This window comes from Hyperolius riggenbachi, chromosome 1, assembly GCF_040937935.1.
Source record: "Hyperolius riggenbachi isolate aHypRig1 chromosome 1, aHypRig1.pri, whole genome shotgun sequence".
Lineage (NCBI taxonomy): Eukaryota > Metazoa > Chordata > Amphibia > Anura > Hyperoliidae > Hyperolius > Hyperolius riggenbachi.
Genome location: NC_090646.1, coordinates 345,296,310 through 345,368,398, shown reverse-complemented (window position 1 = coordinate 345,368,398; position 72,089 = coordinate 345,296,310). Strand labels below are relative to the sequence as shown.

Here is a 72,089-nt window from a genome sequence, read left to right as displayed (position 1 = left end):
AGCCCCGCCCGACATGTTTCGTCATAAAGACTCATCAGGAGCTCCTGAGGCTAACTATATTGGAAACACCTACCTAACTAACCTATACTGGGGGCACCTACCTATGTAACCTATGCTGGGGGCAACTATTCTGGCTACCTATATTATCCCACTGCCTTACTGTTACAGTTACATTACAGTTACCCCCACCCATGTGATGTCACGTCCACACCCGTTTTTTTGCTGCTGCGCTTTTTGGGGGGGGGGGGGGGTGCCGGTAAATTATCCGCACCAGGTGTCAAACACCCTAGCTATGCCACTGAGGGGAAGTGTGGTCCAGGGACAGGGGAGGCATCAGGACAGTGTTTTATCACCACAGGTGCAGCTCAAGGAGGGCCAAGGTATCCTGTTCAGAGGGGGTGTGTAATGTGACTGCTGAAGTTGAAGACCTCCTGTAGGTGAGTATCAAAGAAGTTTTGGGCTGCACGGAACAATTAAAATATGGCCAAAGGAATGTGCAAACAGACTCATGCATGTCTTAAATGAGAAATAAAGCGGGGGTGGGGGGGGGGGGGGGGCGAAGGAGGGAAAAAGGTTAAGGTGGGATAAGGGAAATATAAGATTGATTGATTTAATTGATAATTAGCATTAACATTAAACACAGATTTAAAAATTACACATAAATGAGCAGCTAATTAACAGCTGGGTGTTAAAATGGGGAAATTTAAAATGGTGCAATAACTAATGATAATATGGATAATACGAATTATGAAAACTGGCAATAACGGGATTGTCAATAACTTGCATACACACAATAAAAAAAGGATCAAATGCAAAAAACAAGAGGCACCTCTGATTAACCACTTAAAGAGACACTGAAGCGAAAAAAAAATGATGATATTATGATTTGTATGTGTAGCACAGCTAAGAAATAAAACATTAAGATCAGATACATCTGTGTAATTGTTTCCAGTACAGGAAGAGCTGAGAAACTCCAGTTGTTATCTCTATGCAAACAAGCCATTAAGCTCTCAGACTAAGTTAGTCCTGGAGAGGGCTGTTATCTGACTTTTATTATCTCAACTGTTCCTGGACTATTTACTTTTCCTCTGCTAGAGGAGAGGTCATTACTTCACAGACTGCTCTGAAAGACTCATTTTGAATGCTGAGTGTTGTGTAATGTGCACATATTATAGAATGATGCAATGTTAGAAAAAACACTATATACCTGAAAATAAAAGTATGAGAATATTTTCTTTGCTGCTAATCTTCTAGTAATTATTCATAGTACACAACCAATTCACTATATCATATTTTTTTTTTCGCTTCAGTGTCTCTTTAAGCCCACAGGGTTGTTTATTTTTTGCATCAGAACAACTTTCACTTCACATTCATTTGCCAATAACTTTATCACTACTCATCACAATGAATTGATCTATATCTTTTTTTTTCCGTCACCAATTAGGCTTTCTTTGGGTGATACATTTTGCTAAGGATTAATTTATTCTAAATCAATTTGAACAGGAGAAAGAAATGGAAAAAAATCATTATTTCTCAGTTTTTGGCCATTATAGTTTGAAATTAATACATGCTACCGTAATTAAAACCCATGTATTTTATTTGCCCATTTGTCCCGCTTATTACACCATTTAAATTATGTCCCTATCACAATGTATGGCGCCGATATTTTATTTGGAAATAAAGGTGCATTTTTGCAATTTGCGTTGATCACTATTTACAAGCCCATAATTAAAAAAATTATATTAATATACTCCTTTGACATGCATATTTAAAACGTTCAGACCCTTAGATTTATGTTTGTTTTTTTTTAATTTTTGTAATTTTTGTAATTTTTTTTTTTCATGAAAAATTTTATTTGGGTAATTTGTGGTGTGGGAGGTACAGCTAATTTTAAATGTGAAATAATGTATTTGTTTGATAAAAAAAAAAATAGATGTGGGTGTAGTTTTACTATTTCACTATTTTACTACAGTCAAAAAGTCCTGGAAGCGTGATCGTATGCTTCCAGGAAGTATTAGGAGGGCGGGAAACTTTTTTGTAACACAGAAAAACTGCAGCCTCTGATAAGAGGTTGTCGTTTTTTCTGCGGGGAGCTTCGATCAATTAATGGGATCTATAATCCCATTCATTGATCGCTGGGCTAACAGCCAACGGCGGGAGCGCATGCGGCCCACGGGAGTGCACGCAGCCCATCTGGACGAGAATGTTCGTCCAGATGGGCTTAAGTGGTTAAGTGAGACCATCATAATATCCATCAGACGGTGGTGACATGGTCGTACAGGTTAGATGTCTGCTGGGTTACTCCTACCTGGTAAGGGCTGTCTTTGCTTAGGTTTTCCAATCTCTCACAAGGGGCCACATGCAATTCACTTTTTCACCTAGGTGATATTTTCAAAATTGTCAATAAAATGTGTTTTAAACAACCAGCAAGCAAGAAAATACTCTATATAATTATGATAGTACCTTTTTGGCAACTTGTTTGGTACTTTTTCAGTTGCAAAGTGCTAAAAAGTTATTTTAAATAGAAGATGAAAAATTATCTACTAGGTGAAAACTCAGGAGAAACACCTAATTACATATTGGATATGGGCCCAGGCCCTTATTTAATTCACTTAAAGCGGACCCAAACCAAACATTTTTTTTAATTAAAAATATTTAGTTGCACCACTCTGACACATACAAAGATAAATAAACACTCCTTCAAGCCTATGAGCATTTCAGTGCATGCTTTTCACCCTTCTCTTTGCATAACTAGGGTTATACAGGTGGCAGCCATTAGCAATTCCTCCATTGGCAGACACCATCTACTCCACCAGTTTGCCGGATTTTTTGCCGGCAATATGAAAGGAAGGGAGGGGTTTCTCCAATAAATGTAAAATATTTTATATTTGTCATCATGCAGCTGAAAACAGGATGCTATTTATTATTATAATTTAGAAAATAGATTTTATTTCTGAAATCTTGTATTTTTAGTTTGGGTCCACTTTAATTCTATGTTTTCTCTTAGAAGATGAGTTTTCATCTTTTGTTTCAAATAACTTTTCAGCAATCTGCAATTGCAAATGTATGCAAAGATAAGTGAAAAAATATTGTCAAAATTATTTATTTTGATAAATAATTATCAAGAGTATTTTCATTTTTGCTGATGGTTTAAAAGGCATTTTTTGGTAAGGTGTGAAAATATCACATAAGGAAAACTTCAACGAAAAAGTGAATTGAATGCCCCAGTTCTTTTAGTACTAGTTATTTTTCAGCCTACCTGGTCATGCATTATACACTTTAGTAGGTTTTGTAGATACTGCTATCATTAATTCACATGTTTTAACTATCATTGGGACATTATTTATTATTACCTATAAGATCGTATTTACTTTCTTTTGCACATTTATTTATTTAGGTATTTCTATAGCGCCAACATATTACACAGCGCTATACAGAGTATATTGTCTTGTCACTAACTGTCCCTCAGAGGGACTCACAATCTAGTCCCTATCATAGTCATATCTCTATGTATGTATCGTGTAGTGTATCGTAGTCTAGGGCCAATTTAAGGGGAAGCCAATTAACTTATCTGTATGTTTTTGGGATGTGGTAGGAAACCCGAGTACCTGGAGGAAACACACGCAGACACAGGGAGAACATACAAACTCCATGCAGACGTTGACCTGGCTGAGATTCGAACCGGGGACCCAGCGCTGCAAGGCTAGAGCGCTAACCACTACGCCACTGTGCTGCCCACCTGCTGCTGTACATCTTTTATTTATTTTTATTATATGTACGCGCTTTATTTACTTGATCCAATTGACTTTAGTTTTCATTATTTGTATTATCCACATTATCATTAGTGATTGGCCCATTATAAATTGCCTTTATTTTAACACACAACTGTTTATTAGTTGGTCACGCATACTTTTATTATAGCATATCCGCCGTTTCCATGTATTTTTTTTTCTTATTCTGTTTGTAATGTTTTCACAGCTAATTAAATAATAAAATACTAATTATCAATATATTACTCAGGTTTTGTGCAGTTCTGTACAGACTACCTTTTTTTCCCCTTATTCCTCCTTTCCCAATTTTTCCTTTTCCTACACCTCCCTTCTCATTTTCTCCCTCACCCTCTTTTTGATATGAGAAGGTATCCCAGGTTCTCTCTGACCAAAAAACTATTTACCATGCACTGCACCTATATCTTACGATCATAAGCAACCTGGAAGGGGCAATTCTTGGAAATTGCTGTTAGCAGATGGCATGTATCCATCAAACACATAAGATATCTGAGAAAGGGTACAGTATATAATATGTGTGGGGGAAGAGGGGGGGGGGGGGGGGTTGTGTTAGCATTTCACTGCAAAGGGTGCGAGTGAGAAAGGAACTCTCTAATGGTGGCCATACATGGTACAATTTTTTCATACAATCTTACCATTTCTATTTAATATTAGGGAACAGCCTAAATTATCCTTTCAGTATATTCACTTAATTTACCCTTATACTACATAGAAATGGTAAGATTGTATGAAAAAAATTGTACCATGTATGGCCACCATAAGATTTACAACAAGTTAAGTATAGTAATGGTTATACTGTCTGTTAGGTTTATTTTTCCTTCTTTGGAAAACTTAATCTTGGCTTATATAGTGTTTTCTGTAAAAGTTAGATACCAACTCTGCTAAAATCATCTCTGCCAACAGCTATAACGTAACAGTACACTAAGAAGATTATTGCTTTCTGATTTTTCTGTTCATACATTTTCCAAGTGTGTGGCGCCTATAAGGGAGGGCTGGCATTTACTAAAGAGGAAAATTATTGTTTAACGTACAGTGATGGCTGGCATGTAGTGCAAGGGAAAAATACTCTCTCCTGTACAAGAAAAAGGTTCCAGAGTAACAAAAGCTGTAATCAAGATAATATATCATACATTATGTAATAAAATAGTCATAAATATATAGTATGTGTGCCAGAGAACAAAGATGCCATATCACAGGCTAGAAGTCTGAAGCTAATGAGAATCTTAGCAAAGCGCATTAGAAAGGTAAACTCATGTTTCCAAGTAGCCTGTTAGCAGCTGTGCCCCCCACATACATCCAGTAAATCTGGCACACAGTGTTTCAGACTACCTGCCAGTATGTAGCAAACTAGCTTCAAGTATCTTTAATATTAATAGCATACGCCTTGAGGGTTTTCCAGCATTTTTGGGGTTTTTATCACCTTTTTCTTGTTGGGTGCAACTGTTTATCTGGTATCTGCATCTGGTCAAATGGGATGAGGCCAAACATCACCACTTATTCTAACACTGGTTGCTTAGTGGTAACTAGTCTTAGTGCATTACTATTCATTTATATCCACTTCATTCAACATACAAAACTACTGTCTGTCAGTTTCACTCTACCATTGTTTTGGAGGTTTTTCCAACTTTAAAAATAAAAACAGGTTATTTAAATAAAATATTCACATTATTGAACTAATTTATTGTATTTATACAGCACCAACATATAACACAACAATGCTCACAAACTAATGGCCTTACCACATCCTGAGGCCAATTTGTAGAAAGAAGTCAGTTAACACTACCAGTGTGTTTTGGAATGTGGGAGGAGACCAGATGTTTTAGTGTAAACCAAACACAGGAAAAACATACAAACTTCATGAAGGACGTTAGAAACCAAGGATCCAAAAAATGCAAGGCAAGTGTGCCACCCACCTCCTAAACACTATGCTGCCCCATGACAATGGAAATTAGACAATGTCATAAACCCCACCAGCTTTGCACCAAAGTCTTCTTACACTGTAATCTCATGTAGGTGTTATGGAAAGTTACCGTATGTTAAAATGAGCACTGCTTCAAGTCAACAAGAGAAAAAAAGTTAGTAATCTTATGTGAGGATTCAGTTAAACTTTTACTGTGTGAAAAGTTATCAAAATAACACTAAAGGTGGCCATACACTATAAAACTTTGGTCTGATCCTAAAGGTGGCCACACACGATACAATAAAATTATCTGATTTTACGGCAATTCGCTAAATATGATCGGATCTCCCGAAAAAAAATCAAAAGTTTTTTTTTCATTCGACTGAAAAATCCGATCGGATTTCCCGTTTCCCCCCCCTGATTTTTATCGATCCGGAATGCTGGAAATTTTTCTTACATTTTTTAAAGATTGTATGGTGTATGTTAGATTGTCAATGTATTTAATATACATACCCTAGCAATTTTCTCAGAGCTTCCAATCATTTTTATCATAATTGGGGAGAAATTGAACACACGTGTGTGGAACATTGGTCATATTTTTGAAATGTTACAATCAGTCAGAAAAATGTATTGCAATTCTTGAATTAAACAAATATTTAAAAAATTGTATGGTGTGTGGCAACCTTTAAGGCAATCAATTTTAAATATTTTATCAAATAGCAATCAGTAGTGCAAATGGGATTTTACTAGCACTCTTGCCTTTCACAACCTAAACTATACTGGTAAGTTAATGGGCTTCCTCCCCACAGTTAACCTGGGACTGTGATCAGTACATTAGGCTGAGAGCCTCTTCTACGGACAGTGAGTGATACATTTTCTGTACATTGCAATGGGAAAATGTGTTAGGCCCGGTTCACACTGGTTGGTTAAAAAAACAGATCAGAGTAAAAACTGATCCATGAAACAGATCCGTTTTATTTGGCATCAGTTTGTGATTTGTTCCATTAGCTAGCAGTCAATGTGACGTGTCCGTTGCTCCGGAATTATCGCAGCCTCCCCAAACTTGCGGTCCATTTGGCAGAACATGCAGAACGGATCCGCTCTAACAGAGCAATGTGAACGGATCCCTAGAGTAACATTGGATCTTTTTGCATCTGTTAAAGGGGAACTTCAGCCTAAACAAACATACTGTCATCAAGTTACATTAGTTATGTTAATTAGAATAGATAGGTAATATAACATAGGTAAGAGAACAGGCAAATGTTTGTGATTCATGGAGGCTGCCATCTTTGTCATGGGGGCAGCCATCTTTTTGGATGAAAGGAGGTGACAAGGAGCAGGAGACACAGTTCCAACTGTCCTGTGCCCTGATTACCCCTCCCAGCTGCACGTGCTAGGCTTCAAATGTCAAATTCAAAATGTAAAAAAAAATAATAAATTGCACCAAAACAGCAGAACGAGAACAACATCATCAGAAATCCCATCATGCTTTGCACAGCATCAGGGGAAAAAAAGCCCGGGCAGTTTTCTTCTGTGCAGCTGAAAATGAGGCTTGTATAAGAGAAACAAAGTTCTGATGCTGTGAAACTGTTAAAGTAACACCAGGCCTTTTCAGTGCTGCTGAGTCGATTTTTAGTCCGGAGGTTCACGTTAAGATCCGTTCCAGTCCGGTCCACTAAACAGACCATTTTAGCTGCCAATGTGAACCAAGCCTTAGTGTTATATACAGTAAGTCAATCAGCTGACACAGATGTGGAAAATAATAAGCAACAGTTTTTACTGCTATTTGCAGCTCATTACTCATGAAAGAAAGTGCAAGTGCCTGAGCTTTCAGGTCTGAAACCAAGTTTTACACAAAGGGTATAATTCATAAAGGTGTTGTCGGTAATGAGACTCAGTGCGGGAAAACACAGCTGCCGGTAATTTAGACTTCAGTGTGGGCATTCATAGAAAAGGATACAGTTGCGATAGGAGTGCGGAGATTTCCCGAACTAGGCTGGCGGTAGGCAGGCGGTAGGCTTGCGGAAACAGGAGAAGCTGCGGAGTTGATACATTTCTCCGTGTTCCGCTCTACTGCAGCTGCCTGGGAGGTCTCTGTCTCCATTAACTTAACATTGTTATCGCCACATCAGAGGGGGCGGTATTCCCCATCCTCATACCGCTTGCGTTAATCTTTATGAATTGACAGTTTGTTACATTTTTTATTATAATCACCGCACAAGGCGGTAATTTATCGCTCTGCTCGGAAATGTCAGCTTCGCATGCGGAAAGAGCCTTTATGAATGGAGACTTTGCTAAGAGGTCGGTAAAGTGAGCTGTTTTCAGCATTTCCGCATGCGGAAATGCTTTATGAATGATAGCCAAAGTACAAATTTCAAGCTAAAAAAGAAGTGTATCTTGGGCTTGCAGACAGCTTTGGAAATTGAAATGGAAAGTTAAGTAAACAGTTAATTTTAACATTGTCCAGCTCTGATGTGCGTTTATAGGGGAGTAACGTTGTGCTCATGTACAGCAGAATGTATACAAATGCCTTCTGTTTTAAATTTCAAAACTTTATGTAGCAAATTAGTACTGAATGAGATAGCAGGTAGGAGGCTTTTAAAGCTGGTACACACTCTGAAATGTCCCATCAGATCGACTAGGTTAAATCAATAATTTCCCTCATGTTTGATCTACTCTTGATTGAGAACTGGCTCGATTTTCAGATCAGTGCTGCACAAAATTATTCCCGTTCTCAATCGGGACCAGAGTGAACATGCCAGAAATTATCGATCTGACTGGTCCATCTGGCGGGAATTTGCACCGTGTGTACCAACTTACAGAAGTAAGGCTTCAAGCCTTACTGAGGAACTTCTTACCACAACAGATAAGGCAATGACAAGTAACAACAACATGCAGATAAGATGTTTTCACATCTGGCATCTTCAGTAATTAGAACTAGCCATTACTAGAACCAGACACAGCCTTCCCTTTAGGTTAAGAGTACAACAAATTGTAGATGGAGATATGGCAGATAACTAAGACAATCATCACACAGGCATGATAATACACTGTTAAACCTTTCATCAAAAGCTGTCCACAGGCACTTGAAAGCAGTTGGATGTGCAAAAGTCCCCATTTGCCAGCAGTTCTAGAAACAGAAATGCTCAACTTGGCTGATCGCTCCTGTGCAATGGACAGAAAAGCCATTAACAAACACTGCTGGAAGCAGCTTATCTGGGAAGGGAACAATAGTAATGTGGCAATTTTTCTTCATGTTAAAATACTACCTCCCAAACTACACTCAGCAAGTGCCACAATGCACATCGTGAAGAAAGTAATAGACTAAAACTAGACTAGATATATATATTTTTTTTCTTAAAACTGTTTTACTTGTGTTGTGATTATTCAGATCTGTATTATTCTAAGCCTAACATGTTATCTGTACATATTTTATATGAATCTAAAGAAGGGTAATACACCACATCTCATAGAAAAACAGCACAGAGGCAATAGGAGCCCAGATGGTGCAGTATGCAAATAAAGGATTGATAATTATTTAAATAGGAATATTAGTCACAAAGGAATATTGCTTACGAGAGCAACCAATCATTAAGGCATTTGGACAAAACCAATCTCCACTCGGATGTCTCGAATACTCTTTTTGCTGGTCGCTCCCTTTGGAAAAAAGTGCACTACCCTCCAATGGAGGATGGGAAATCACAATGGAGGAATGAAGCACCCAAAAATGTATAAAACAACTTAAAAACCAATACAATAGGACAATAGGAGTTGGCTTACCTCAAGGATGACACTATGTGTAAGCATTACAAAAAAGAGGGTTTTCTTTTACACCATGAAGACATGTTTCATGGGCAGATATCCACTTCCTCAGGCCAAAATTAATGCCAAAAGCAATAGTGAGCAACTCCATGCCAAAAGCAATAGGGAGCAGCTTAGCTCACTATTGCTTTTGGCATGGATTTGTGCTTGAGAAAGTGGATATTGGTCCACGAAAAGCATTCTCATTGTCTAAAGCCACTGTGTAAATAAACGTATTTTTGTTATGCTTACACGTAGTGTCATCCTCAAGGTAAACCACCTCCTATTCTCATATTTTATTGGTTAAATTGTTTTATACTTTTTTGCGTGCCTCTTTCCCCTACTGTGATATGTTAAATGAACCATTTGATGTCTGCATATGTGTCTTCAAGACTTACAAATGAGACCTGCTACCTTAGGCCCACAAGAAGAGAGTGGAGTGAAGTCAGCAGGAGTAGAGATGGTCATTCAGATGCTAATAATTCTGGCTTGCTATATTGTATGCAGCTTGCATTTGGGCCAACCGAATACACTTCCAGTCAGTTTTTATTGGCCCAATTCCAGCTGCATATACCGTAATTTGCATGTAAGCCAGAATTATTATCATTTGATTGACCATTTGTAAAAAAGAGCAAGCAGCACAATAACAATGTACAGGTTGGGTATACACATGAGGGGAACTGTGGGCAATTTTTTTGTGCGAGAGCCCGTTCTGATCAATTGTAACTGATTGGTTTTGGGGGAATTAAGTCCCCAGATTGTATGGGAAGTAATAGCCCAGTTGCATTAGACGAAGCACCCAGACTGTTAACTTACATGAGGCACAATGCGATTGTGATGAAGTGTTCTTTCTTTACTTTTTACCTCTGATTGTATATTATTGTGACTATCACTTGAGTGATATGCAGATGTTCTGCAACATTGCTATACCCTGTTATGTTTGAAAATTCAAATAAACATGTTCAAATAGAGAAGCACAATCACACGTAAATTCGCGTCTATTTCAACCACTGCGATATGGCCACGATTGCACCAGGATTCGTCAGGTATGATCGCAAACACACCAAAAATCATGCTGGCCAATTTGGGGAAAAATGAATCTCACTACTGGAACCACCCGCAGTGTAGTGTATAGCCGCATCCGGACTTCTGTGTTGTCCTGGAAGACAACCGTGGGGAGATGTGAGGCAGAAAGGCGGATGCAGAAAGCATCCGGCTAGTATAAACGCGCCTTTAGTGTAAAATGTTCCCTTGATATTTCTGTTTTTCCCACTGTTTTCTTCTATTTCCTTGCATTGCTGGTTTAGGAATGCCTTCTTATCTCTCCTTGCAATTCTCTGGAAATCTGCATTCAGTTGGCGATATTGTTCCCTTTCTGCTTTGCTTCCCTTCTTTCCTCAGCCATTTGCAAAGCCGCATTAGACAGCCATTTTGCTTTCTTGCACTTCTCTTGCTTTGGAATGCTTTTTGTTGCTACTTCTTGCACAATATTATGAACCTCTGTCCATAGCTCCTCAGGTACTCTGACTTGCAGATCTAATCCCTTAATTCTATTTTTCACCTCCACTGAATATTTATAAGGTATATTATTTAGGTCACACCTGTATTGTCTAGTATCTTTGCTTACTTTCTTCAGTTTAAGTTTGAATTTTGCAATAAGAAGTTTATGATCTGAGCCACAGTCAGCTGCAAGTGTTGTTTTTGCCGACTGTATAGAATTTCTTCATCTAAGTCCGCAGAGTGTAATGATCTGCTCTGCTGTCTGCACAGGCAGACAGCTTTTTGACCATTTTGTAAGTCTGAGTCCCTGGAAAGGAGACCTGTCTTCACTCTGCAACTTGCTGAGCTGCTGCTCTGGTGAGGAATTTGTATCCACTTGGCATGCAAATTGCTTAGCTGCTTCCTTTGATGGCTTACAGTATAAATACCATTTCCTCCCAGAATCCCTGGCTGGTCATGATGGTTTGTTCCTGCTAGACTTACCTTGAGTCTCAGCCCTCTGCATATTGTTTGCTAAGATTATCTTAGAGTTATCCTTGGGAGTGCACTAGCATTCCTTCTAGCATAGTTAGGTTGTTGATTATCTGTATTGCCTAGTTCTGTCTTGTCTGTTGCGATTGTCTTGTTGCCAGCGGCGGTCGACAGGAAATCGTTCTGTCTGTTGGGATCGCATTCGCCCTAGCGGTAGTGGTGGTGGTTCCTTCTGTACTCTGTCTTAGGGGTGCAAGCCAGAGCAGCAGCTGCTACTGGTTGCTCCATCGGTTTGTCTGTGTTATGATCACTTTTGCAACTTGTACTGCTGGCTGCAGTTTTACTGAAGACAAGCAGTTTTTGATTTCTTTGCGTGCATTTGCTCGCATAGTTTTGCGTGCGCTTACACTGAGCGTTGATTCCATCTGCAGTCGCTCTGAAGTTAATGACAGGTTAATATGCTTTTGTGAAAACAAACATTGTCTGTTGCAATGGAGCTGCAATCCCTTTCTTGCAGGCTGCATATCATTGTCTGCTCTTTCCTGCTGTCAGCCTGTGATTGATTACCATTCACCTGTGTGGGAATCTGCATGTCTGCTCCCATTGGATGACCTCAGTATAAAGGACCACTTCCTGCAGTGCTCCATGGGCTATTGTAGTCTCAGATTCAGTCTGTTACTCTGTCCGAGGCCCCCCGTTCCTAGATCTTGTGTGGACTGCACTGACTCCTGCAAAGGGGTCAGTGAGTCCTTCCAGTTCAGCTCTTGTTATCAGTATTTGCTACTTTGCTAGTCTTGCATCATATATTGGTTCATCGCCAATATATACGCATACTAGCGTGTTTGTTATTTTCCTTGTATTCGTGTTACGTTAATACATCAATGTCGCTGATATATACGTACACAAACTATTTATATCCTGTGTTCAGTCAGTCAGCTTTCAGCACGTTTTGGTAGGTTGCGCGTATCGTGATCACCCGTGCTTAGCTAGTCAGTCCTGATCCTGTTGCCTTGTGTGGATTGCGCTCGCTTCTGCGTAGAAGTGGCCATTTCTTCCTAGTCCTGCTCCAGTTCTTAGTTAGTGTTCCTTGCTTATGTCATATATCGGTTTATCGCCGATATATACATATGTCAGTTAGTAGTTTGTAGTTCATTGATAGCTGTATCGTAATACGCTAGGAAATCATACCTATTGTATATTTGTGTGTATTACGTCTGTCTTCTTTGACTCTATTTCCCGACTATTCTGTCCTGTCCTTGTGAGGCACGCCACCGCTGCATTCGCATTGGCTGCCTCATTCCAGTCTGTCTTGTTATGGACGCTTGCTGTCACTTAAGCAGTGACTAGTTAAGCAAGCGTTCATTCTCTTACCTGTCCTGATCTTCTGAGTTCTGGTTTATGCCCTCAGTGCTACCTTGCGCTGAGCCACTATAGTGGAAGGATTGTTTGTGGCTGTTCGGATCTACGCCTGCTCTGTGCGATATATCCACTAAACTGGGGATATACTGGTTCCTTGTGCTAGCGTGTGTACCTCCTTCACGTCAGAATCCGCATTGTGTGCTGACCGTGGAGGATATACCACCAAGCATAACAGTCTGTCTGGATCGCATTCGCCCTAGCGGTAGCGGCGGTGGTTTCTTCTGTACTCTGTCTGGGAGTATAGGCCATAGCTGCGGTTGCTACTGGTTACTCCTTCTGTCTGTCTTGAACGCTTGCTGTAGTCTCAGTGAGGAAACTGTTAAGCTAGCGTTCGCGTTCTCTTTTGTTTTCGTGTTTCTTTGGTTAGTCAGGGTTGGTACGCTTTGTCGCTATTGCGCTTCTCGCGTGGTGACCGTGCCGGGCACGCGCTTTGTCGCTATTGCGCTTAACGTATGAGGACCGCGTGTAGTTAGTCCTGTCTGTTCCTTTGCTCTGTCTTATTGTGTGTTCACCGTCGCTGGGTGGCGACTAGATTGGTGGACACACATACATTCTGTCGCTGTGCTCACTCTCTCTTTCTCAGGGCTATCTTGCCCTGCATTCTTGCAATTCGTACAATTCCCATCTGACATCTGTGGCAGTGCAGAGGGGTTGTTCCTCTGCACTCCACAGCTCCATCTGCCGGTGGGAATTTCCCTCTACAAGTGCATTACACCAAAGCTGGGTTCTGTTGTTTAGTACGCTTGTGGAGGATTTCCGCAGTGTCAGCGCACATCTTGTGCGCTGACCTCGGAAATAATTCCGCAATCGTTACACAGAGTATATAGTCAATCTGGTTTCAGTATTGAAAGTCTAGTGATGTCCATGTGTAGAATCGCCTTAAAAGGAAGCTCTGAAAAAAAACAAGGTCTACTTACCTGGGGCTTCCTCCAGCCCCTGGTAGCCGTGTCAATTGCCACAGCTTCGCTCCCACTCGCTGGCCTAGGGCCCTGTCCATTGCAGATGCTCACCTCGCCCCAGGTTAGTAGATCTTTTTTCTTTTCAGCTCGGATCCTCCCTTTAAAGGACACATCCAGGCTCCCAAAAGAAAACTAAATCCACTTACCTGGGGCTTCCTCCAGTCCCTGGCAGCCGTCCTGTGCCCTCATCGCAGCTCCGGTGGCTCCCAGTCTTCTCAGCTGCAGAAGCCAACCACACCAGGTCGGGTTCCGGATTGGCTTCTTCTGCGCTCCATACCGCGGGTCACATGGTCTGGCCGACGTCATCAGGATTGTACTGCGCAAGCTTCTGCAGCAGAGAAGATCGGGAGCCACCGGAGCTGCGAAGAGGGCACAGGACGGCTGCCAGGGTCTGGAGGAAACCCAGGTAAGTGGATTTTGTTTTTTGGGAGCTTGGACCTTCCCTTTAAAGTCTACCTGAGACGACTAATATGGAGGTATTTATAATTACCTGGGGCTTCCCCCAGCCCATGAGGTGCGTGAGCTCCCTTGCTGCCCTCTCTGCTGTGTAGTAATCATCCACCGGTAATCTGGCCATTTGTGCACCTCTGCGCATGCACGCCCCCGTGCCCAGGAGCATTATGCACCAGCGCATGAACGCTTGTACTACTGCGCAGACGCAGAACGTTCCCGGCTTCAGGAGCAGGACGGAGGGTGCGTGTGGCCGGCCAGATTACTGGGGAGGGGGGGGGGGGAATTACTACTCAACGGAAGGGCCAGAGTGGGAGCCCATGCACTTCATGGGGCTGGAGGAAACCCCAGGTTAGTATAAATACCCCCATATAAGTCGTTGGTGTAGTCAAGCACAAAGTCTACTTGCAATTTACCACAAAGAGAAAAGTCTTGTCAGATCCCCATAATTTATTATTGAGAATTATAACATACATAAACTGCCCTACAATTCCTCCAAGACAAAAATAGACTGACCTTTTCATCACAAAAAAAGCAACTAAAAAAACCCACAAGAAGATAAAGAAAGCCAAGCCAAGAATCTTGCAAACTTCCACCTCCAGCCCCCAGCACTGTGGGCGTGCCCTAGGCGATGACGCGCCATCTCTCCTGTAGCTTGGCGGGAATAGTGGAGGAGGTAATCTGGTTACAAATCCCCGCCTATCATTGTAGACGGGCAGGTCTCAGAACCAATAGCTTGTAGGCCCCTCTGCGTCACTAGCCCAGGCGCCATTTTGAGAGTGTATATGAGGCGGTCGCATAGACTTCCTCAGTTATTGCGGCACCTCCTCTTAGAGCCGGGTGGTTGTTACGTGTGCCATGGAAGGGTGAGTGGCTGAGGCGCACTAGCTGTGTCTGTGGGGTATGAGAACGCCCCGTTATTATTACTTCCTTGTGGTTTGCAGGACGGAGAGTGTTTGGGGATATTTGTTTCCTTTACGGTGCAGCGTGGGCTTCAGGGAGGGGCGGGGGTGTTGGGAGAGAGGCGGCTGTGTGGCGCCGTCTTGTAGCAGAAGTTTGCGGAGAGTTGCTCCGGTCCCGTGATGGAGCGACTCCCGGGCGGGGGCGGAGAGGATGTGGCAGGGAACTTCTAACATTCGCAATCTATAGCCGCATATCTTAGTTACTGGCCCGGGAATCGCTCTTCCGAGGCGGCTGGCTCTGTGGAGCCACTCAGCCACCCCACCCTGTTAGTGAGAGAAGCAGCCTTCCAGGAAGTGGCGACTGCCTGGATTCCATCTTGATTTGCATACGTGGTGTGCTGCTTACCTGGGGGGCTGCCTGCCTGTGGGGGAGGTGGGTGGGCGGCTTCTCCTCGCAATAGTTTCCTGCTGTGCGCTGAGAGCATTCTGATCGTAACATGTCTGGCATTGGGCAAAGTTCAGCTGGAGGGATCTTCCTAGCCCAGCTTCCGCTCTATTGTCTCCAGGCTGCGTGCTGCTTCTGTACACTAGAACTAGCAACGCGTCTCCCTCCGACTACCATTGGCGATCGCCCCCCTCCCTCTCCTGCTTCTGGCTTTGTACTCTATCTCAAGTGCTGATGTTATGGTCGTCACCCGTTTATAAGGCACTCTCTACCGAGTCCATCATTTATGGCACTTCCAGAAAGTTTTAGCATCTAAACTTCCAAGTATATCTATGTATGTTTGGTAGTACGTTTGTGTAGCCGAAAATGAAACACGGGAACCATACATATCCCAGGATGCTACTCTTTGTGATGGAAAAGTGAACTCTGGTGTTTAAAGATTTTAAAAAGTTCTCATGTAGCCGTTGTGAAAGGAATCTTGCATGTATATACAGTGTAAGTCGCTTTTGCAAAGTTTTGAACTTCACAGTTAAGGTCCACATTACATAATATACAACACAATCTCCATTTTGTGTAGTTGCTGGGCACACCAGGTAGAGGTGTGGCTTTTTTTTTGTATTTCACCCTTTTGAGTAAAGCATTCCATTTTATAGGAATTCTAAACTATGGCAGTTAAGCAGTTTCCATTTTGTAAATTGTTTAAAATTCATTCTAGGTCTTTCACTTTTGTTAAACCTATAAGCTAGTATTGAGCTTATCATATTGTAAGCCTTTGGCAGGGCCCTCCCTGGTGTATCTAACCTGATTGTGCATCCTGAGTACAGAATGTGAACTTGAATCACTTAGGCTACGACTCAGTGAATGATCTGGCATTGTGTAAGGCCCTATTTCCACTAGGAGACATGGCCTTGTTCTGCTGCTTAGCTGCAGACTGAATGGCTAGCGCTGCTATGCATGGCTGTAGCGATTTGGCTGCAGTAATCTGCAGCATGCTGATAAGATTTTCGCCAAAGTGCAATTTGGACATCAAAAATCACTGGATGGGCAGCATTTCCCCATGCAGTTAGCAAGGGGGGGGGGGGGGGGGGGAGCGCTGTGATTCTTTATAGTGGCAATGGACCCATACTGCTTATTACCTTTGTCTTGTTTGTCACCCCTATTTTTGTTTCTGGTCTTAAATATTGTGCAAGGCTGCATAATATGTTGGCGCTTGATAAATCCTATACACACATTTAGGTATCCTTGGAATTTTCATTCCCAAATTACAAAGCAGTATACTTCAGTAGGTGTCCATGGACATAATACTCTGGGAAGCTGGTAATATGACGCCGGGCGGATCGCTCAGAAACAGCCGTATCAGTCTGCAGACAGACTGTACACATGCCGGACTGTCGCTGTAACGCCCACCCAGCGGGAGGTGACGACGGACCATTCCTTGCCTCCAGTCCGGCGTGTGTACGGACCTTAAGGCAGCTCCCCAACCTGTGGATTGTTAGGTTACCATTGTTTGTATGGTTAAATCACTTAGCAATAAATGGTGTTTGTTCATATGCTAATGCATCACAATACTTTTGCCTTAGGGCCTTTTTCCACTAGCCTGCGATTTGATTCTGATTGCAAATCGCAAGGTACATTAAAGTAATGGAAACTGCAGCAGCAATTTCCTTTAGTGCGATCCGATTGCGATGCGATTCTGGTCAAAGCGCAATCGTCCTCCTGCCGTGTTTTGTATGCGATTTGAGCTGTACTATAAGTATAGTAGCTCAATCGCATGGTGGAAATTGAAACGCGATTGCGATTGCATTTCATAGTGGAAAAGGGCCCTTAAAGTGTACCAGAGGTGAATAGGACAAAAAAATCATGCATACCTGGGGCTTCTTCTGGCTTGATTGCTCCCGCTGCCTTCTCAATCTTCCGTATGGGGTCCTGGTATCTTCAGCCAGTCAGCACATGCGCAGTTCAGCTGCGTGCGCTTCCCCATCTTGCTCCTGTGGCCAGGAGAGTTCTGTGCCTGTGTGGAAGTACTGAGCAGGTGCAGAAAGCTGACTGGGTGGGCACGCAGCTGGGCCTCACATGCGCAGTATGCTCCCGACTGGCGTAGGTACCGGGAACACTTACAGAGAATACAGCAGAGGTATGGCGCCGAGGGATATACAGGCCGGACGGGGCTGCAGGAAGCCCCAGGTATGTGCATTTTTTTCAGGGGTGTCTATAAAAATCATTTGGCTTAAGTCTGCTTTAACCTCCCTGACGTTTCCCCAGGATTTTTGTGCAAAAAGTGATCAAATTTTCATAACTTTTTTGTAACTAGCCAGAATGTCAAGCAAGGGTTTAGTATACAGTGGAGTATCAACGTGTATGCAGGTTTTGTATTGACGTGTGTAAAAGTCGGTACCGTTAAGGAGGCTGAAGTATGCATCTGGCTGCTTCAGCCCCTAGAAGTTAGGTCCAATGGTGCAGTTCCACTCTGTGCCAGGCCTTCACTCTCCCTGGCAAGATGACATGAAGCTGGGATCTTCTGTACATCACTAACTTTCTGCATTCCTCTTATGATTATGCTTCCCTTTTGGGATTGCTCTGCGCAGTTTGAGTATCTGATCTGTGTGCAATCGCAGATTGCTCCTCGTGACAGGAGCGAGATCACAAGGCGCACATTTGCAGATTACAAGCCACATATTGCCAGGGAACTGGTATTGCTTAAAAGTATGGCAGCATCCATATTGCTCTTGCTTCAGTTGTCCTTTAAACAATTGACCCAGAGATGACAAAATGTAAAGATTTTACTTGCACAGGGCTTCTGCCAGCCCCATAAGCATGGATGCGTCCCTCGCCGTCCTCTGTTCAGTTGGCAATCGGCTCTGGTAACAGGCTCAGACTGCTCCAGTCTGAATCAGCCGGGGTCTTCTGTGCATGCACAGAAGACCCCGACTGACACCACTAAGCCATATATCGGGACTGACTACTGGTAAACAGAGGATGGCAAGGGACACATTCATGTTTATGGGACTGGAGGAAGCCCTTGGTGAGTTATAAAAAAAACAACTTTGTATTTTGATGTCTCTAGTACACTTTTTAGAGATGTGTGCCTGGTGTGGGCAAAATATCAATCGCAGAATCTGATTAGAGGCAAACTATTTGTGTGACTTGCTTCGTAGATTTCATAATTAAATCTATAATAAAAAAAACTTTAGTATATTAGATAACCCTTTTTTGTTACCACAAGATAGTACTCTAATGGTTGGGTCCCATCTCCCCCTAGTGTTCCCCAGGGCCTATGCAGAGTACTCATGGCACTGGGGGGGGGGGGGGGGCGCTTTCTCCTGTGTCACTCACATCACCAAACCTATTCTGTGACTTGGGAGCATGTATGCACTCCTAAAATGGTGTCGGTCATGAAGTATGGATGCCAGCAAGGATGCAGACAAAAGGACAGTGAGTGGTGGAATCTGCTAGGAACCCAAAGGGAATTTTTTTTTACCAATTCCTTTAGTGCACCTGAGATAGAATAGTGTCAAGATTTATGCTTGCCTGGGGTTTCCTCCTCCCCATAGTGTCCATTTGCTCCCTTGATCTCCTCCCAGTCTGATTGGTGTTGCTTTTGTCACACCTGCAACTCTGCTTAGTTACAGAGCAGTTAAAGGACAATCCGAGGTAAACTACTTTAAAGGACTTACGAGGCCAGATTTGTAAAAAATACATAAAAAAAGTTAGATACCTGTGTGTTTGCAAGGCACGGAGGACGCCGTCCGCGCCCTCCGTGCCGTTCCACCTGGTCCCTGCTGCTTAATATGCCCCTGAACGACCCCCGACCGCACGGCCCGGGTCGGGGTCTCTAGCCTTCACAAAGATGGCCGCCGGAGCTGGCCGCGGCTGCGCAGTCCGCATCGCTGCGAGTGTGGCTGCGCAGCTCTAAGGCCTACTCCCCAATCCATGCTACTGTTACGTGGATCGGGGGGTTGGCCTTAGAGCTGCACAGCCGCACTCGCGGACTGCGCAGCCGCGGCCACTCCGGCGGCCATCTTGGTACAGGCTGGGGAGCACGACCCGGGCCGCGCGGTCGGGGACCGTTCGGGGGCGTATTAAGCAGTGGGGACCAGGCGGAACGGCACGGAGGGCGCGGACGGCGTCCTCCGTGCCTTGCAAACACACACAGGTATCTAACTTTTTTTAATGTATTTTTTGCAAATCTGGCCTCGTAAGTCCTTTAAGGCCGGTTACACATTCAAAACGGCTCCTGCAGGCGTTGCGGCGTGTCGTCGGAATCTGTGGTGTGATGCTGAGTAGCGGCGGTAGTAGTTAGTTTACCCGAAGGGTAAGCGCCGATTCCCGACGATAAAATGCGGCGTAACGCATCGAACCGTCGGGTGTGAAAGGTAAAATGAAAGTCTATGGACTTTCATTTTACCTTGGTTAACGCAAAGTATAGACTTTGCGTTAAAACTCCAAAAGAGGGCTCTGGTGTGAAAGAGCCCTAAGGCTTCCTCCAGTTCCTGGCAGCTATGTCCCTTGTGGCAACTCTGGTGTCATCTCAGTTGCAGATGCTGACATTGCCAGGTTGGCATTTCCTGCACCTGTGTGCAGCCTGGAGTGTTCTGCACATTAAGCTCCGGGCCAAGAGAATGCACTTGAGCAGCAGGGCTGCATGCTGGTGCAGAAGATTCAAACATGGCAAGGTCAGAATCTGCAATGGTGGTGGACACTGGAGCTGCGGTGAGGGACAGAGGCTGCCAGGGCCTGGAGGAAGTCCCAGGTAAGTAGATCTTGCCTTTACACACACTCGGACCTGTCCTTTAAAGGGAACCAGAAATGGAACAATTCACACAAAATAAACATATCACTTGATAGCTTTTAAAGAATAAATGCTGTACCTGATAATTTCGCCACACTGGTGTGCCTTTTTGCGTTTTTTTTATCCACGATTGCTCCAGGAAAAATCCAATATGGCCACCGGCTCATATCCTTTCGGTTCCCCGGTTAGGAGCTGGATGTGCTGTCTAGGCTCTAAAACTATAGTCAAACAGGGCTGCTGCAGACTTTCATCTGTGTGCTTTCAACTTTATTATTCTGGCATGCTGTGTGGCTGCCTGTAGGCAGTGTCTCATAGAAATGAAATGTCATACAGTAGATGACTGGCTGCATACATATCACACAGCCACACTTGTCTGTTTCAGAGCTTTTTCCCATGTCGTCAGCTCTGAGTATGCAAAGCAGGAAAGCTGAGCCAGGAGGGGGCAGGCTTGGGCTTGAAAAGACTCCACAGAAGACTGACTCAGCTATGATTCCAGGTCAAACATAGACTGAATGCTCAGTCGGGGAAGTCATACATGAGCCATGTCTCCCAATGGCCTGCAAAAGCCTGCAGCACAATCTCACCCATACACACATGATCACTGTAGCAAGGTATACAGCACAACCCTCCATTTCCCCTTTGCAAAGGAACCATAACATTTCTGCATTTGGCCTGCGGGCCTTAGTTTGAGAACCACTGCTTTAGAATATCTGTACATTTACCAGTATTCTACTACCACAATAAAATGCTCATTTAAGTTTTTTAGTTTTTATGCAGCGCCTAAACTGGCCTGCATCGTTTTAGATGTGTGCTGATTCGTGGGCCACTATACATGCATGGTCCCCACATACACTTGCTTCACCAGGAGTGTTCTGCGCAGTCTGTGAAGACCATAAGTGCACTTGAGAATGTTCCTGGCCACGGGAGGGAGATCAAGGGAAGCATGCAGCCAGGACTGCGTGTGCAATGGACTGTACTAGTTGGATTGCAGGCCTCATGGTGGCACAACTAAGGGTTCCTGACAGACTCAAAGGGAGCTAATGGGCCCTATTCTGGAAGCAAGTAGAAATCCTTTGCTATTCATATCAGGTTTGCTTTAAACAGGATTGAAGGCTGCACAGCTTACTCTTCCTGATTCAAAACTTCATGTTCTTAGGTTTACTTTAAAGGACTTACGAGCCGAGTCATATAAAAAGTTAATTACCTTAGGTGAATATCAGACCTCAGGGCAGACGATCACTGGCCCCCTTGCTGTTTACAGATGCTCTATTAGCATAATCCACTTATCATTAGCGGCCCCGGCCCAGGGTCGCCTTAGCTCACACTGCTAAGAATCGCTGCTTTAAAAGTCCTCTGCCAGTGCCTGCGCAGTTCGCATACCCAGTACTGCGGCTGCGCAGGCTTTCAGCCCTGGGAGCGGCACATTGTAGCTCCGTTATACACTGTAATACGTCATGTGGGCGTCATCACATGACCGCCCACATGACTGACTGCCCTTCACTAGCCGCACCCCCTCAGTCAGCACAGAATATCAGCGCTGAGCGAGGGAGGACGTTACCTAGCTACAGGATTTGTTTACTGCAGATTTACATAGAATAACTTACTCTGCAAATCTTTGCAGAGTAAGTTATTTTATGCAAATCTGCAGTAAACCAATCTCGGTCTCGGTCCAACGGACACAGCATGGATGATCTTCGTGTCACTGCCCTGAAGGGCGGCTTCAAAACGTCAAATGACCGATTAATAGCAGAAACAAAATTTATAAATTGTTTCAAAGCTGTGCAGAAGGGTCTGAATAAGGACAACAACTTTCTATATTGGTATGAGATGGATGATATATGAACTGTCTCAGCCACCCTAGCTGAACTTGTGAACTAAGAATTTACGATACCTCTGGGTCAATCCTAATACCAGGTCTGGGAGCAATAAAGTAAACAAGGATCCTTATCTTACCCCATTTAGATGGTCTGTTTGTATTAAGGCATCTTAATGATGTATTTATGCTTGAAAAAAATATCTGTTTTTCCTTTTGATGTTGCATGTATATAAGCTGTCTGTACCACCAGCTTGCAAACTAACAGGATATAAACCTGACGAAGGCTGCAAGGCCGAAAGCTTGTTTATTCTTATTCATTTGTAGTTAGCCAATAAATGGTATCATCCTGATTTAAAACTTCTTGCTAATTAATTTGTAACTGTAATTAAAATAGAAAATATGATAATGTTGTATTCCTCAGATATTAGTCATTAAAAATAGTGTATATATACAGTATATATACAGTAATAGCTGTGCTTTGTCCACAAAAATGAAATAAACCAATCAAAATTAGTTACTTGTGCTGCTTCAGTAAAGCAGTCCCCGTATTTTTAAGGTCAGATATACATATCTGATTGTGACTGTATATATGATGTGTACACAGGAATCTCATACATATATATATATATATATATATATATATATATATATATATATATATATATATATATATATATATCTATCTATAATCTATGCTGTAAGAATAAAGCCTGATGTGTAGCCGTGTCACTAATAGAGATGGTCAACGAGATGGAAATAATTCTGCATTGATGCGGATTTATGCAAATGTGTGCACTTCCTTTGCTGATGAAATCAAATAATTTGATATGTTTTCTAAAATTTGGTTTGGTGACTACAAATTAAAGGGTAACTGAGACGGATGAAAAGTAAAGTTTTATACATACCTGGGGCTTCCTCCAGCCCCCTTCAGGCTAATCAGTCCCTCGCTGTACTCCACCACCCGGATCTTCTGCTATGAGTCCTGGTAATTCAGCCAGTCAGCGCTGTCGGGCCGCATGCCGCTCCCACAGCCAGGAACATTTTGCACCTGCGCAATAGTGCTGCACAGGTGTAGTATGCTCCTGGCAGCGGAGTGTGTGCATGCGCACTACGCCTGACTGGCTCAAGTACCTGGACTCATAGCAGAAGATCCAGGTGGTGGACAACGAGGGACTGATTATCCTGAAGGCGGCTGGAGGAAGCCCCAGGTATGTATAAAACTTTAATTTCATCTGTCTCAGGTTTACTTTGTTACACAGTAGTACTATACTCTACATATGCACTCCCCACAGAGCTGCAGGGAATCCACTGAGAATGCTGTGCACATTGAACACAGAGGTGTTGTCTGTTTACAATCTCCTCATTCCCCTGCAGAGTACCTGCACATCATTCTTACATGTACCCACAGTTACATTGCCTAGGGCCTGATGTTCTTTGTTCTGGTTTGTACCTTTTACAAGTACTCTTACCAAGGACTAGTTTTAGTCTAAAAGGGAATAAATATAGTAGTCTACATATCCTTCTCACTTCAGTTGTCTTGTAAAATTCCTAAGCGTTGGCAGTTAAGAGACGAATTTCATGTTACATACTTTTAATCAACAAAATTCTAATATGCAAATTAGAGGAGTCGGAGTCGGTGGATTTTCGGACCGACTCCACAGCCCTGGTTGCTAGCTCCCGCCGCCGCTGTGCAAGCCTACCCCGCTGTGGTTTTTTCTGCCGGGACATGGCAATCCATGATTAGGGAAGATAAACCTGCATTCACCTACTCAATCCTTGAGGCCTGGAATGGATGGACATGACCCAGATCAGGGGCCATGTCCATTCAACAAACAGGAAGCTACAGGCTAGTAAAATGTGTAACTTCCTATAAAACAGTAGTTTGCGAAAGTAATATCACATACACACATTATGCATTTCACATACACTTACAATTAAAAAATTAAATTAATCCCTTCCACTTCCAAAGACCCCCCCCCCCCCCAAAAAAACCTCAGTTTAAAGAAAAATACATAGTTTCTTTAGGGACTCCGCTTTTTAATCTGTATTTTATGCGGTTTTATTCTTTTACTATGTAGGGGCTTGTGATTATGGACTGGACTGAACCCCCCCCCCCCAGAAAAAGTACACTTTTTCCAAATATTGTCACCTTATTGAGATAAGGAAAGGAATTAAGACTGCCCAAACAAGAGTCAGTGGTTTAAAAAAAGAGTCTGACTTTTTAACCAAATCTATAGCCTTTTTAAAATTAGACTGAGTCGAGGAGTTTGAGCAATTTTGGGTACCTGGATTTGGTGGTTTCATAAACTGAGTAGGAGTCGGATGAATTTTGTACTCTCTACAGCTTGCGATCAGGTTCTGACTGCTAATGGATTGCAAAACACTAGGTACAGGTAAATCTGATTAAATCAGTGACTGTTTCCATAAGTGTGCTTTTTTTGCAGTGCAATCTTCGTCCTGCCATGTTTCGTGTGATTGAGCTATACTTTGTATAGCATAGGAAAATGGCATATCCATTGCACCGCTATGCAATTTTCCCCACGATCCAGCAGTTTCCAACTTTCCATCACAGATGCTCTGCAATTGCGTAATACACCTGAGATTGTGGCAGAATTGCGATAGCAATCACTGTGATAGTGCTAAATTGTATGAATTTTGACTAGCCTTGCAAAATTTGGTGTCTGGATGGGTGTACCAGAAAGGTATTGACACCAATTATGAATGGCCAGTTTTGCCACCTCAATGTAGGACCACCTGCACAATTTGCTCATAGTATTCAAAATCTGCTGGCCCTCAGATTGTGCTGGTAAGCTCATTCTACATGGAGGTGGTAAATTGGCCTTTGGCCGTTCAAAATTGGATGAAAATACCAGGCTTAATGTTGAGCTATTGCAAGAGCCAGAAAAGTTTGTTGGGTTTTTGTTATGGCTCACAATAGACATGTGGACTTATCCTATCCCTTCACACATCCTTTGCATTCCTTGGTCCTCTGTATTCATTGCAAAAGTTATGACCTACATGATTCTGCACAACACTTGCATTATTTCTTTGATGTTTCCCATAGAAGCAGTTGTTTGAAACTTAAAGGGAAGGTTCAGGGAGGGAGGTAAAAAAATAAAAATCAATATCAATATCAATATCCACTTATCTGGGGCTTCCTCCAGTAGTTCTGCGCCTGCGCAGTACAGCCCGGCGGGCATCCGATGACGTCAGCGCGCCCGCGTGGGACGCAGAAGTGCCAGGCCATGGAGCGCAGCAGAGCCCGACCTGGCAGCCGGCCTGGTCGGGTCGGCCACCGGGAGCCTGCGGAGCGGCGGTGAGGGCACCTCCTGCCTGCCACGGGCTGGAGGAAGCCCCAGGTAAGTGGATATTGATTTTTATTTTTTTACCTCCCTCCCTGAACCTTCCCTTTAACCTGCTGGGCGGTCTGGACGAGCTCAGCTCGTCCAGTACCGCCGGAGCCTGCCGCTCAGGCCCTACTGGGCCGATTTGGCTCAAATAAAAAGCAGCACACGCAGCCGGCACTTTGCCAGCCGCGTGTGCTACCTGATCGCCGCTGCAGCGCGGCGATCCGCCGCATGCAGCGGCGAAAGAGGGTCCCCCCAGCCGCCTGAGCCCAGCGTAGCCGGAACAAAAAGTCCTGGCCAGTGCTAAGGGCTGGATCAGAGGCGGCTGACGTCAGGACGTCCATGACGTCACTCCGCTCATCGCCATGGCGACGAGGTAAGCGAAACACGGAAGGCCGCTCATTGCGGCCTTCCATGTTACTCCTGGTCGCCGGAGGCGATAAGAACGCATCCGGAGCGCCCTCTAGTGGGCTTTCATGCATCCAACTTTCAGTTGGCTGCATGAAATAGTTTTTTTTTTTAATTAAAAAAAAAAAACCTCCCGCAGCCTCCCTGGCGATCTTAATAGAACGCCAGGGAGGTTAACTGTTCTGAATGCCAAACAGACCAACAGTGGATAATGCAGTCTGCACCAACTAGCTGTTGGAGATCTGGCTCCATTCTGAACCATGTTTATGCTACCCATTGACAGCTTTGCAAAACATGCCATTCTGAGTCCAGCATGCTTTTCCTGGGTTAGTGAGTAAAGGACGCAAGCTCTTCTGAGTAATGCATGTGATCCAAATATGTTCCTTTCCAATACCTGGAAATGGAGCACAAACAAGACTACTCTTTCCCCAAAACAGACTGCTATTGTGTACAGTGGCCCCCTTTTCCCCTCAGTGCCTCAGACAGAACTGGCTGAGGGCATGGTTTGCTCTCCTTAACTACTCAATGCCACGCTACCATGCATTTGCCCTGTAGGCAAAGGAATGTGACGGGAGGCTACCTATGCATCTGTAGGCTTGATTCTGCACTGTTGCCCAAGGGATTGAGTTCAATCTGCCAGGTGGCAGTCCTTGTACAAGATTGAGGGTTTAAGTTGGGCTGCTTTCAATGCTACCTTAACACAGGTGTTAAAATAAAGTTTGACATTTTATTTATATTGCTGTTTTTTCAAAAATCAAATGGTTACTAGGCAGACTGAAAGTAATTGGCCTCGATTCATAAAAATGTGTTCGGTGAAGTAAATCAGTGCGGGGAAACTCCGCGCTCGGTATTTCAGACTTCTGGGTGGTCATTCATAAAATGTTGCCAGTTGCAATAGCAGAGCGGAGATTTCCCGCTGTAGGCAGGCGGTAGGCTGTCAGGAGCCTTGCGGAAACACAGGAGCTGACTGAGTTCCTCAGTGCGCTGCTCTCTGCTGCTGCTTGGGAGGTCTGTCCCATTGACTGACTTGTACTCCGCACGCTTAACGCTACATCCGAGCAAGCTGTATTTCCCGACCGCGCACCGCTTTCTCTAATTTTTATGAATGCACGTTTTGTTACATTTCCGCCTAGAATCGCCGCATAAGGAGGTGATTTATCACTCTGCTCGAATGTCAGCTCCGCATGCAGAAACAGCCTTCATGAATACACATTTTGTTCAGTGTTCCGTAAAATCGGCTGTTTTCAGCATTTCCGCATGCGGGAATGCTTTATGAATCAAGGCCATTGTAGTGTGTTGGTCTTTCTCCTAGCTGTTTGTGATGTTTGCCGCATGTGATTTCAGATGCAGAATAGTAGCCTATTGAAATGGGCTGCTATCCAAACTGCACACATTCCAAAAATATTGCGTTTTGGCTGCAGCTTTGCAACTGCACCCAGTCAGTAGGCTTGAAGACTAGGTGCACACTTGGCAGAAACAAGTGTTGCCGAAAATTCTGCGTTTTTGCCACTAATAGAAGTCTATGGGCTGTAGGAAACGCAGATGAAAAACATGTGCATTTTCAAAAATGCTGGTTTTGTTGCATAATCTTCAAAAACACACAATGAAAGGCAATGGTATGCGTTTTACATGCATTTTTCTTGTTAAAAAAAATTGTTCTCCCTATTTTCCTAGTGACTTGCATAAAACGTAATTTAAAAGAGTGCATGAAAACTGCATACAAGTATATGCAAACACATTAAAACACTTGTGTGCATTTGTGCAGTTTGCCGCAGATGCGTTTTTCAACATAAAATGAAACTTAACATAAAACGCAGCATGTTCTGTGTACACCTACCCTAAAGCCCCATCTACACAATACGATTCTTTGTGCGATTCGATTACGATTCTATTTACAATCCCCTTAAATCCGACATGTCCGATCGGTATTCGATTTGCCATTGCAAAACAATGGCGAATTGAATTCTGATCGGACATGTCGGATTTAATCGGATTGTGAATAGAATCGTATTCGAATCGCACAAAGAATCGTATTGTGTAGATGGGGCTTTAGAGAAATTATGCAACACAGGACCCTGAATGGATGTTGAAATTTTGAGTTGAGCTTTCCTGAGGTTTTTACTTGGTGCTAACCTGTGAAGCTGTGTAAGGAAATGGTTACTTTTGCAGTTTACTAAGCTACATAAATTGGTGCAAATTTTAACTTTTTATTTATTTTTTTTAGAATTGTCCAAGATATAACAGTTGGTACAAAGGTAAGACTTCCAGTTTATTGCTTTGTTTTTGTTTCTATAGAGCGTTACTCACATTATAAATATATTCAATATCCTTTTGGTGTCTTTCTAATACTTTAAAATAAACACTTTCACAGCTCCGTTTATGGGCAAGGGGACCGAACAAGTGATATGGCTGACTTATCCAGTGGCAGAAGCAGTGCATATTTATGATGCTAATGAGCCGGGCAGCGGGGGAGGAGAGTTCAGTCCAGAGCGGCACACAGCTTCACCAATCGCTGGATACCGATGGTATGACAGCAGTGGTAGGCGGAGCTGTACTACATCATACAGCTCCGCCTACCGCATCTGTCATTCCATTGCTATCCATCGATTGGAGAAGCTGTGTGCCGCTCTGGACTGAACTCTCCTCCCCCGCTGGCCGGCTCATTAACATCATAAATATGCACTGCTTCTGTGGCTCGGCGCTGCGGAAGGCGGACCATGGCCATGCGGCCAAGTGCGGGCACTAAAGACCGAAAACCGCCGGATACAGACGATCCCCAAATCGTCTTCACAGGAACCACGGTTTCGGTTTAAAACCGAGAAATCGTGCAGCTCTAACATTTAGGGCCCATTCACACTTGAAAGTGGCAAGACTGTAGCACTTTGCCCAAGGGATTTTTACCTCAGTGCAGCAAAATCACTGATTCCCAACAATGATCAGCGCTTTTATAAGCACTATCCCAATTGTTCCAGAATCGTGAGAAAATGCTGCTGGCAACATGTGTTGATTGCAGTTAATCACAAAATGCCCGTGATCGTCTGCAATTGCGGCAGTGACATCACTGCCATACGGTTACAATTGCGCTAGCGCTTCGGCGATTAGCAGGAATTGCCCTAGTGTGAATCAAATCTCTTCAGGAAAATAAAATGTTAGGATTTTCTTGTCCTTTGTGCTTTGTAACAGTCTCACAGAAATGAGTTACTTAACACTTGAGGTAATGTCTGGGAGTGGCTGCATTACTACAGTCCTTTTCAAGCTCTGGAATGCAGTCAACTGCCTACCCCACCCTGCATTTATTACAGGTTTATTTTTCCAGGTGTTGCCATAGCAGTCTTTTGTGCTGGCTTTGGGGGGAGGGGTGATGGTGCTTAGCCTGTGCCCTGCCTCAGGCTGTCCACCTAAATCAGAAATGTGCAGCACACCCTGGCAAATGTTTACTGTTTTGTAGGCATTGACTAAATATTTTGCAAAGTCAGTGAACACACGTTTCAAGTTGAAGGATTACTTTTAACTTAGACATCATATTTGTATTTGGTCCCACAACAAATCTAAACAAGATTAAAATGTATTTGTCAAATATTATTTAAAGGGATGGTTCAAGCAAAATAAAAAAATGAGATTCACTTACCTGGGGCTTCTACCAGCCCCATGCAGCCACCCTGTGCCCTCGTAGTCACTCACTGCTTCTCCTGTCCCCCGCTGGCAGCTTTCCGACCTCGGAGGTCGGCGGGCCGCATTGCGTACATTTTTACGCATTCCCGCTAGTGCAGGAACATTAACACATACATTTTTACGCATTACTGGTTCAATGCGTAAAAATGTACACATTGAACCAGTAATGCGTAAAAATGTATGTGTTAATGTTCCTGCACTAGCGGGAATGCGTAAAAATGTACGCAATGCGTCCCGCCGACCTCCGAGGTCGGCAAGCTGCCAGTGGAGGACAGGAGAAGCAGTGAGTGACTACGAGGGCACAGGGTGGCTGGTAGAAGCCCCAGGTAAGTGAAACTCATTTTTTTATTTTGCTTGAACCTTCCCTTTAAAACTTGTTGTAAGATCTGAATGCAGGCAGCTTGCATGCAAATGCTTATGGCATGTACAGTGCAGCATGAATAGTTTTTTTTTTTTTTCTCCGGTCCTGTTAGAACATTGCTCTTCTAATTCATTAGTATTAGAATTACATCAACTTGTATGGAGTGACTTCAAACTGGTTACCTGAGCTAATGTTAAAAATGCAGGGAGCATGATTAGTAATTTTCTGCATTTTAAATGGAGACAGTGGTAAACAAGGCATTATGTGGCTTTAGTTGTCTTAATACATTAAAGTTCTATTTCAGATTCCGAACATATTGAGTCTTAGACTGTAGCATTCATAATGTAAATGAAAAGTTGAAATATCTGACAGTAATGTCTATAATGAATTTTAGATTTGTAAGACTCCTTTTATTAAAGAGAAACTCCAACCAAAAATTGAACTTTATCCCAATCAGTAGCTGATACCCCCTATTACATGAGAAATCTATTCCTTTTCAGACTATCAGGGGGTGCTGTATGACTGATATTGTGGTGAAAGCCCTCCCACAAACTCTTTAGTACTCCTGGCAGTTTCCGGCCTGTGAACCTTGCTGCACTGTGGGAAATAGCGGTTTACCGCTGTGTTCAACTGCCAAACACCATGCAGCAGCTATATCGCCTGCCAACAGTAAAATGTTCACTGGAGTTTCTCTTTAAAGTAAACTTCTAATGCAAAAGTGCCTCTAGGGTTACTTGCCTCAGTAAGGGGAAGCCTCTGGATCCTAAAGAGGGTTCCCCGTCCCATTCAGCCCTGTTCCTGCACTTGGACCCCATGATGCGCCTCGTGCCTTTGCAGTAGCTGCTTACCACTCTAGCAGAAATGGCTGGGCCCATTGTGCTGCTGCAATAAAATATACATGATTGTGGGGGATTTGTGTTCACAGGAATAAACGTCTCTGTAAGACTAAAGCCTGATGTGTTGTAACTAGTTGGGATGGTCAACAAGATGCTAATTGTTTCAAGTTTATGTAAATTTTGTATACATTTATGCATTCCCTTTGCTCATAAAATCCATTTGATGCGTCAAATTTGGGCTTGTATAGTAGTATCATATTCTACATATGCACTCCCCGCAGAGATGCAGGGAATCCACTGAGAATGTTGTGCACTCATCGCAGAGGTGTTTATTACCCATAAACCTGGTTCACATCGTGCATGAAGAATGTGTAATTGCAGGAGAATCATGGGATTCTTTCCTCAGAGTACCTGCACATCACTCAGCTGTAGCCACAATTAGATTGCCTTTGGCCTGAGATGCTTTATTCCTGTCTGTACCCTCAATTACACTTACCAAGGACTATTGATTTCTATTTTACAGCTATATATTAAGGTTAAACTTAATCTTTGTACATAAAGAGGTACAGTAAGGCCTGGTTCATATCGGCGCTAAAGTCTGTTCCTGGATCAGAAGGGATTGGAACGGATGTGAACCTATAGAGCCATTCATATGTGTCCGTTCTAATCGAACCGTTAAAGAGAATCTATATTGTTAAAATCGCACAAAAGTAAACATACCAGTGTGTTAGGGGACATCTCCTATTACCCTCTGTCACAATTTTGCCGCTCCCCGCCGCATTAAAAGTAGTCAAACAGTTTTAAAAAGTTTGTTTATAAACAAACAAAATGACCACCAAAACAGGAAGTAGATTGATGTACAATATGTCCACACATAGAAAATGCATCATACACAAGCAGGCTGTATACAGCTTTCCTTTTGAATCTCAAAAGATCATTTGTGTGTTTACCTTCTGTCCCCAGCTTCTCTATGCACTGAACATTACAGGCTTCCTGCAGACAGCTCTGCATGTGCCTGTGTTTGTAATTCCTCAGTATGTGTCAGCCAGCTACTTTCACAGCCTAACAGAGGAGGATTTTTATCCAGCTCTCTTCTATCACTGATAAGATAGCAGAGAAGCTGCTGGCTTATGTAAATAAAACTGGAGTGTGCATAGAGGAACAGACCAGCATGGAAGAGTTGGCAGCCTTCCAGACACATGCCGACAAGTCTGACAGGGGAAAGATACATTGTACTATCACGGTCTCTGTAATAAATCAAAGTGCTGCAGTGAGCCAGAACAGATTAGAATAGGTTTAGGAACTTGTAGGATGGTAGAAAAAACGTAATTTTTGTTAGTCACTTTAAGCACGATCCACTCAACAGACCAAGTTTTATTTTGCAGTAAAATTTTAGACTGCTGAGCCCAGCAGAACAGAAACAGATGCCCCCAAAGCAGTGCTTCAAGATCTAAGTAGAAAAATCAACTTAGGGGGATGTGGGGGGAACAAAGGCAACTTAACGTCAGAGTGAAAACTGATCTGATCGACTGATCAGATCTGTTTTTACGGATCAGTTTGCCACTTGTAAGTGAAAACCGGGCTTTCTGCTTAGAGCTCATGGGTATCATAAAAAAGCTACTTAAAGAGAATCTGTAACATCAAAATGTCCCCTGGGGGTACTCCGGGTGGGGGAAGCCTCAGGATCCTAATGAGGCTTCCCACGCCGTCCTCCGTCCCTCGGGTCTCGCTGCAGCCCTCCGTACAGCGGCAACGTAAATATTTACCTTCCCGCCTCCTGCACAGGCGCTCTGGTGGCTGTTGGCTCTGAAGTAGGCGGAAATACCCGATCGTCGTTGGGTCTGCTCTACTGCGCAGGCGCAAGTCTCCAGCGCCTGCGCAGTAGAGCGGACTTGACCATCTAGTTCGGAGCCGAAAGCAGCCACCCCGCTGGAGCCTGCAAAGGTAAATATTGAATTGACAGTCAGGTCTGTCGCTGGCTGTTCGGAGGGCTGCAGCGAGACCCCCGTGGGACAGAGGACGGCGTGGGAAGCCTTATTAGGATCATGAGGCTCCCCCCCACCTGAGGTGAGTACCCCCCCGGGGATCTTTTTGATGTTAGTGTCTCTTTAAGGAGAGGGAAGGCTCTGGGTCCTATACTCTTCCTGGTCCCCTCTTTGCAGCGGCAGCTCCTCCGTAGCAATCCCCTGCTGAAGAGGACTTCGAAGTCTTCAAGAGCAAAGTCCTCCCAAAGACCTGCAGCTCCATACTGCACATATGCAAGAGTGGTATGGAGGGGACCTTCTTCAGGAGCACTTGGGCTCCCAAAGACTTTCCAAAGCCTCCTTTGGTTCAGAGCGAGCAGCATTTGACCAAGTTTGTCTCAAACTGCTACTGGCGATCCAGCGCTGGAACAGGAGACCATGAGAGTGGGAAGGCCTCTCCTTGGGTAAATATGTGTATTCCTGTTCACTTTAAAAGTAATGTCCCAAAACTTAGATTTTCTGGAACCCTGTGTCAGCTGGGTTCCAGTGCATAGCTTTGCTTCCTTGAAGAAAATAGCTGTGGTCTTTTCCATAAGATATAGAAAAGGTAGAGGCCTTAATCTGCCAAGTGGTAGGGCTACACACTGGAACCTGTCTGATATGGGGCTCCAGTGAATCTTAGACATGCCGGGGCATTGATGTTAACGACAGGACGAGATGGCCAAAAGGGTTAAATGTCAGCCTCCTGGCCAGGATCTTTATATTCCCAAAAGCAGATGCCATGTTAATTTAGCTTTAAAATTTCTAAGCTTTGGTGGGTTTTTTTTTTTTTTTTTTTTTTTTTTGTTAGTGGAATGGTTAAAGAGACACTGAAGCGAAAAAAAAAATGATATAGTGAATTGGTTGTGTACTATGAATAATTACAAGATTAGCAGCAAAGAAAATATTCTCATACTTTTATTTTCAGGTATAGTGTTTTTTCTAACATTGCATCATTCTATAATATGTGCAGATTACACAACACAGCATTCAAAATGAGTCTTTCAGAGCAGTCTGAAGTAATGACCTCTCCTCTAGCAGAGGAAAAGTAAATAGTCCAGGAACAGTTGAAATAATAAAAGTCAGATAACAGCCCTCTCCATGACTTATGCTGGGAATACACGGTTCGTTTTTGCCTTCGTTTAAACCTTCGTTTCGATTGTGCCTTTTGTCCTTTTCGATCCCGAAATAATCAGTCATACGGTTAATATCACCACCCACGGTTTAGTTTTTTTTTCCGATTCTGATGGTTTCGTTTTTCCAATGATCGAAGGCTGCAAAGAAACGAAACGAAAATCCCTTTTTACAGGGACGGACTAGCATAAACGAATATATAATCGATCTGAACAGCCATCAAGCCTACCAATGGCTCGATTAGATGGATAAAGAGAGATAATATCAAACATGTTCGATCACTAGTCGTTCGTTTTTGGGGTCTATTAATCGAAACTATAATGAGATTATGACTATTTTCACATACGTTTTCAACACTCGATTCGTTTACCGAACGAATCGAAGGTTTAAACGAAGGCAAAAACGAACCGTGTATTCCCAGCATAACTTAGCTTAATCAAAAATTAAGAGAAAAAGAAAGCCCCCATGCACAGCACCACTTGTAAATTTACAAAAACATACTTTATTGAATAATAAGTATTAATAATAAGACCATAATGAGATTCAACATGATAAAAACAATTAAAAACGGCATAAGACAATTCCCTGCTATCAAATAATGATACATATAATGATGATGTTAATAAATGCAAACAACCTCTTGCATCCAAAAAGACAGTCAATCAATCAAAAGATATATAATCAAATCAGCAAGGTGGGCATCTGAAAAGAGCACCACCAATGCTTGAACCCGGGTTCAGCAACAATGTGATAAAAAGGAAGGGGATAATATCCCAAAGTGCATCAAACACGTGCAAACATTGCTAAAAATTGCAAAAAGATATACATATACAATGATTAGTGATCAATATGATAAGTTGGAGCAGCCCAATAGTAAAGTGCATAGAAGGAAACAAATGGTGAGTGCTGCAAGGAAGAAAAGGTTTACTTATCCCCAGGCACAGCGTAAGTCAGATAGGATGCAAGTAGCAGGGAAGAGTCGGTATCTTTGAAGGAGAGAGAGGACACCGCCCTCTCTCTCCTTCAAAGCGGGGTGACGCCCGCGGAGCTAGTGGGATGGTCAAGCTGGATACCGACTCTTCCCTGCTACTTGCATCCTATCTGACTTACGCTGTGCCTGGGGATAAGTAAACCTTTTCTTCCTTGCAGCACTCACCATTTGTTTCCTTCTATGCACTTTACTATTGGGCTGCTCCAACTTATCATATTGATCACTAATCATTGTATATGTATATCTTTTTGCAATTTTTAGCAATGTTTGCACGTGTTTGATGCACTTTGGGATATTATCCCCTTCCTTTTTATCACATTGTTGCTGAACCCGGGTTCAAGCATTGGTGGTGCTCTTTTCAGATGCCCACCTTGCTGATTTGATTATATATCTTTTGATTGACTGTCTTTTTGGATGCAAGAGGTTGTTTGCATTTATTAACATCATCATTATATGTATCATTATTTGATAGCAGGGAATTGTCTTATGCCGTTTTTAATTGTTTTTATCATGTTGAATCTCATTATGGTCTTATTATTAATACTTATTATTCAATAAAGTATGTTTTTGTAAATTTACAAGTGGTGCTGTGCATGGGGGCTTTCTTTTTCTCTTAATTTTTGGATACTTACCTTTGAGCCCTAGCACACTTGTGTTACATCACTACATCAGTGTTGCGGACATATTTTTGGTTATAACTTAGCTTAATGGCTTGTTTGCATAGAGATAACTGAAGTTTCTCAACTCTTCCTGTACTGGAAACAATTAGACTGATGTATCTGATCTTAATGTTTTATTTCTTAGCTGTACTACACATACAAATCATAATATATTTTTTTTTCGCTTCAGTGTCTCTTTAAGTGCTCTGTCTGACACAGACCTGGGTTTGAATTTTAGCTCTTCCTGTTCAGTAAGCCAGCACCTATTCAGTAGGAGACCATGGAAAGTCTCCCTAAAACTGCTACTGCCTATAGCACACGCCCTAGTGGCTGCAGCTCTGGCGCTTTGAGTCTGCCAGGAGAAAAGCATGCTATAAATGTCTGCCTTTTACATACTTTTAATCAACAAGATTGTTGTATGCAAATTAGGAGTCAGTGGATTTTTGTATTGTATTGAAATTGTGTGACTCTTTGGACCGGACATAAATTACCCCACCTCATTTGCCACCTCTCAGAAACAAAATGGGTTGTAGCTATAGGGGCCCATACACTGGACAATTTTGGCAATCTGTCGATTCTATAAGATTGATCAGAAATCAAGTTTTTCAAATCAGCCAATCAGTGATCGACTTGATCTATCTGAAAGGATGGAAAATCTAGGTCTGAAAGGATGGAAAATCTAGGTCTATCTGCTGGCAGCAGATTGAGGGCCTACATAGTTGCTTTGGATCTAATGGTGCAATGATGCATTTAGATCGATTTTTCAATAGATTTCAGTCTGAAATGTATTGTAAATCTGTTCCTAGTGTGGCACACATCAGATTCAACTTGACAGGCATCTGACAGAAATGTATCTGATCAAATCTGTAAGTGTAAATTTAGGCTTAAACAAGCTTTTGGAAAGGATACAGGTGGCCATACAAAGTGTACTGAGGCTCTTGTTTTGCAACGGTTAATAGAAATTTACCAATTATTAATCACTCCATGTAAAAAATATATGGGGGGAGAAAAAGCAATTGATTTAAAGTGCACCTCTGGTGTACATAAAGACCTGAGGTATATAATGGAATGTCTGTAAATCACTAGGGCCCTGTATCAGCCTAGTTCTGGTGCAGAACTCTGCCTACTTTGCAGAGAAAGGCTCTGGCTTTTTCTGTATTTGATATAGAAATGGCAGAAGCAGTTTTCAGCAATAGGGAGGAGCTAATGGAACCCAGCTGATATGGTGCTCTGGTGAATCTTATTACAGGTGTAGACCAAAAGGTGGTGGTTTTTTTTAAGGATTCCTGAAGTGAAGCAGTATAGAAAATTGGATGCTATGTTGGCGTGAGGAGAGGTGTGCAGTCGCTTACCGCACCTCCCTTGTGGCTGTCCTCCATTCGCCTGTTTGTCTGCAGTATCCTGCAGCTGGTCCATGCCTTTTTTTTTTTTTTTTTTACTTGGATATTCAATATTGCGCATGTGCTGTATGCCTGGTCAGTTCCCTTGTGACCATGCTCCCCACTAGTTGTGTTTTTTAATGTGCTGATTTAGCCCTGGCATGGTCACAAAGGTGCCAACCCAGCTGCATACAGTGCATGCGTGGAGTTTATCTGGGTCAAAGGGTGCTAACCATCTGCATTATGCTGAAGCAGTTTACATGCGAGCAGGATGCAGCCACAAGGAAGGTGCGGTAAGACCGCACACCTCCCTGACATTGCATCTGGTATCATTTAAGCCAGTTGTGATTGTAAAGACCCAGACTGGTCAGAGCTAGCCATTGTTATGACTGCAGAACCCTTATTGGCGTTTACCATCAGATGCTGGCATTTTAGGGTAACTATTTTCAGATCTGTTAAACTTTTTTTTTTATGAAGCTTATATTCAATTCTACTAAAAAAAATTAACTGTCAGTTGGTTATACTGTACTCTTTAGTAAGCAAGGATTTTTACTCTTCTAACTTTCTGTATGAGAACAGGATCCATTTTACAAACTGTGAGATTTGGCTCAGTTAACAAAATGCTTCAGATTTTCCCATTATGGTAATGGAGTGGCTTTTGGCATGCTGACATATTGGAAACGATACAAATTCTTTTAGGGAACTTTTTATTTAAAATCTCAAGTCTTGCTGCTGATAAAAATACATCTATACTGGGACCTAAACACATCAGTTCTATTTGGTTTTCAAACTGCCATTGATTCTGCAAGGCAGTAGTTCTTACTGACTAAACCTGATCACTGTATTAAAGAGAAAAGGCTTGATGGCTGGAAAGTGTAATGGTTAAGTGCTCTGCCTCTGACCGGGGTTCAAATCTCAGCTCTGCCTGTTCAGGAAGCCAGCACCTATTTGGTTGGAAAAGTAGATGGATCGGCACCACCAAGTTATAAATAAAGCTTTTGAGTACAGCAGTGCTCAATAAAAGCTTTATTTATAACTTGGTGGTGCCGATCCATCTACTTTTCTGACTACAGTGGTCCCAAGAGACACGGATGGGATCGAGGCACAGGCACACCCATTCATGCTAAGGTGCTCCTCACTTCACTTGTTTTGGTCTATTTAGTTGGAGACCTTAGGCAAGTCTCCCTAACACTGCTACTGCCTATAGAGCGTGTCCTAGTGGCTGCAGCTCTGGTGCTTTGAGTCCGCCAGGAGAAAAGTGCGATATAAATGTCTATTACAAAGATGTGTTATTGTAAGGGTGGCTAATAAGAGAAGAGATGAGCAAGCATGCTCTGATCTCAATCTGGTGTATGCTGCCATTAACCTGGAAGTGGCTTCCTGAGCAGCATGAATGTCTTTAAAATGCTGCTGCCTCCAGGGTTTTTACATGGCGGACAGTTGTGTCCCCTTCTGTTTTATGACTGAGCTTGTGCAGTCATCGCTTATTGCATATTCTTCCACTTTGGGCCCTCCCCAGTTGGTGGTATGTTAGTGTTAGTGCCAAGGATACATTCCCACTTAAACAGCAGGTACTAAGGCAATAAAATTACACCTGAGATGCTCATTTTGTCTTATGTTAAAGATGCTAGCATAATTAGGAGAGTTGAGGTGCCCATATGATTTATAAATTCTCCTCCCCATGGGCACTGCAGAGACAGCGGACAATCACCTTTCCACCAGCAAAACGCAGAATAGAGCACTCCGCTGGCAACATTCTGCAGATGTTCTGGGGTAGCACTAGATGTAGAGCCTGGAGGGAAGGGGGTGGTGCCAGTTGGCCCTGTTCCTGCAACAGTTCAAAGATTTCAGCTTTAAGGGCCCACTTCCACTATTGCGATTTCTGCCAAAACACATTTGCAGGAGTATGCATTTGTATGTGAATTTTCATGCGTTTTTGTAAGTATGCAATTTTAACCATGTCCGTGCCTGTGTCCTTACTTTGAATGTACACAATGTATGAAAATTTGCATAGCAAACTTGTGTGAATTTTCTATTCACTAAATTACATGCAAATTGCACACTAGCCTTGCATGGTGCAAATTCTGATGGTTCTGCTGTGCAGTTTTTTTTTTTTTCTGCAGTCCACTACACAGGTTTCCTGACAAGTGGAAACGGGCCCATTGACTATTATTGGCTATGCGAATCTGCATGCAGAAAACTCATGCAGATTCGCTGTAGTGAAAAGGGCCCTAAATCTATTTTTTTTATTGCAGTGTTTCAGTAACTGATCCCTCTGATCATATTTCAAAGTTGAGTTGCCATCTCCCAGTTTTTGACAACCCTTAAACTACATGCACGTGCTCAAACGTCCAAAAACAAATGCTGTCTGGCGACATGATACATTTGAAGTCAAACACCATGATGGGCTGCTGATCGAACATTAGCTGAAGTTGTGGTGCCAGAACTGAGGGGGCAGAAGAGGATGGCAGGCAGGGGAAGCCACCGTGCTCATGGGGTTGGAGGAAGCCCTGTGTAAGGAACGGCCAGTGTATCGTAACTTTAAAATGCACACTGAACATATAAAACTGTTAAAATCCCCTAGGTATGTTGCATAGTGTTAAGGAGTTTAGCTTTTCTTTAAAGTGAGATTATACTCCCAAAATTTTGGAAACTGTTACATAATGGAACATTTGAAAACCTTCCCTGTATGCAACTGTTTTGCACTGTAGTACAGGCTTGCTTATCTCTTGTCATTGACAAAGGAGACAATCTCCTCCTTCTGCTGGTCTTACTTTAAATTGGCTTTGTGGTGTTAAACAAATTATGGACTAGTCTACAATCTGACACTCCTTTTTTCTCTTTCAGCGAGGATCTGACGAACTTTTCGCTTGCGTTGCAAACGGACCCTATATCATGAGCAACTCTGCTTCTGCAGGTATGTGTAATGGCTTTCTAGCTGCATTCTTGCTTATCTATTTGTATATTTTAGATGCCTAAAGGTCCATACGAACGCCGGACTGGAGGCAACGACGGATCCGTCACCTCCCGCTTGGTGGGCGTTCCAACGACAGTCCGGCGTGTGGTACGCACTGTCGGCGGACTGATACGGCTGTTTCTGAGCGATCCGCTGGGCGGATCGCTCAGAAACAGCCGTATCAGTCTGCAGACTGTACACACGCCGGACTGTCGCTTGAACGCCCACCCAGCAGGAGGTGACGACCGACCCGTCGTTGCCTCCAGTCCGGCGTGTACGGACCTTAATTCTTGGCTGGCTGCTTAGGTCAGCTCTAAGGGGCAATATGAAAAGATTGAAATGAAACTGTTAAAAAAAGCACACCTGAAGTGAGAAGAATATGGAAGCTGAAATATTTCCTGTTAAACAATGCAAATTGCCTGGCTGGCCTGCTGATCCTGTTTTAATACATGAGGCTAGGAACACACTACGCAGAAACACTTGCGGAAAGGAATTTTTTTTTTTTTTGCTGCTAATGCAGATCTTTGGGCTGCATATAAAAATGTGTATATGCATGTTATGAGTGTTGCTAAATCACATTGCTGCATAATTTTCAAAAACTTATGTAAAATGAGATTTTGTTACAAAAAACTATAGCTGTAATTCAATTAAGAAAATTAAAAAAAATGCAGAACTCATGAAAAATGCTTACTAAAATGCAGCAAAAACACACTACAGGAAACAATGGTTTTCTGCACTGGCTAATGTGTGCTCCCTGCCTCAAAGGAACACTGAAGCCAGCTTAACCACTTGAGGACCAGACCATTTTGTGGTGATCTGTGCAGTGTGGGCTCTCCAGCCCACAGCACAGATCAGCAGACAGCCAGGGCGACCAGACATCCCCCCCCCTTTTTCCCCACTAGGGGATGTCCTGCTGGAGTCTGATCGCCGCAGGCTATTTTCGTTTAGCGAGGGGGGCTCCTCAAAGCCCCCCTCCGCAGCGATTTCTGCCCTCCCTGTGCTTCCCTCCCTCCCCCTGGGGGCGTAGGACGGAGATCCGTCCTGCACCGCCTCTAATAGGCTTTAGACTGAGGCGATCCCCGGCCAATCAGAGGCCGGGGATCGCCGATCTCCTTTACGGCGCAGCAGCGCCATATGATGTAAACAATTGGCCTGCGAGCTGCGGTCGCAGGCTGTTTACGGAGACACCCTCCGTGAACTGACATGGAAAGGCCGCTCTTGCGGCAGTTTCCATGTAAAACCACTACCTGCTGTCGCCTATTGGCGTTAGGTAGTTAAGTGGTTAAAATATACCAGAGCTGAAACATGTTAAATGGGGAGGAGCAGACATGTACATGAAGCAGTTCTGTCCCCCCTACTTTCTTTTGCAAATGCCCCTGCAGATACTGTCATGTCGGGCATTGTGGGCCTGGCTGTGTGCATCCTTGATTGCATGCAAGTGGCCAGTAGCACTCTGCACATTATTTCACGACTGTCATGCGCAGAGTGCTTCCAGCCACGGGCACTTGAACAAGGATGCACACAGCCAGGCCTGTGCACTATCCGGCTGACCCAGAAGTAGCAGGGATAGGGGGAGGCATTTGTGGTTATGACTGCTTTATACATGCCTGCTCCCTGTTTTTATTGCTAGTTTCAGTTTTGTTTTTGAGGGAAGGCTCTGGATCCTAGAGAGCCTTCCTGGTCCTCTGTCCACCTGCCTGTCTGAAGCACTTGGGTAGAGTGCTTTCAAAGCCCTCTTAGGGCTCCTAGAGTGGGCAAATTTGGAACAGGTGACAATGCTGGAACATGGGCACTGAGGGCAGGGAAGAATCTGAAATGCTGAGCCCTCCCCCTCTGAACAGTAGGGGAGTATCTGACAAAGTGGACTTTAGTATTGCTTTTAAAGGGAATGTCCAAGCAAAATAAAGAGTTTCACTTACCTGGGGCTTCTACCAGCCCCATGCAGCCATCCTGTGCCCTCGTAGTCATTGACTGCTGCTCCAGTCCCCCGCTGGCAGCTTGACAACCTCGGAGGTCGGCGGGACGCATTGCGTACATTTTTACGCATTCCCGCTAGTGCAGGAACATTAGCACATACATTTTTACGCGTTACTGGTACTGGTTCAATGCGTAAAAATTTACGCATGGAACCAGTAACGCATAAAAATGTATGTTAATGTTCCTGCACTAGCAGGAATGCGTAAAAATGTACACAATGCGTCCCGCTGACCTCCGAGGTCGGCAAGCTGCCAGCGGGGGACTGGAGCAGCAGTGACTACGAGGGCACAGGATGGCTGCATGGGGCTGGTAGAAGTCCCAGGTAAGTGAAACTCTTATTTTGCTTGGACATTTCCTTTAGGCCTGTTTCCACTACACGCAGATTCTGCATGCAGAAAACTGACTCCAATGAATGTCTATGGGCCTGTTTCCACTGAACGCGATTTTTCTGATGCAGATTTCCCATAGGCATTCATTGGAGTCAGTTTTCTGCATGCAGAATCTGCATGTAGTGGAAACAGGCCCTAAGCCACAGCCTCTGAACATGCGTGCAGATCAGGTGCTAGTCTGGCCTGATTAGCTGCATGCTTGTTTTCACATGAACTGTAGGATTCACACTAGTGCAGCCAAAGATCAGCAGGACTGGCAGGCAGCTGATCTTTTAAAGGAGATAGTTATGGCAGCCACTTGTTTGGTTTTTTATATATACTTGGAAAAAGTTAAATCCTTGCATCTAAAATACTTTGGTATGCATGCTAATAAATCTGGGGACTCAAACTTGCTAAGAAATGACTTGTGAATTCACAATCTGTAGTACCTGGATTTATGGACTGGACAGATATTACTTTACAGGTCATGCCAATTGCACTTTAACTTTTTTGTTTGTTTTTTTTCTTCCCCCACTTGTAGCTAATGGGAATGATAGCAAGAAATTTAAGGGAGACAAGAGATCTGTGAGTGTCTGCTCTAGAGTCATTCATGTACGACAGCTCCCAGGAGATGTTACCGAAGCAGAGGTCATATCTCTTGGGCTTCCTTTTGGGAAAGTGACCAACTTATTAATGTTAAAGAACAAAAACCAGGTATGTTCAGTGAACTCTTGTGTTTATTTTTAAAAGTGTACTTTGAAGGTGTGTTAATTAAACCTTCTTTTTGTTTCAGGCTTTCATAGAGATGAATACAGAGGAAGCTGCAAACACCATGGTGAATTACTTTGCGACAGTTACACCTGTACTCCGAAGCCAGCCAATCTACATCCAGTTTTCCAATCACAAAGAGCTGAAAACTGATAACTCCCCAAACCAAGCTGTGAGTAAAGCTTTCAAAATTCTTAGATTTGCAACACCATTCAATAAATTCTAGAGCTGCCTTAATGCCAAATGGGCAGACTGAAGACTGTTAAAGATTGGTCTTTTAATCTCTTCCTGGAGCTCTGAAATAGAGGGACAAATGATCCTGGTTGGGAGAACCTTGTATAAACTAACAATATGCTGTAAAAATTAAATTTGTTCAGAATCCTGCCCTTAGCAGTCATGACATCTAATGCTATTAAATCTGTCAATTGCATTGTGTACCTGTCAGATCAGTTATTTCCAACATGTGATTTCCAATTTTTCAAATGGTTTTTAATAGTACCAAAAATCAGCCATGTTGGAAATTGATATGACAGTAAAGCTGTAAAAATAGCATTGTGTACCTAGCATTGGACATTCTTGCAGGAACCTTTGTTATATGCATCACCGTTGAGGCCAGTCAAAAGTGGTCAAAGATGATTGATCAAAGCTATAGGTTTATGTGAACCATGCTAATCGCATGATTAGAGATGATCAAGATTTTTCAGAGCCTTTGTAGATGCCATGCGTCTTGAAACTGGATGAAAAGGGGCAAAGTATTGGGCCAGTTTCAAATTGCTCAAGCTATGTAGTCATGCTGCTCTGAACTTGGCTGCCAGGCTATAAAGACCACCATGGGTGAGAATTGTAGATCAGATTGTGTACCACTGGATGGTGGCGCTCCGTCATTCAAGCTGGGATGCATGCGGCGCATGCGATCACCTGCAATCTCTGCCCCAGAGCCACCTTGTTTATGCCAATTGGCATTAGGTGGATGTTAGGTAGTTAAGATCCCCCATGTCCCAAGATCCCCCATGTCCAAATATCCAAATACTGCTCTATTGCGTTGCTCTCCCCTGCAGGAATCTTTTGCAGGGCTGTGGAGTCAGGGTCTAGAGTTGGAGCAATTTTGGGCACCTGGAGTCAGTGGTTTCGATAAACTGAGTCTGTCAGATTTTTGTACCAACTCCACAGCCCTGTTTTTTTTTTTTTTTTGATTGCATGCTACTTGTCCCACCGCAACCACCTGCCAATGATGGCAACAGAATGTGCCATTTGGAGGCTAACTTGTCTGTGCAGTGCTGTTGCCTAAGGAATCGTGTAGATCCCCCTCCCTCACCATGTGTATGGTGCTGAAGTCATAATGGTACGGTTTGGGTCTACCTAAATGTTACCACCTGTGTATTTCCAGGTATGCTCTCTGAATCAATATGGTTAAATGCCGGCATTTAGGTCTGACTGAATACCTGGGCGCAGGTTATCTGTATAATGGTTAAAAGCTAAACCTACAACACTAGTATTGTGCTAGCTATGTAGTCTGTTGTCACAGCCTTTAACTGTTGCCAAAGTAAATGGCATGTGTAATGTTTGAGGAAGAATTTGTATGCTAAATATGTGAAATAAGAACCTTAAAATCTTCCTCTAATACGTGTTAATTTTTATTTGTTGTTTCAGAGAGCACAGGCAGCCTTGCTTGCTGTTAACTCTGTTCAGTCTGGAAATGTTGCACTGTCAGCCACCGCAGCAGCTGTGGATGCTGGCATGGCTATATCGGGGCAGAGCCCAGTCCTCAGGATTATTGTGGAGAACCTTTTTTACCCAGTTACTCTTGATGTCTTACAACAGGTAAATATACTTTCTCTTTAGCATGTACACTATGCATGTGAAATAAGTGATGCAGTTTGGCTTTCCTAATTTGTGAGTGCATCAGTGCCAGGCCCTATAATATACCTACCCAATATCTTCTCTTTTTTTTTTTTTTTTTTTAGATCTTTTCCAAATTTGGAACTGTATTGAAGATCATTACTTTCACCAAGAACAATCAGTTTCAGGCACTTTTGCAGTATGCTGATCCGGTCAGTGCCCAGCATGCAAAACTGGTATGATTTTATTTTATTTTTACCACGTCTGCTTCAACTCCATTCAAAAACATGTAGAACCCCCTTGTTCATGGACTTTTTTTATTTTTTTTAGGCACTTGACGGACAGAATATTTATAATGCCTGTTGTACGCTGCGCATTGATTTCTCAAAGCTCACCAGCCTAAATGTGAAGTACAATAATGACAAAAGTCGAGATTACACACGGCCAGACTTGCCTTCTGGAGATGGACAGCCGTCATTGGACCAAACTATTGCTGCCTTTGGTGAGCTTTTATATAAAAACATGTTACGTTATTTAGATTACATACCTTGTCTGGAAGTGTAGTGAAGTTGTCAACTATCACTAATGTGGTTTTATTTTACTTCAGCCTTGTTTTCTGGTTTTGCTATCCATCACTTCTGTAATACTGATCAGGAGCCCTGTTGGCTGCTTAAACTTCCCACTGGGGTCTCCTTAGTTTAGTCCAAGTTTAAGGAGCAAGAGGAATTTGGCACTAAAGTTAGTGGGAAGAAAAAAACACACCTACCTACAGAGGGAATGCTCTTGGTCCTATAGAGCCTTCCTGTTCCCCTCATGGCCCCCACATTCCAGCGCTGGCTCCTCCATTTGAATCCCCTGCTACAGGCGGCTCTATACTGTGAGCGTGCAGGTGCAGTACAGGGCTTGCCTGTCTTTGGGAGTACTCAGCCACCTGAAGCCTCCTGTGGCAGCAGAGAGCAGTATTTGACTATAGGACCCAGAGCCTTCCCTCTACTTGGGTAAGGCTCTCTTGGTTTTTTGGTTTAGCTTCCCATGTACTTTTTAAATTCAGATAACTCCTCCAGCAAAAGTGTTAATCTTTCTCCTGCTGGAGTGATCTGAATTTCACTGCCAAATACCAATCGGAAGCCTCAGCAGGAAGTTCTGCTTCTGGACTCATTATTTAGCATTGTTATGGTGTGTACACACTTGACAGATGAACGATATCGGACCAATTTTACCCCCTTCCATGTAGTATGAGAGCCGTACTCTACACCAGTGCTGTCCAACTTCGCGGGTATGGAGGGCCGGTTTTTTTCAGACCACATGGTGGAGGGCCGGCAGACCGAAACAATCTAGACCCCCCCCCCGGAAAAAAAAATCTAGCAGCAGATTTCTCAACAAAATGCTTTCCCCACAACCAGATTGGCAGCAGATTCTCCACAAAATGCACTCAGATTGGCTGCAGATTTACCCACAAAATAGATTGGCTGCAGATTTGCCCACAAAATACAGATTGGCTGCAGATTTGCCCACAAAATGCATTCAGATTGCCCGCAGCTGTGCCGACAAAATGCATTCAGATTGCCTGCAGCTGTGCCCACAAAATGCATCCCGCTTGCCCGCAGCGGTGCCCACAAAATGCATCCCGCTTGCCCGCAGCGGTGCCCACAAAATGCGTCCCGCTTGCCCGCAGCGGTGCCCACAAAATGCGTCCCGCTTGCCCGCAGCGGTGCCCACAAAATGCGTCCCGCTTGCCCGCAGCGGTGCCCACAAAATGCGTCCCGCTTGCCCGCAGCGGTGCCCACAAAATGCGTCCCGCTTGCCCGCAGCGGTGCCCACAAAATGCGTCCCGCTTGCCCGCAGCGGTGCCCACAAAATGCGTCCCGCTTGCCCGCAGCGGTGCCCACAAAATGCGTCCCGCTTGCCCGCAGCGGTGCCCACAAAATGCGTCCCGCTTGCCCGCAGCGGTGCCCACAAAATGCGTCCCGCTTGCCCGCAGCGCTAAAATATTTGCACGCTCCCGTCATTGTCCCCCGTGCTGCCGCCAGTAACTCACCTCAGATCGGCAGCGGAGGGCAGTAGATCGGAGCCAGTCAGACCGGCGCATGGCAGCCGGTGGGGAATTTGAATGGAGGACGTGACATCATCGGTCACGTCCAGCACGTAAAGTCCCCTGTGCAGCTGTCATGGGCTGGTGTGGCTGGTTCCTGTCTTCTGCTGCCACCGCCGCCGATCTAATGTGTTAGAGGCGGCAGCACGGGGGACAAGGTGGGAGGCTGCAAATATTTATAGGCTGCAGCCGCAGCATGGGGGAAAGGGTTTTTATTTTTAAAAAAAAAAGTTGCGCAGCCACAGCATGGAGCAGGGGGGGGGCGCCGCAGGAGGCCTGGCGGGCCGGATGCGGGCCGCCGGTTGGGACAGCACTGCTCTACACAGTCTATTCTATGGAGCTGCACTCCCCATCAAATAAAAAAACTTTGCAAGATGATGTGCTCAAAGATGCTGTACACATTCAAAAGATTAGTGTCTGCAAAAGATCTGTTCCTGCAAAAGATCTGTCCTTGCAAAATGCATTCATAGTCTAGATCTGCAGATCCTCATACACACCTTGTTTAACAGACTTCATCTGCATATCTGACAATCCTCTGCGGATCTGAAAATCCTTCCTGGTGGATCTGATCTGCAGATTGTCTGTTAAACAAGGTGTGTATGAGGCTCTGCAGACTTCAGCATCTTGCAAAGATTTTTATCTGGAGTGCAGCTCCATAGAATACTGTAGAGTATGGCTCTCATACTACATGGAAGAGGGTAAAATTGGTATTTTATCTTTCAAGTGTGTATGTAGCATTAGTTGTGGATGACTTATTGAGCTAAAAGAACTAGAATAGACAAAGTATGCAGATTAGAATTTTATTACCTTAAGTAAAATTTCCCTTGTGAAAATGTAAAGGTAAATATCAGTTTACCTAAGAGGGGCAGAAATTTGGGGCTCCTATTATGAAAGGGATCTCCAGATTTCACTTATGTAAATGATACATGAGGCAGCCTAAAGTTTGACTCACCTGGAGCTTTTTCCAGCCCCTGGAAGTCTTTGTATCCTGTAAATCCTGCACCCATATCTACATTGGAAGAGGCTTGGTTTCTTCCTGTTTGCAGATTGTCCACCAGTATTATGGACTGCAGGAGATTTTGCTCATGGGATGGTCATGTTGGTAGCTCCTGCATATTTTCATGCTCGTCAAGTGCACACTGTCTGATCTTAAATCACTGGTATTCTTTAATTCGAGATATTCAAGTCAGTTGACTCCAGAAGCTTCCACATCCTCCTGTCCACCAACCAATGGCAGGACTCTGGAAGTTTGCAGCTGTGCTCCTGCCCATTAAAGGAGCATAGTTGCAGGACACCTGTGCCAGTAGCAGTCACTTGGCAAAAAAGCAGAGCCCAATCGGCTCTGCTACTGTGCTGTCACAAGGTGACCTGCGTAGTGCAGCTGCATTCGTTCACGGACTGGAGTGCAGCCACGTGCACTAGACAAGGCTTAAGATTTACTGGCTTCCAGTGACTGATCAGTGGAGGCGGGGGTGGGGTGGACTGGTCTAGACCATGCTTTGCAGTTTTTTTTTGTTTTTTCCTTCCGGTTTGAAAAGCTCAGCTGCACCCAAATGTGCAAATCACACAATTTGCTTTTCCAGGTTTTCAGTTGTCTTTTAGACCAGACTAAAAACTACAAATTTGAGCCAAATTCTTAATGAAAAACTCCCTAAACGTTAAAGGTAATAAGTGTAATGTTGTGTAAATGGCTGAAGTGCTGCAGATGTCAATGCTTTAAATGCTAGTGTACATGGTCATGTCACTGTCTGTCCTTGGAGCTCACAATCTAATCCCTACCATAGCCTAAGGCTAATTTGGCAGAACCGTTCTTACCAGTTAATACATGTTATGCACTTACAGTATGTCCTGGCTGAGCCTCAAGTCTGGAATTCTAGCCTGCAAGGTCTGAAGACTATTGCTACACCACCATGCTGCTCAGCAAAGGAGGGTCTTGTTTTGTTGTGGTGGGACCATTTAAAGGTGGCTCCATGTAAAATTGGAGCCTTGCAAGAAATTGCATAGTCTTGCAAGCTGGTAAAGTGAGAATCACTTTATTGCACTCAATCCTGCATTGGCACTTGGGTCAAAAATCAAGAAATCAGACAGTGAATAAAGTAAGGTGTCCACCCAGTCAGAACTATGCATGGTTATAAAATTGAGGCTATACTAGACTTCCTTCATGGTTGGTTGCTTTATTTGACTTTCTTTTTGTCTTCCAGGAGCTCCGGGATTGATCTCTGCCTCACCTTATGCCAGTGCTGGCTTTCCACCAGCATTTGCCATCCCTCAAGGTATTCGGTTTAGTTTTCATAGAAGGCAATTGTAGGGTAGACTACTTATAACAATTTTATTTATAATTTTTTTTATGCAACTATTTCCAACACTAAAATTACCAAGCAAAGCCCTTCCTGGAAAATGTCTTCAGTGATATGAAGCAAAGTTTAAAATACAAGGCTCAAAGTATACACACTTAAAATTGCTGTTCTTTTGGCAGAACCATGGTTCTGTCTGATCTGACCACAGAATACATCACTTCAGACAGTATAACGAAGCGCATTTGTGCCTAGCAGAGAACCACCTCAAAGTGCTTTTATTATACTGATACAAACTGCATTAGATCATGTATTCAATGGCATAATGTTTATACCGTATTTTTCGCCGTATAAGACGCACTTTTTCTTCCCCAAAATGTTGGGGGAAAAGTGGGTGCGTCTTATGCGGCGAAGGTACGGATTTCGGGATGCAGAGGTGCGCAGGGAAGCACTATATACATTACCTGCTCCTGCCGCCGCGCTCCTGGCTCCAATCCTGGCTCCCCGATCCTCTTCTGCCATCTACCGCTGCCCGCTGCTGCCCCCGCCGAACATCGCTGGCCGGTCTTATTTAGCCGCAGGGATACGCTATCAGCACACCACGTGCCGGGGTCACGCATGCCGCCGAACGCTGGCCGGTCCTAATTAGCCGCGCAGGGATACACTATCAGCACACCACGTGCGCCGGGGTCACGCATACGCATGTGTGACCCGGCGCACGCTGATAGCGTATCCCTGCGCGGATAATTAGGACCGGCCAGCGTTGTAAGGCGGCATGCGTGACCCCGACACGTGGTGTGCTGATAGCGTATCCATGCGGCTAAGACCGACCAGCGATGTTCGGCGGGGGCAGCAGCGGGCAGCGGTAGATGGAAGAAGAGGATCGGGGAGCCAGGAGCGCGGCGGCAGGAGCAGGTAATGTATGTGTACCTGCACAGGGGGACACCGGCACTGGAGGACACACGGATAACGGGGCCGCTACCACAGGGGACACTGCTACAACAGGGGGACACTGCCACAACAGGGGGACACTGCCACAACAGGGGGACACTGCCACAACAGGGGGACACTGCCACAACAGGGGGACACTGCCACAACAGGGGGACACTGCCACAACAGGGGGACACTGCCACAACAGGGGGACACTGCCACAACAGGGGGACACTGCCACAACAGGGGGACACTGCCACAACAGGGGGACACTGCCACAACAGGGGGACACTGCCACAACAGGGGGACACTGCCACAACAGGGGGACACTGCCACAACAGGGGGACACTGCCACAACAGGGGGACACTGCCACAACAGGGGGACACTGCCACAACAGGGGGACACTGCCACAACAGGGGGACACTGCCACAACAGGGGGACACTGCCACAACAGGGGGACACTGCCACAACAGGGGGACACTGCCACAACAGGGGGACACTGCCACAACAGGGGGACACTGCCACAACAGGGGGACACTGCCACAACAGGGGGACACTGCCACAACAGGGGGACACTGCCACAACAGGGGGACACTGCCACAACAGGGGGACACTGCCACAACAGGGGGACACTGCCACAACAGGGGGACACTGCCACAACAGGGGGACACTGCCACAACAGGGGGACACTGCCACAACAGGGGGACACTGCCACAACAGGGGGACACTGCCACAACAGGGGGACACTGCCACAACAGGGGGACACTGCCACAACAGGGGGACACTGCCACAACAGGGGGACACTGCCACAACAGGGGGACACTGCCACAACAGGGGGACACTGCCACAACAGGGGGACACTGCCACAACAGGGGGACACTGCCACAACAGGGGGACACTGCCACAACAGGGGGACACTGCCACAACAGGGGGACACTGCCACAACAGGGGGACACTGCCACAACAGGGGGACACTGCCACAACAGGGGGACACTGCCACAACAGGGGGACACTGCCACAACAGGGGGACACTGCCACAACAGGGGGACACTGCCACAACAGGGGGACACTGCCACAACAGGGGGACACTGCCACAACAGGGGGACACTGCCACAACAGGGGGACACTGCCACAACAGGGGGACACTGCCACAACAGGGGGACACTGCCACAACAGGGGGACACTGCCACAACAGGGGGACACTGCCACAACAGGGGGACACTGCCACAACAGGGGGACACTGCCACAACAGGGGGACACTGCCACAACAGGGGGACACTGCCACAACAGGGGGACACTGCCACAACAGGGGGACACTGCCACAACAGGGGGACACTGCCACAACAGGGGGCTACTGCCACAACAGGGGGACACTGCCACAACAGGGGGCTACTGCCACAACAGGGGGCTGCAGGCAGAACAGGGGGACACTGCCACAACAGGGGCTGCAGGCGGCACAGGGGGACACTGCCACAACAGGGGCTGCAGGCAGGCACAGGGGGACACTGCCACAACAGGGGCTGCAGGCGGCACAGGGGGACACTGCCACAACAGGGGCTGCAGGCAGGCACAGGGGGACACTGCCACAACAGGGGCTGCAGGCGGCACAGGGGGACACTGCCACAACAGGGGCTGCAGGCAGGCACAGGGGGACACTGCCACAACAGGGGCTGCAGGCAGGCACAGGGGGACACTGCCACAACAGGGGCTGCAGGCAGGCACAGGGGGACACTGCCACAACAGGGGCTGCAGGCAGGCACAGGGGGACACTGCCACAACAGGGGCTGCAGGCAGGCACAGGGGGACACTGCCACAACAGGGGCTGCAGGCAGGCACAGGGGGACACTGCCACAACAGGGGCTGCAGGCAGGCACAGGGGGACACTGGCAGGCACAGGGGGACACGGCAGGCACAGGGGGACACTGGCAGGCACAGGGGGACACGGCAGGCACAGGGGGACACTGGCAGGCACAGGGGGACACGGCAGGCACAGGGGGACACTGGCAGGCACAGGGGGACACGGCAGGCACAGGGGGACACTGGCAGGCACAGGGGGACACGGCAGGCACAGGGGGACACTGGCAGGCACAGGGGGACACGGCAGGCACAGGGGGACACTGGCAGGCACAGGGGGACACGGCAGGCACAGGGGGACACTGGCAGGCACAGGGGGACACGGCAGGCACAGGGGGACACTGGCAGGCACAGGGGGACACGGCAGGCACAGGGGGACACTGGCAGGCACAGGGGGACACGGCAGGCACAGGGGGACACGGCAGGCACAGGGGGACACGGCAGGCACAGGGGGACACTGGCAGGCACAGGGGGACACGGCAGGCACAGGGGGACACTGGCAGGCACAGGGGGACACGGCAGGCACAGGGGGACACTGGCAGGCACAGGGGGACACTGGCAGGCACAGGGGGACACGGCAGGCACAGGGGGACACGGCAGGCACAGGGGGACACTGGCAGGCACAGGGGGACACGGCAGGCACAGGGGGACACTGGCAGGCACAGGGGGACACTGGCAGGCACAGGGGGACACTGGCAGGCACAGGGGGACACTGGCAGGCACAGGGGGACACTGGCAGGCACAGGGGGACACGGCAGGCACAGGGGGACACTGGCAGGCACAGGGGGACACGGCACATAACACTGTCCCCATATGTGGTGTAATAGTATGTAATGTAACTGGAAAGGGGGAGGTAAAAAGTCCTTAAGACACCCCTGCATCATAGACACACCTAGGTTTAGTTTTTTCTTTTTTTCCTGATTTTTGCCCTCTAAATCTGGGTGCGTCTTATATGCCGGAGCGTCTTATACGGCGAAAAATACGGTAAGTGTAGTTGTAGGTTCATGTACTTGTTAAAGAGAACCTGAACTGAAAATAAAGTAAAAATAACCATACAGGTCATACTTGCCTCCTGTGCAGTCTACTGTTCAATCTTTCTCCTCTCCTGCATCCCATTTGTCCAATGCAATCAATGGATTTCTCAGTCCAGCAGCAGCATTTTTAGATTTGAGTTTCTGCCTCAATGTTAAAGTATAGGAAAGTGGAAACCGCTCTGAAAAACACTAGATCAGAGTGGTTTTCCAGGCGTACAGAAGCTGTTCAGTCACAGCTTTTATTGTAACAATATTTGAAATCTGCTACACAAACTTTCCAAAAAATGCTAGGCATGTTTAGGAAACCTCTCTAAACATGCCTAGAATCGCTCTGAAATCTGCTTCAAAAACCTCTAGCGTTTTGCAGATCTGCTACAGGTTTTTGGTGTGCACTGGGCCTATCACTGCTTGTGGCATTCAAGGAAACAGAGCTCAGTTACTGTTGCCCAATACTATTGATAATTTTTAATCTGTTAAGAGCAATCCAGTACAGTGAGGCACCTGGACTTGTGATGTAGATCCATTATCTATACATGGTGGTTGGTTTGTTTACTAAAAACAGATGATTAATGCCTCGTTTTGCAAGACTAGAGCATGTAATGACTGAGATATAGATACAGATTTACTGCCTGATTATTTCCAACATGTCCCGCTTGAATTCTGATCATTTTTCCGTTCACTTCTATGTAAAAACAATTGGGATTCAGATTGGACATGTTGGTATTCTATCTGGCAAAAAGTCTTGTGTATGAGGCATAAGGGGAATTCATGGAAATGTCAATTGTATATGCATAATAGAATTCGGTTTACTTTCCACTTTTCTGGGTTGAAACCCTGTTCTGCTTTTCTTTGCATATTCTGTGCTGCTAAACTTGAAGTTTTTTTTTTTTTCTTTATCCTAGGTGTCCATGGAGCTCTTGCACCCCTTGGACTTCCTTCAGCTGCTGCAGCTGCTGCTGCAAGTAGGCTTGGTTTTCCTGGGTTGACAATTCCAGGCAATTCTGTTGTACTGGTCAGCAACCTTAACCCTGAGGTTAGTGAAATGCTTTGCTTTATGACCATTAAAGTAATGCAAAGGCTGACATTAAACTGCTTATTCAGTTATTGGTGTTCAAGGTTGCTAAACTCATTCAGTTGGCCATTAAATCATATTTTGGACAAAGATTAGGTTATCAATCCCACTTCAGGATCACTTCAGATTTAGTGTGGAAACCTCCCCGTTTTTTTTTTTTGTTTTTGTTTTTTTTTTATACAAAACTATCCCACTTGGTACATCGTAAAGTGCAGTTCCACTGACGAGACCTTTTCGCTTATAAAGCTGCAACATGTGCTGTGTCAAGATGCTTGTTTACAAAGTGCCACTGGCTAAGCTTGACACACAATTCATTGTCAAAGCACCCACAACTACATCTGGGTTCTGGTTATGTACACTTCTGCATCATACCCATTCTAAAATAATCTTCCAGGGACTCGGCCTGGCCAAGAATCTAGCCCATCCAGCTGCATGCTATCAACCATAGTCAATCACTAAACATAAAGTAGTGTGATCTGTTGGCTCTGTCCTAGACCAGTTTAGTTTTTTTCTTTACCTAGGTGTGTCCTCATACATAGCACAACCGCTGCAACTTTGTCCCGAAATGCACATCTAGCTATATTTGGGTGTAGCTGGATGGGTGCTCAGCAATACTGAGCTTCACAAGGATAGCTACTCCATAAGGGAGGCAGTTTTGTAAGTGAAATTTCTAATGAAAGTGGCATATCCGTCTAAACTGCAAATGGCTTGCCATTTAAAAGTGAGTTTCAGGTTCTTAAACCTAAATGTTTTCCTGCAGTCACTGAAGATTCCTGAATCAGGTGGAAAGTTTAAGAATTGACCCTAATCTTCCTCTTTGGGACTACACTAACAATGCTTTTTCCTTCTGACACCACTTGTAGTTGCTGAGCTCTTGAAACTTATGGAGACAATATCCTAGAACCCACTCTAATCTGTAAAGCTATAGTACCTATTGGCAGTTCTCTACTTTGTAGCTTAGTGGTTGTAGGACATTGCTCCTCCATCAGGCTCTTTGAATAAAAAAAATTGCGTGGTATAAATTAAATGTTATACTGTAGTAGTCCACAAAACACAATTTGTACTCCTACTAGTACTTAGTGTTTGTGACAATAGCCTTCATAGCTGTAAGGAATCTTTCACATCTTGGCATGTGGCTATGAAGTTACCTGTCAGCAAATGGTATATTGCTTTCTAAAGTGACCACCTGTTGAGTGGATATTGTCTCATGAACTTTTTCTTTTTCATTGTATTACTTTCTGATCATATTAAACTTTAGTAGCTGTCTAAACATTTTAATCTAGAATACTTTTTAATTCTTATGTACCTGTATCTATATTTACTGACCTGTTTTTGCTACTTTTTCTTTTCCTCCCATCCCTTTTTTGTTATACCTTGATCCGGAATTTCTTTGCCAACTGACTGCACGGCATCTTCTGCTTCCTGTTGTGCTTTGTGAAACAAAACATACTATCCCTTCCAAAAAATCCCAAACACCCTGCTGTCCGGATCCAACCTATCCTTCAAATATTAACCACCTTGAATATCATCCGTCAACTGCTCCTACCACTCCTCCGGTGACACATTCCTCGTGGACCATTTCTGCAAGCTGTGCTCTTCCCTCGGCTCCTTTTCTCTACCCCTGTCCCTTCGCTGCCTTGCTCTGCTGTTCTCTAAAGAGAGTTACACCCCAATGCCTCTTTATTCTTTTCGGTATGTTTCGCACTTTATTACTATTTGTTTTTTTTTGGGGTGGGTGCTGCATGCATTTTTCTTGATGTGTCGGGTGGGTCACTGAAAAGTGCAGTGCTTTATTTGCTTAATCTTACAGTATGCAAGATATTTTGGTGTGATAAATCTGTAGCCTTTGCTGTAGAACTGCACTTTTTGAGCAGTGGCATGCAGAGTTGGGTGATGGTAATAGTTGTGTACTGTCATCAGCTATGATGCATTTTGTGTGGAGAGGGCTTATCCTAAGTCTGCTTAATAATCCTGTGATCATGGGGAGGGGCAAATTGTGGGGGGAAAGGTTTTAAAAAGCACTACTTGGCAAATTTTTGCAACGTAGACCATGAATCTCATTTGTCACGTTAACATGTGCTGCATGGCTTGAAGAACTCTTCTGGCATAATGGCACATGTGAAGTGCCTTCCAGCAGAACACCTAATGGTGCCCAGTACAGTAGAAGCGTTAGATTTTTCCCAGTCAACCAAAACTATATAAACAAACCATTGTGGATTTTTATCAAAACTATTCTTTTTGTTTAGTTTTCAATAAAAATCCGATTGTACATGTTGGAAAAATCTCTATTCGATCTAACAGAATTGAATGAAATTATCTAATCTAATGAAGAAAATTGTACCATGTATGGGCACCATAACTGATCAAGCACTACCCCTTATGAGCATTCCAAGGGGCCTAGTTCTACTTGGTGTATAGCTGCTCCAGTGGGGATGTAATTGACCAAGCAAACCTGGATTGAGTTTGAAAATTGTCCCCCTTTCCATTTTGTAGTATTGCAGTTCTCATCGGGACATAGTGGATTGCTTAAAAGTTAGTAAATTATCTGTTCTGTAAAGATGGTTAATGGGATGCAATTTAAAGTTAAAACAATGTTTTGAAAATATATGCAGCCTAGAATTGGATTAATCAAAATTTATTGGATCTTTTGGGTGTCTAACTCAGAGCAACATAGTAGTAATAGAGTAGTGTGCAGTAAAATGCTATAACCCAGGCTGTCCTGGGTATGGGGTAAAGACTTTGCTCTGAAGCCACATTTAACAGCCATCACACAATTCGCAAACCCCTCAGCCACTTGTGCTATGATCTAGTTGACAGATGTAAATCCTACTTATTAGCAGGTTATTTGATCCAGTCCAGGTTTGATGGATCACTTATGGGGTCAGCACTGAATCCTGAAAGGAAACTTGAAACGCATTAAAAAGACTTGTTAGTTACCTGGGGCTTCCTCTAGCCCCATGAGCATGGATGTATCCCACACATCCTGAGTGCCTCCATTCAGCCGCAATCGCTCCTGGTAATCTGGCTGTCGTGCCAGTCAGCTCTTTTGCACAGAAGAGCAGACTGGTGCAACTGAGCCAGATTACCAGGAGCGATTGTGGCTGAATGGAGGCACTTGGGAGGACAGCAAGGGACGCCTCCGTGCTTCTGGGGCTTAAGGAATCCCCGGGTAAGCTTTTTAATCCGTCTCAGGTTCACTTTAAAGGTTTCCAAGATTTCTTAGTAAAATTGGCTTGAGATGAAAAGGGCATACATTATAAGTTGGCATGCTAGCAGCATATTGGTTTTCATTGTGGGATGTATTATGAATGAGATCTGTCATTAGTTCATGAAACTGTGCTTCTTCCAAGGTGTGTATGGTGATGTACACAGAGTGAAAATTCTCTTTAACAAGAAAGAGAACGCATTGGTTCAGATGGCTGACGGAAACCAAGCTCAGCTAGGTAAGAGCTATTCTACCTCAGTGAACAATTTCGTCTTAACAGCAGATCGAGATGTTTCTGGCTTGTATGTAAAATTAGAGAACATAAAGATGGAAGGATAGCCAACAGAATTCCAGCACCAAAAATATCTTTGAATCCTAAATGGCCATTACCCCCAAAGTACTTCCAGGTCATGTCCATGAGTGCAGTTCACAAGAGGACCTTGGCACCATGCCTTGAAAGAGGTGGAACAGGCGGGGGGGGAAACCCTAATCCTGTATTGCAGGGTGCCAAATGGGTCTATTGTGATCTACCAGTAGATCGTGACTGCCTACTGAGATTGTGGCTGCTTCCTGTTAAAATCTAAAGCCGCACAGCAGCAGGTGTCAGATTTTGCTGCCATAGCAGCATCGGGGAGAAGAGGGGACAGGCGTGGCTGAAGGAGAGAAGACAGATCTCCTCCCCGCCAGACTGCCTGTGAGACGTCTCTCCTCCCCTCCAGGCAAGTGCACAGCAATGTGGGCAAACGGCTTCAGTAGCATTCTGCAGCTATATACTTGTTTGAAGGGGGGGGGGGGAATAGTGGACTTCCTAACTGCTGGGATAGGGGATCGATGACACTGTAGGGGAGAAGGCTTCTGCAGCTATTTACTGGGCTTGGAGGGGGGGGGGGGTTTAAGATCTAGTGGACTCTGCAGGTTTTAAGTAGCTTGCAAGACAAAGTGTGGGCACCCCTGCTGTATTGGAGTGCCATTTCTGCAAAGGACGCGCCACCTTTCTGTGAATTCTGACAAGCTGTTGGGAGGTGGGGTGGTATGGTACAGGTGTGAGGGTACTGTAGCTACCTGGGCAACATAGAGCAGCACTAAGGGGACACGGGAATCTATACTCATGCACCTACCTGTGTCCGGTTTACTGACTAAATTCTGCCTTAGATACAGTTTAATGTAACTTGTATGCTGCTTGCGTTTGGGCTACATTTGAATGGTAATTAGGAATTGATGATTTCTACTAATGTTTATGGTCAGATTTGCTAGTTGAGTATTGTGTACTGAAATTTTTTTTTTAGTAAAAATTCTAGATGAGTGAAACTAAACTGCACTTTTTTTTACTTTCAGCTATGAGCCATTTAAATGGACAGAGGCTTCATGGGAAACCACTTCGTATCACGATGTCTAAGCACCAAACTGTGCAGTTACCCAGAGAGAACCAGGAAGACCAAGGATTAACAAAAGATTTTACAAATTCTCCTCTCCATCGCTTCAAGAAGCCAGGCTCCAAAAACTTTCAGAATATCTTCCCTCCATCAGCCACCCTTCACCTCTCAAATATTCCGTAAGTTACTACTCTAGTCTTCAGAAGTTAAGTTGGCATGCTTGGTTTATGGCACTAGTGTGCTGGTTTCCAGTAAGTATCTTAGTAGTATGTGGTAGTTTGCCACACCCCTTGGCACAGTGGTACCTGCTACAACTAAATTTTTCTTTGTGAAAGAGCAGGTTAGAGCATTGGCACTGCAGGCTGGGAGTATATTGATAGCTGTGTACAGTATTCTGCATATGGGATCACTCAGCATGCTCAAGCATGAGGGATAGCAGACTGTAGATGAGTGTAAAATCCAGCACTGCTGACAAATATTCTTTATTGTGCAAACATATGAAACATGTAGACTTGTAGCAGATGTAAGGCACATACCATTGCAGAAGGGTGGAGACGAGTGGTGGGTGCAGGAGGCTGTAAGCTTGCAGTGTGACACCCAATCCTTGTCTCCACCCTCCTGCAATGGTATGTGCCTTACATTTTATTTACTTCACAATATGTTTCATATGTTTGCACACTAAAGAATATTTGAAGTATGTGCTGTATTTCACCCCCTTATATCTAGATAGAAAATGTTTACTTTCTGCCAAATGCAAGCTGTCTGAAAAAAACTTGCATTCAGGCACTTGTCACAAGAGAATGTAAAATTGCGTCCAACCTGATAACTGCTTTCAGAACACTCCCGTTATGTTCTCAGCAGTAGGGCCCCATTACTCTGCATGTGCTACTCACCAGTTTCTGCTTGACATTACCTTCATAGTGTCAACCACAGGCACAACGTGCTTTTTCTATGCAGACAGTAAATTATCTGTCTTTCATCTTTCTTGGTAATTTGCTACATAGACAAGTGAGACTATCAGTCCATCAATCTGCTACAAGTAGTAACACTTTAACAGTAGCTTGACTGCAAGAGAAGTAGAAAGATTTAGCTACTGAACAAACTGGTAAAAGCCTGTGCTGTAGCTCAACTGCAGAAGGTTAGAGAATGCATCAATGCATCAAATTTGCATGGCTCTTATCCTACCACTCATCATGGACAGAGCAACATTTTCTGGATTTTCCCATTACAGGCCAGAGGAATTCCTGCATAACCCCATTGGTATCTTTTGAACACTAAAGATCGAGCTTGTGGCAATAAGAATTATGGGTAGTTGATCATAAAACTGACACTTACCTGGGGCTTTTATTGGCCCCCTGCATCTGTAATTTCCCCCGCTTGCTCCATTCCATGCTGCTGGTAACCTGCTAAAAACTAGACCAGTGGTCCTCAAACTATGGCCCTACAAGGCTTTCACTGGCCCCAAACACAGAATGTATAACATAATGTGGCCTACTGCAACTTTTAATGTTGGCGCCCCACATATCTTGCACCACCTCTCCACATACTGTATAAGCCAGTAAGCGGTCATTCACTGGCATCCAATTCTGCATCAGGTGACACTGCTGTCCAACTGGATGGCAGAATGTCACCTGGGTATGCTTCACTGTCTGCATGACTGGCTGCTGGGAGTTCTCCTCTGGACATGATTGGGGGAAATCAATACACTGACTCAATGTAATGTTGTTCAACATTTTTATGTATGTTCTGGCCCTCAGCAGTCTAAAGTATGTTGACCTGGCCCTTGACTGAAACGTTTGGGGACCTCTGAACTAGACTAATAGAACTGCAGCCGTGTACGCTTACAAAGTTTTTCTTGTACTGCGCCATAAGCTCCCTATGACGTGGGAGCGAGCACATGCGCGGCCGAGCAGCTGCAGTTCTATTCGTCTGGCTAGACAAAATTAGGTTACCGGCGGTGGAACAGCATCGAGGACTGCGTGGGACATTACAGCTGCAGGGGGCCGATAAAAGCCCCAGGTACAAAGTGTCAGTTAGCTTTTTTTTTTTTTTTTTAATATACCAGAGAACCGCTTTATCAGTGAGTACAGCTGCTGTGAGTGTTCAAAAACTGCCACCTAGCTGCAAGAGTAATTCTGCTTATATACTTGAGTAGAAACCAAGGTACTTAATGCACCAGAAAAATAATTTGAAAGGAGTATAAAACTAGTATAAATAGAAACTTGGGGTTTTTTTTGCATCCCCATATTGCTGCTTCAGTGGTTTACTGCTGCCACACTACTGTGAGGTAATTTCTAATCGTAAATGGTTCAATCTGGTGGCACTTTCACACCTTCGTTTAATGCTAGTCAGTGGATGTTTCATTTAAAGTCACTCAAAAGGATCCCATTTATAGCCTAACTATAACAGAAGCTGCATCTTTTACTCAAGAATTCATAATGCCAGAGGTCCAGGTTTGGTCAGATGTCTATCTTAAAGCACACCTGAATTGAGAAGCGCATGTATAGATTTCTTACAAAATAAGGCAGCCACCTTGACATGTAGACCTGTTAGAATGAGCTGTTAGTCAACCTAGTGTGTTTAGCCGCTCAAAGCTTTCATGTTGCTACAAATACAGTGGAGGAAATAATTATTTGACCCCTCACTGATTTTGTAAGTTTGTCCAATGACAAAGAAATGAAAAGTCTCAGAACAGTATCATTTCAAAGGTAGGTTTATTTTAACAGTGGCAGATAGCACATCAAAAGGAAAATCGAAAAAATAACCTTAAATAAAAGATAGCAACTGATTTGCATTTCATTGAGTGAAATAAGTTTTTGAACCCCCTACCAACCATTACGAGTTCTGGCTCCCAGAGAGTGGTTAGACACTTCTACTCAATTAGTCACCCTCATTAAGGACACCTGTCTTAACTAGTCACCTGTATAAAAGACACCTGTCCACAGAATCAATCAAGCAGACTCCAAACTCTCCAACATGGGAAAGACCAAAGAGCTGTCCAAGGATGTCAGACAAAATTGTAGACCTGCACAAGGCTGGAATGGGCTACAAAACCATTAGCAAGAAGCTGGGAGAGAAGGTGACAACTGTTGCTGCGATTGTTTGAAAATGGAAGGAGCACAAAATGACCATCAATCGACCTCGCTCTGGGGCTCCAAGCAAGATCTCACCTCGTGGGGTGTCAATGGTTCTGAGAAAGGTGAAAAAGCATCCTAGAACTACACGGGAGGAGTTAGTAAATGACCTCAAATTAGCAGGGACCACAGTCGCCAAAAAAACCATTGGAAACTCATTACACCGCAATGGATTAAAATCCTGCAGGGCTCACAAGGTCCCCCTGCTCAAGAAGGCACATGTGCAGGCCCGTCTGAAGTTTGCCAATGAACACCTAAATTATTCTGTGAGTGACTGGGAGAAGGTGCTGTGGTCTGAGACCAAAATAGAGCTCTTTGGCATTAACTCAACTCGCTGTGTTTGGAGGAAGAAAAATGCTGCCTATGACCCCCAAAACACCGTTCCCACCGTCAAGCATGGGGGTGGAAACATTTTGCTTTGGGGGTGTTTTTCTGCTAAGGGCACAGGACAACTTAATCACATTAACGGGAAAATGGACGGAGCCATGTATCGTGAAATCCTGAATGACAACCTCCTTCCCTCTGCCAGGAAACTGAAAATGGGTCGTGGATGGGTGTTCCAGCACGACAATGACCCAAAACGTACAGCAAAGGCAACAAAGGAGTGGCTCAAGAAGCACATTAAGGTCATGGAGTGGCCTAGTCAGTCTCCGGACCTTAACCACCCTGGCGTTCAATTTCCCCAGGATTTCTGTGCAAAAAGTGGTTCAATTAATTTCAAATAATTTTCAAGTTTTTTTTTTTGTGTAATCGTTTTTATATTGAAATCAATATAGGTTATTGAATTCCATTAAAAAAAGTGTTTGCATTGAGATGTTGATGATGTTGTGTGACCCTGGTGTCATCAATGCCGATCGGCGGGGGACATGTCATTGCCGAGGGGGAGAAGAAAAATCTGCCAAGGGACATGGAAGAAGGCACTAGGGAAGCTATCAGAGGTTTGCGACGAGGGATCAGCACGCCAATGGTGAGTATAAAACCCAGATGTATAGCCAGGTATACAGGGAGCCAGATGTATAGCCAGGTTTTTAGGTAGTCAGATGTGCAGCCAGGTGTATAGGGAGCCAGATGTATAGGGAGCCAGGTTTGTGGGGGGGATCCCCATTCTGTGTGCGGATGGCCTTGCCAGGTGGGGGCTCCTCATTCTAAGGGGGGGGATTCCCATTTGAATGCGAGCGGATGGCCGGGTGGGGGCTCCCCTTCTAAGGGGCGGGGAATCCCTATTCTATGCGGGCGGATGTTCAGGTGGGGGATCCTCCTAAGGGGGGGGGGAGGATCCCCCTTCTATGTGCATGGATGTCCGGGTGGGGATCCCCCTTCTAAGCGGCGTGCTGTGGGTGTCCCCCCTCTCATACGATCTCCCCCCCCCCCCCTGTCTGAAGCACCTTGAGGTGGAATCTACTCACCCGAAGGCTCTCTCCTGCGGCGGCTGGCTCACTTCCTCCTTCATTGCCGAAGTCTCGTTCTCTGTGTAGTTACAGTACGAGGCTTGGTGACGTCACCAAGCCTCGTACTGTAACTACACAGACCGGGACTTCGGCAATGGAGGAGGAAGTGAGCCAGCCGCCGCAGGAGAGAGCCTTCGGGTGAGTAGATTCCACCTCAAGGTGCTTCAGACGGGGGGGGGGGGGATCGTATGGGAGGAGGGGGACACCCACAGCATGCCACTTAGAAGGGGGATCCATCAAAGTAGGGAGATCCCCAACCGGACATCCGTCCACATAGAAGGGGTATTCCCCTGCTTAGAAGGGGGAGCCCCCACCCGGACATCACGCACATAGAAGGGGGATTCCCCACCCCTTAGAAGGGGGATCCCCCACCCAGATATCCGCCCACATAGAAGGGGGATTCCCCTGCTTAGAAGGGGAACCCCCTCCCGGATATCGCGCACATAGAAGGGGGATTCCCCCCACTTAGAAGGGGGAGCCCCCGCTCGGCCATCCGCACACATAGAAGGGGGATGCCCCCGCCCGCATAGCCAGCGCATACTCTGCCCCGCTGGCTGCACAGGGGTTCCCCAGGGTGGCTGGATGCTAGTTCTGCACGCTGGGGGTAGCACAGATCGCTACCCACAGCGTGCAGACGGGCATCCAGCCATCCTGGGGAATCCCTCTGAGGGAAAAGTGGAGCTGGCGGCGCAGAGAAACAGGAAATCTCCCTGGCAGTATTGACGAGCCTGGCTCGTCATTACCACTTTCAGCAGGTTTCTGCTGGACGAGCCAGGCTCGTCATTACTGCCAGGGTGGTTAATCCAATAAAAAACCTATGGAGGGAGCTCAAGCTCAGAGTTGCACAAAAACAGCCTTGAAACCTTAGGGATTTAGAGATGATCTGCAAAGAGTGGACCAACATTCCTCCTAAAATGTGTGCAAACTTGGTCATCAATTACAAGAAACGTTTGACCTCTGTGCTTGCAAACAAGGGTTTTTCCACTAAGTATTAAGTCTTTTATTGTTCGAGGGTTCAAAAAGTTGTTTCACTCAATTAAATGCAAATCAGTTGCTATCTTTTATTTAAGGTTATTTTTTCGATTTTCCTTTTGATGTGCTAAATGCCACTGTTAAAATAAACCTACCTTTGAAATGATACTGTTATGAGACTTTTCATTTCTTTGTCATTGAACAAACTTACAAAATCAGTGAGGGGTCAAAATTATTTCCTCCACTGTACACATGGAAATAATCTGACAGTAAATCTGCCAGAAAATCTGTCTAATTTTGATTTCTGATAAGAGGTGAGCAGTAAATAGTTGGAAATCAATAACAAAACAGATAAGACATGTTGTAAATTGATCTGACAGTAATCTGCCAGAAAATCTGTGTGCCTAGCATAAGAATAAAGTTTGTATTTGACTTGATTTAACTTCTTAAAATCTGTAATTTTTCTTAAGGCCATCAGTAAGTGAGGAGGATCTAAAGCAGCTGTTTACCAATGAAGGATGCACAGTCAAAGGATTTAAATTCTTCCAGTAAGTAAAGGTTTTTCTTACACTTCAAAGCACAAAGTGTTGTAGATTTATAAGATTTTATATCCATTTTCTTTCTTATAGGAAAGACCGAAAAATGGCTCTTATTCAGATGGGGTCTGTTGAAGAGGCCATAGAATCCCTTATTGATCTTCACAACCATGACATGGGGGAGAACCATCACCTGAGGGTTTCTTTCTCCAAGTCCACCATCTAATCCTACAAAATAAAAAGGACTATCAGCCCTTGGAACTCAAGGGCTCACTTCCATCATTCCAGATATAAGCCACTTTACATACAATGCTGAAGTGTCCTTGCATCCCAGATTTTTTGTTTATGAATTTTTCCGGACTTTGTTAGTGATGTTTTCTAGGGGTATTGATTGTATGGATGTTTTAACAATACCCTGCAACAGAACTTCATGCTGAGTCTTGGCAGTTTTGTTCTTTAGGACCAAATTCTGTAATACAGGCCTTTGCTCTTCAAGGGATTGCGGAGCAAGAACTTGATGGGCTAGCAGTAAACATCGCTGCTTCACTAGATTCAAGCAACAAAGCTACAGTATATTTGCACGTGTGACCAATGCGGAATCCTTCATATCTCAAATTGCAGATACAATGTTCTACAAGTGAGTGTCCACTAGACAAAGGAAAATGACTGCCTAAGAATCTCTTGACAGGTTTCAGATTTGACTATCTATAAATCTTATGATCTTTCCTCAAAGCTTGTAATGCTGCATTAGCGGGAGGACAAAGTTGCTCTGGTACAGAGGGAATACTGGTTCGTCTTGGTCTAATAAACCTTGATAAGATCACTGAGCTTAGATCTCCATGGGGTTTTGGACTCGCTCCTCCGTTTACCACTTCAAAAGGAACCTTAAAGGACTTATGAGCCCAAATAGGTAAAAGAGAAGTACCTTAATCACTTAAATGCATGGACGCCATCCACGCCCTCCGTGCAGTTCCGCCGGGTCCCCGCAGTGATAGCCCCCGTGCCGCTCCCGACCCCACGGACGGGGTCAGGCTCCTCTTCCTCTCCTAAGATGGCCGCCGGAGCTGGCCGCGGCTGCGCAGTCTGCATACACGTTAGTGTGGCTGCGCAGCTCTAGGGCCCTCCCCGATCCACGCACAGTAGGCCCTACAGCTGCACAGCCGCACTAACGTGTATGTGGACTGCGCAGCCAGCTCCGGAGGCCATCTTAGGAGAGGAAGGGGAGCCCGACCCTGTCCGTGGGGTCGGGAGCGGCACGGGGGGCTATCCCACTGCGGGGACCCGGCGGAACTGCACGGAGGGCGTGGATGGCACCCTCCATGCATTTAAAAGTGATTAAGGTACTTCTCTTTTTTTACCTATTTGGGCTCGTAAGTCCTTTAACTGAGACGGATATGGATGTTTCCTTAAACAATACCAGTTGCTTGTCAGTCCTGCTGATCTCTTTAGCTGCAATATTGGCTGAATCACACACCTGAAACGAGCATGCAGCTAATCCAGTCTGACTTCAGAGCACCTGATCTGCATGCTTGTTCTGGGGCTGTGGCTAAAAGTATTAGACGCAGGAGAGTCAGGCAACTGGTATATTAAGGAAAAATCCATATCCTTCTCAGTTTAGGTTTCCTTCAAGCTGAATATACAATTTTAGTGGCTTAAGGGGCCCATACACTGATCTATTTCAGCGATCGATTGATTCTATCGAATCAGCCGATCGGTTTGCGGCCAATTTCAATAGATTTGATCTGACAGGATGGAAAATCTAGGTCTATCTGCTGCCGGCAGATCAATGGCCCATAGAGTTGAATTGGATCAAATGGTCTAATGCTTCTAGATCAATTTCCAATAGTTCATTCTGAAATCTATTGGAAATCTGTTCCTAGTATGTGGCACACAGATTCCTGTCAGATTTGACAGGCTTCTGACAAATGTTATCTGATATAATCTGCCGCAAATCTGTGTATGTCCACCTTTAGTCACACCTCATAAGCCACTGTGCTGGTGTGGGTTTCTGGACATGCCAATAGTATTTGCCTCAACGGAAGTTTAGAAAACATCCAAAATCCAATCCTGCTCTGTACTATGAATATAATGGGACCATTTTTAGGCTTTTACAATTCAGTAATTTTTATTGGAAATGATGGCATAGGGACTAAGCAGTTTTCAGATGTTTGCAGGACTATGCTAAGTGCTGGAGTTAGGATAGTGTATTTTGCAAATCTTTCCTGGAATCTTAAGTTGCAGGAGGACCCACGCAATAGTAGCTGGTACATTGGGGAGTCTTTTTTTTTTTTTTTTTTTTTTTTTTTTTTTTTTTTTTTTTTTTTTTTTTTGTTCTGATCACAGAATGACATGAGACCTGCATGCCCGTGTTATAGGCTATTAGCTTCATTGCTAGGTTTTATAGACCACTTTTGGTATGAATGGTTTGTTACTAAAAACTGAGAAATCTCAGATCTAAACCCTGTGAACAGATTCTTGGAGCTGGTTTAGTCACACTGGGATAGATTTAATTGCTCCTGTATATGCTGACCAACTATTGCTCTGCGCCTTATCTAACCTTTTGGGTTACCCGTTATGAGGGTCCTGGAATGCTTATCAAGGTTGACTAAATGTTCTAAACTGCATTTTTAAATGGGATTTATTAATCATTCCTGCACCATTACTGACCAATTATATGATTTGAAGCAGGCTTAAACCCAGGAAATAGGTTTTTTTTTTTTTTAAATCCTAACTGGGAATCTATTGCAATGGTTGCTGCCTTTTTTTTCTCATTTTGGAAACCCATTAAAAACCTGAGCTTCTGATTTTGCCATGCCTATAAGATGCATGCTCAGAGCTCTAACTAGTCTCTGCTTCCCTGCAGTTCAACTTTTTTTTCAATAAATATTTATTGAACAAGATGAATACTTAAAGATGATACTCTTTACTTCGTGCAGACGTATGACTCAACAGTTTGGCAAGTGGTTGATTTTTAGGATGTATTCAGCCTTAATCACAATAGTGCATTTTAGATATAAAATGAGTTTTTAGGCCTGCTTTAGGATCTTGACACCTAGCCATTGGCCAAATCAGTGGGTACCATTCTGTGCATTCAAATACATTACAATAACTTAATGGGAAGCAAGACAAACTTTCTTTAGCCCTGATTTCAATACACTGTTGTGTACATTTGATTCCTGTGTATTCACTTGCCACACATGCCTTAATGTGCACTGCAATAAGTAGAAGCATGCTGTTCATGCTCTTCATTAATTTCAAAATGTGGACCAAATCAACTTCTCATTTCTTTAGTCTTAATACTACTTTCTGCTATGCCTTATTTCTTTTGATGCTTTAACTACATTAAAACAAGACTTGCAGATTGTAGTGCTTACCTTTTTTTAGGGCAAGATCCAAGTTACAGGTTTATGTAAATGTTTTTTGTTTGGCTTTACATTCACTTGAGACTTCCACATCATACCATCTCTGTATAGTTTAGCAGCAAGTTTTTAAGTGCCTCTTGCACATCTTTTGTATTTTTGGAATGAAGAGATCTGGCTTGAAATTGGTATGCCAGGCCAGTAAAAAAATTAATCTGTATACACTAATCCACAATACTGTACCCAGAGAAGATTCCTGTTAAACTATTCACTAGTCTAAGATTAACCTAGGCAACTAGTCTAAATCTCTTCCTGGACATCAGGAAGTGGTTAATGTCTCAATTATGCCACCAGGCATCCGAGCCATTTAAAAAATAAAAATCCTAGACTCTGCCACTGGGGAAAGATGTACCCAAAGACTTGTATGCAAATCCATACACAATTTCAATAGGCTGGACACCAGAGATTGCTGGCATCAGATGGAACACGTAATGTATATATTTTCCGATGGTGCTGGGAGCAAGCAGGCTTTTGCCTAGGAATATTTTGCTGGAAAACTGGTTAAGTAAATGTTCTGGAGCCCTTGACAATCTCATCGCAAAAGGTGTCAAATGGAACCATTCCTTGGGTTTTTGGTTGAATTTCATTCTAGATTTACAAAATGGCTACAGTATGCTGTTAGCTTAGGTTGTGATTGCTAATGTTTGGGGGGGGGGGGGGGGGGGGGGTTGTGCCTTTACCACCACTTAGGTGCCTGTTTATTGCTTTACTACTTAAGCACATGAATCGGATTACAGCCATAAGCTTTTCTGTGGCTTAGGACTTTTTTTTTCTTACTGTGGTTCTGTTTTTGCTTGGACCAGAAGTGAGATGAAATATCAAATGGGACCGCATGAATACAAACTGGAGTTTTTTCACTGTACAAATTCTGTGTCCGTTTGAGCTTGCCTTCTTTCATCTGACATGACATCTGCTGTTGGAAATACTCCTTTTACTTCTCCAGACAAAACCAGCAATAAGTTTTCAGCTTTTCACTCCAAAGTATTCCGTTTAAAATGATTCCTGTCTCTTGTGAATGTCTGCTCCAGTGCCTTATCACTCAGCCTTGTGAAACACCTTTACAGTACAGTTTGTGGGTAGGGCACCCCAGATTCCATTTCCTTTGTTGTGGACCTTAAAGCCAGAACGAAGTGACCTGATCAGGATGAGCTGGAAGATCAATGAATGAGTAACTTGGGCATTTTGTTAAATCATGCCTTGAAATGCTGGTGTATAGTCTGTAAAACATTTCTGCTACCAGGTAGGGCTCACCAAGTGGCCTATTTTAATCAAGTGCTACATAGGCTGTCTAAAATGACACTGGAAATTTATGTTGCAAAATAGTGAGTTGCCAGCAAGTGGTTAAGATGTTTAGTAAGTAGCACTTGAGTAAAATTGTCTATGTAACTGCCGTTTAAGTTACACAATCAATGTAGCTTCCGACTACATTGTGCAACAGGCAAGAATTCAGAGAAACCTCCCAGTATACTGGGAAAGATGCCCTGTATACATTTTAATGTAAATAGCTAGCTTTTTTCTATACCTATTCAAGTGCAAAAGCTGTAATACAATATATTTGTTTTTATTTAGTGGGAAATTGTATATTTTGATAACCTTTCAGAAAGATTTCAGTATTGTGGGATGATGAGTTGAGAAATATCCATTACCTCTAATCAAATGTTTGTATGCAAGACAAATTAAAGCTATTTTATAAGAAACCTTTATACTTTTCATTAGATGTTTGTTCAGACCAGTTGTAGTTCATGTTATGGGCTTGTAATAAACTTCTTTATTCTTACTTCCTGTTTTTCCTATCTTTTGTGCCTTTATTTCCCCTCCTGCTAATTTCTGTTTACCCTTTATTAAACCTTTGTGTGAGTGCTGGTGGTAAATGTGGTTGTGTAGCAGATCTACGGCCAGATCTTTGATAATGGGAGGAAAGGTGTTATGCTGGTAATACACGGTTTGTTTGAAACTATAAATCGAGCCGCTGATGGCTCGATTGATTTCCGGCCTGTCCAATACCCCGCTGGATCGATGCCGCGCTCGATACCGGCGGGCAGGACAAAAGAAAAAACTAAGCGCTAAGTGCCTGCGGGGTCGTGCGGGAATCTATTCAGACGGACACGCCGGCATCGAGCCGCTGGCTCTATTCCGGCGCATAATCTACCCGTGTATTCCCAGCATTTCCTGTAACTTTGCCAGTCTGGCAATATTTGGGCAGTCTTAAAGGATGACGGTAGTCAGAATATAGAGGCTGCCATATTTCCTTTTAAACAATACCAGTTGCCTGGTTAGACACTGCTTCAGCCAAAACAGATCAGCAGGATAACACCAGAAACCAGCATACAGCTAATGCTGGGAATACACAAGGTTTTTTTTTTCACTTTTATGAGAATCAATTAGAATGATTGAAATCGCATCTGTTGGAAATTCTGTCGAGCCATTATCTAACAAATCAAGGTGTATTCCTGACATAATGCTGTCATATCTTACAATGTCAAACACCTGATCTGCTGCATGCTTGTTCAGGGTCTATGACTAAAAGTATTAGAGGCAGAGGATTAGGATAACTAAGCAACTAGTATTGCTTAAAGGAAATATCCAGGAAGAAAGAAATTTACTACCTGGGGCTTCCTCCAGCCCCTTGCAGCAGATCTGGTCCCTGCTGGTGCAGAGGCTGAGTTTGAAAGGTCATCCTCTACTGCGCCTGTGCAAGCACCATTGTCAATCACCTGCGCGTGGTGTGTGTGCAGTAGGTTTGTGCCTGCGTAGTACACTCCACACAACGTGCGAGTGACAGCGGCGCAGTACGGGATGACCTGCAAGGTCAGCCTCTGCACTGGCAGGGACCTCAGGCTGGTGGCTGGGACTAGAGCTGTTGTGATCAGCTGCAAGGGGCTGGAGGAAGCCCTAGGTAAGAAATTACATTTTTTTTCCCCACCCCCCTCCCTAGACCTTCCTTTTTTAAAATGAAATTAGCATTGTGGCTACCATAACCCTCTTGCTTAGTGTATATATACTTATGTACTCTATAATCTGAAATGTTGGCAAGCAGATGTAAGGGAAAATAAGCAGTTTATTCTGCATTAAGTTCTCCCTAGTTTGTTGCCTGCACAAATTAACAATTTAGCTCCTTTTTAGAAAAACAAGAGAAACCTTTCCATAGATAGGCTTATGTCAAAGCAAACCTGAAGTGAAAATAAACTTGGTACAGCTAAGAAATTAAACATTAGTAGTATAGAAAAGTCTTTAGTACAGGAAGTTAGCTGAAGTGTAAACCCCCTCCCCCCATGCTTCTGAGCAGATATGAGATGAAAAAGTAACATCAGTAACTTTTCTATATATCTTACCTAAAGCTTAGATTACACAGCAAATCTAGCTGCAAACTGCTTAAAAAGTTTGATTTATTGCTGTGATACAATGAGGGCAGCCATATTTTGTTTGTCACACTACACTGAGGCAAGCTTTTAGCATCTCCAGCTCTCAGCCTGTGGAATATTTCACTCCTCCCTTATGCTCTGAAATCCATGGCTAGTAACCTCCTCCTGCCCAGACTGACCTCCCATAAGCCCTTGCTACCTTAGACTGCCAAGGCTCTCTGAAAAACTGAGGGTGAGGCTTGTTTTGTTTTTACTACTCTAATTTCCTATAAACTAAATTATTTGGCTTGAGGAATACCCTATAAACTATATGAAAGGAACACAATTATGCAATGAGTTTTTTTTTCTCGGATCCACTTTAAAGGGACTCAGAGCTCAAATTAAATTATAAAATGGTACTCACCTGGGGCTTTCTGCAGCCCGGG

The 72,089-nt window shown here is 44.3% G+C and overlaps 1 protein-coding gene across 1 annotated transcript; it reads left to right on the top strand.

The window, feature by feature from the left end:
- Window positions 1–15,047: 15,047 nt before the first annotated feature.
- On the top strand, window positions 15,048–65,144 carry PTBP1 (polypyrimidine tract binding protein 1). Its single transcript, XM_068234047.1, has 15 exons — window positions 15,048–15,154; window positions 28,220–28,250; window positions 39,878–39,947; window positions 42,873–43,045; window positions 43,125–43,271; window positions 44,750–44,920; window positions 45,064–45,174; window positions 45,269–45,440; window positions 49,232–49,303; window positions 54,046–54,176; window positions 55,874–55,907; window positions 57,566–57,658; window positions 58,756–58,972; window positions 64,818–64,895; window positions 64,977–65,144. The coding sequence occupies exons 1-15, from the start codon at window positions 15,147–15,149 to the stop codon at window positions 65,107–65,109; spliced, it is 1,641 nt and encodes a 546-aa protein (XP_068090148.1). The 5' UTR covers window positions 15,048–15,146; the 3' UTR covers window positions 65,110–65,144.
- Window positions 65,145–72,089: the final 6,945 nt, after the last annotated feature.

What these genes read in the sequence shown, in the direction of transcription:
- PTBP1 (XM_068234047.1), top strand. An exon ending in ATGCCTCTTTATTCTTTTCG is followed by an intron (nt 55,908 to 57,565) that starts GTATGTTTCGCA and finishes GCTTCTTCCAAG; the next exon opens with GTGTGTATGGTGATGTACAC. An exon ending in AAAGGATTTAAATTCTTCCA is followed by an intron (nt 64,896 to 64,976) that starts GTAAGTAAAGGT and finishes TCTTTCTTATAG; the next exon opens with GAAAGACCGAAAAATGGCTC.